The 72,089-nt window shown below is 41.0% G+C and overlaps 1 protein-coding gene across 1 annotated transcript; it reads right to left on the minus strand.

Moving 5' to 3' along the window:
- Window positions 1-7,174: 7,174 nt before the first annotated feature.
- FERMT1 (FERM domain containing kindlin 1) lies at window positions 7,175-39,083 on the minus strand. Its single transcript, XM_054573503.1, has 14 exons — window positions 38,918-39,083; window positions 36,817-37,050; window positions 32,575-32,721; window positions 31,343-31,556; window positions 29,610-29,712; window positions 21,733-21,840; window positions 21,185-21,316; window positions 19,251-19,300; window positions 12,461-12,585; window positions 11,623-11,729; window positions 10,263-10,484; window positions 9,551-9,675; window positions 8,717-8,858; window positions 7,175-7,348 (listed from the first exon to the last, which is right to left on the minus strand). Exons 1-14 carry the CDS (start codon window positions 39,066-39,068, stop codon window positions 7,175-7,177), a joined length of 2,034 nt encoding a protein of 677 aa, XP_054429478.1. The 5' UTR covers window positions 39,069-39,083.
- Window positions 39,084-72,089: the final 33,006 nt, after the last annotated feature.

Here is a 72,089-nt window from a genome sequence, read left to right on the forward strand (position 1 = left end):
AATGTGGTATACACATTCAGTGCAATATTATGTAGCTATAAAAAAGAAGAAAATCTTGCCATTTGAGAGAACATGGATGGACCTTGAGGTTACTATTCTAAGTGAAATAAGTCAGGCAGGAAAAGACAAGTACTGTATAATTTTTACTTATATGTAGAATCTAAACAAACCAAATTCATAGAGACAGAGAACATACTATGCTTGCCGGAAGTGAGGGTGGCAGATGGGGGAAATGGGTGATGGTAGAAAAAACAAGAAAATGAGAAAGAAAGAAAATATTTTAGAAGATGTAGCACCATATTCCAGATTAGAAGTTTTTGTTAGGGTAGGATCATAGCTCTATGCTTTGCATTCAGCCAGGACTCAGATAGATTCTTTTTTTCATGGATCTGGGATGACTTAATGGGTACCATATTAAAATACAAAGATAAAAACCAGGATACAGGGTGGTATAAAGACTAGAAAGACACACTTCAAAATGCCAACAGTGTATGTCTTTGAATAGTGCTAGTGTGGATAGATTTCCTTTTCTACTTTTTGTGATACTTCATCATGTACTGGTCAGCTATTCCACAATAATGCTGCTTAACAAACTAACCCTGAACTCACTGGCTTACAGTAGCAAAAATTTATTCCCATACTAACAGTCTGTGAATCAGCTGATCTATCTAGTCTCCAGGCTGTGGACTGAGTTCAGATCTGCTGCATGTGTCTCATTCTGTGCTCAGGTGATTAACTGGGGGCCTGGTCTCACAGTAGATGGCAGGAGTGCAAGAGGCCCGCCAATTTGTACAAGCACATGGGAGGCCTCTGTTCACGTCATACCCACTGAAAAACCATTGGCCAAAGGAAGTCATATGACCAAGCCCACATCAGTGGGGCAGGAACATGTTACCCACAGTGGAAGTGGAACAAGTATTTGCTGAACAATAATCCAACTATCATACTTTTTTGAAAATACCTACAAAAATACTTCTATAATTGAAGAAATGTATTGCGTTTTATAGTTTTTAAAACATCTTCGTATTATTCTCTCATGTATTCTTTCCGATTGTCCAGTGACATGGTGGGGAAGGCAGCATCTCTGTTTTTAAAGATGTAAAAATTCTGGCTGCATTACTTTCTTAGAATTGCCCTAATAAATTATCACAAGCTTGGTGGCTTCAAACAGAAATTGATTCTCTCATAGTTCCAGAATCTAGACGTCAAGGTGTAAGCAGGAGCATCCTCTCTCTGAAGGCTCTTGGGAGGAAGCCCGCCTGACCCCTTTCTAGGTTCTTGTGGCTGCCAGCATTCCTCAGTTTGCAGCTGCATCACTCTAACTCTGCCTCCAATGTCACATGGCCTTCTTTCTCCCTGTCTTTGTGTGTCTCTTCTCCTCTCCTTATGAGGACACGAGTCACACTGGGTTGAGGGCTCACCCCCCAAGTTAGTATGGCCTCATCTTAATTTGATTAGATCTCTGAAGATCTTATTTCCAAATAACTTATTATTCACAGGTTCTGGGTGGACATGAAGTTTTGGGGGACACTAGTTAACTTAGTACGTTTGCTTACAAAGTTTCTGGCATTTACACTTTTACTTGGCAATTCTTCCCTGCCAAATTCATGCCATGTGTCTTAGGCCAGAGCTTCTCAAACTTCAGTGAGTACTAGAGCGAGGCAAGGATGCGCCTAGAGTGGCATTGCATGGCCCTTATGTTCGTGAAGCCTCCTTAAATGTTGTGCCCTTGCTTGATTCACCCTAGACCTGGTCCTGTGAGACTCTGCATTGCTGACAAGTGCTGCTGGTCCAAGGACCACACTTTGAATAGCAAGGCCTCAAATAGCTGCCATCTATGTGGATTTAATGTCAGTATTCAACTCTCCATAGCAATTAGGGTGCCTTCCATTTTGAAGTTGGGTGTGTGGGCTTTGTAACACCTAGAAAGAAACACTAGTTCTGCTACATGTATTAAGATGACACAGGGTCGTATGGGTTGGCCTGGCTCTTTGGGAACACTTTGGGCAGTTAGGTGGTGACACAGAGACCCAGCGTCCCTTTGTAAGCACCTCCATCCCCAGCCTGACCTCCATTCCCAGCCCTACCTGGTTCCTGGAATGCCCCGCTATTACAGCACTGGCTCCCTGGCCTTCCACAGTGTTGCCTGCAAGAGCGTCCTTGCTCTCTCCCGATTGCCATAGTGGGCACAAATGGGCTTTTCTTTACCACCCCAAATCAGGGAGTAGGCCTAAACCATCCACCCCATCACCAACACTTGTGCCTATGTGTTGAGCCCTGGGCCCAGGTCCTGTACAGTCCCCTACTCTTTTCTCAAATATATATAATTTCTAAAAAAAAAATCTGTTTTTTTTGGTAATTTCACTTACCTTATCATGGTCCCTGTTTTGGGCTAGAAAGACCTCTGAATCAGACAGCACAGGCCTGGGGCTTTGAACCCTCCCCTCCCTCGAGGCTCTGGGCACTTCTCGAATGGTTCTGTCTCCGCCCTAGGGCTCCCTTTTGTGCCCCAGGGATCTCAAGGAGCAGCCAATGGCCTCACCTCTCAACTTCCCGCTGGCAGAATGTCGGGTAGCTCAAGACGAGGCCCCTCCACCTCGGAGAACAGATGGCTGCCTGGCCATCAGCCGTAAGGAAAGAGGAAAACTGTCTCTCAAGGCCCCCGTGTTTATTACAAACCTCTAGCACTTTCACACGCGACTGTGGCTCCCTCCCTGCTGCCGCTGCTGCCTCCCCAACCCTGTAAGTAGCGGCAGGACTGGAGGGCGCACGGTTGCTTTCCCGCTCACCCACACTGCCCTGACTGCCGCCAGCAGCGCACTCCCCTGCGATGGGAGTCACAAACGGGCACGCCCACTTCTGCTAGTCTGCCAGGTAGTTTTTCCAGAAAATCACGAACACTTATGCAACTCCCTGGCTTGAAGCTCCTGCCTTACGTGGAAGGATAGAGATAATATCCTGCTAAGCTTTCAGTCAACATTCATTATTCAGAGGTCCCCCAGGGGAAGTGGCTGTGGGATTTTTCCTTTGTTAACAGCTGAGGAAACTGAAGCACCTTGGGGAATTATGGATCTTTAAGATCACACAGTGAATCAGAGGAAGGAAGTAAATCTGTTTGGTCAAAAGAATCTTTTCCACAGTTGGGAGCATTAGTGAGTCTAGAGAGAAACCTCTAATTGCCATTCTGTTTATGCCTGTTTTAACTCACAGGGGCTCTTTTGAGGTAACTGTCTTGATGAGCCCTGGGATATGTGGGCAAATGTCGGGAGGTTTTTTCTAAATCACCTGATCTGGTGTTACCAAAGTGGCTTCCATGGATCTCTGGGCTCAAGGGTGGCTTACCAGAATCCTATCTTTATTCAGCAAAGTGTTCCGCTCTGAAGACGTCGGAGAGCCTGTCCTCCCAATGGCTGATGTTTCATCTCCTTTGATAGCAGTCACTATGTCCACACAGCTTTAGTGAGGTGCCCCGTGTTGAGAAAGGGGATGGGGAAACTTTAACACAACAAAGTGCCAAGAGATGAGCTTTAATTTTTCCATCTATGATTCCCAGGACCCTACAGACCCTGGAGGTAGGAAGCATAAGGGTAAAAAGGGGAAAAATATTGGAAGGAAAATGTTCCCTCCCACCATCACTCTTCCCCAGAGATTCTGGGGTGGAAGAGGGGGAGGGTAGGAGTCAGGAGAATCACATTTGTGTGGGAACATAATTGGTTGTCTCTGGTACCTGCCCTGATTGCTCAAACCCGCAACCTGGGTACATACCCTGACTAGGAGCTGAACCTGAGATCTTTTGGCTTGGTTTATGGGATGATGCTCTAACCAACCAAGTCACACTGACCAGGGCTCACGTGCTTACTTTTTTAACTTCGGACTGAAAACAAAACTTTCCCAGACTCATAAATAAAACACTCTCTAGGCAGCTCGTTTCTCTGGCTCCCAGCACTTTCTGCCCCGTCTGCACCTCCCACGGCTAACTTTGGGGCAGGCACTCCCCAACACCCCTCACCCTCTCCTTCCAGTGCGAGGAATGGGGACTGAAGTCAGGGGAAGCCTGCATTGGGGCTGGGGATGGGCACAGGCATTTCAAGGCTGAGCAGCGCTGGAAATGGAAGGGTGGGATTTTCAGATTTAAGCTTAGTGGTCTTTGGAGTTGAGACAAACCCGGTTTTGAATCTGGTTCCACTTACTGGTGGTGTTACCTTGGGCAAAGTTATTTCACCTTCCCCAGTCCCCCATTTTGTTTTTCAATTACAGTTGACATTCAATTTCAGTTTCAGGTCTACAGCACAGTGGTTAGACATTTATACAACTTACAAAGTAACTTCCATAAGTCTAGTACCTCCCAGACATCAGACCGTTGTTACATTATTGACTATATTCCTTATGCTGTACTTTACATTCCTGTGACTATTTTGTAATCGCTGATTTGTACTTATCAATCCCTTCACCTATTATGCCCCATCCACCAACCCCCCTCCCACTGGCTGAGCCTGTTTTCTCCTCTGTGAAATGAGAAGGCAAACTGTCTCTGCCCTCTTTGGGTCGATGTGAGAGTTGCATTAAGAGGTACATCACTGCCCATATGGACCATCTATCAGTAAATCAAAGACGGGCCCTTGACACTTGGCCATCAAATCAGAGACCCTCTGATGCTCTTTGGCCTCTGGATACTTCCTTGCTCTCTGGTACTTTTTCCAAAAGGTAGACCTGGAACAAAAGAGCTCGTGATATGTCAGGAAATCTAGTGGAGGTCAATGAGAAGGGAGCTGAAACCAACAGGTTCCAAGTCAATCTCACTGGGGAGAACAGGCTCAAATCTCAGAATTGTGAGAAAAATCACACTTTAAACCTGAAAGCTGCACTCCTTTTTCGTAATAGAGAAAAATGTTCACTTCGTTAGAAACAGCAGACTGGAGAGAACACACTAGACCATATTCAAATCCATATAAACCATTTAATTTAAAACTCATATAAAAATAATAAAAAAAGGCAGATTTCCCAACCTAGTGTAGATACAGATGCTAATGGGGTTGAAAGGCACACATTAATTTAAAATTTCATCATTAGTCAGATGACTTTTTGCACCCTAAGTAAAAAAATGTCCTTACGTTGCCCTTTGGAATAGCAGCAGCATTTAAGATTTCTGTGTCACACTTGTTTATTCTTTTGGGATGTGACTGTGTAGACATGGGAGAAATGTTCCCTGAAAGTCTGGTTAAAACTAGTAAACTTCTTTGAGTATTTTCATGGAAAAGTCAGACAACCCCAAAACGCCAAGGAAGAGGCTTGTACTGAAGGTCTGGCTTTGGTAAGTTATACAGAGCTGTACTTAACAACAGACAGGTGAAATGTCACATCAAGGAGCATTATTTTAATGCAGGCCCTAACAATCTTACAGATCTAGGACTCTATAGAAATGACCAACACCAAGTTTAACACAGTATGCGCAGCACTAGTTTCTATATAAAACATTTCAAATGAAATTCTTTATGACATGGACCTGATTTTCCAAGTGCCTAAGCCACTTCTGAGCTTTAACGGTGGGCCTCAGAAGTTCCGCTGGCACCAGGGAGTGTTCAACAACACTGACCTCTAAAGAGAGGCTGAAAGAGAAGTTTCCAGTGACAGCTTCTGACTCAGGGCCCCGGGGTCTCTATCCAAGGCTGCCTCATTGTGGCTCCAGGAATTCGGAAGATCTCTCTTCTCAAAAGGCTTTGTTGCAAAATAAAGCAACATCTTTTGATCTTTTTTGATCTAGCTGATCTTTTCTGCTACCTGAGCTCCAGCCAGGCCCCCTGAAGTTTGCATCTTAGAGAACTTCAGAATGGAAATGGAGCCTCTGCCTTACCCTGGCAACCTAGTCTTTTGTGTGACAAAAGAACGTTATTAAAAAATAATAAAATACTATCTGATATTTCCCACTACTGTTGGTATTGCTTTTTACCTTCTCAAAACCCCACACCTCCCAATGCTGACACACCAAAGCAGAATATGACAACTGAGGCAGCTGTTAATTGGCCCACACTCATGTTTTAAGGCAGAGAGAAAAGAAGTGTATGACCAGCCTTTGATTTACGAAAGCCATGGCCTTTAATGGGAAAGGCCAGAAGCCACCTAAACAGATAGATACCAAATCCAGAACACTGAGGAGTGATAAGAGCAAGGCAGCCCTGCCCCCCAGACCAGCCGAAGGCCATGTAGACAGAAAGCCTTCAGCCCTTTAACATGTGGTCTTGAGAATGGGCCTGGCCTGCCCTGCCCTTCTGTTCATGACCAGTGGGATGGGGACCTCGTTGGAAGCGTGGATGTGGAGAGGTGGTTTTATGAACAGAGAGAATAGGGCCTGTCTTCCTGAGTCCCAACCCAGGGCAGAAGCAGTGGAGACATGGGGCTGAGTTGAGGAATAGGTTCCCTGTACCTGTGTCACCCATGTCATCAAGAAGGACAGAAAGGTGGTCAAGGGGTCCCCAGAACGGAACAGGACTTGTGGGAGGCAGTGGTAACCCGAGAAAACCACTGTCCCAACCAGATGGGTCAGTGAGCACCTTGGCAGAAGTCACTGTGGATTGACTACACTGAGGGCCGCTGCTTTGATCCCTTGTCACCAAGTGCTATCAGGAAATTCCACCTCTCCTCACTCTACCCCCAGACCTTGACATTCATGGGAAATGCATACATGTGGATTCCTTCTGCCATTTTCACAAGAGGGGAGCTAAAAGCAGTTCTATTAGGGAACAACCTATTTCTTTTCATACCTGAGTTTATAGAATAAGATTTGTGCTTGTCACATGTGCTTTTAAAGTTTCTGTTTTCTATGCTGTCTTATCAGTACAACTTCTAGCCATACCCTTGCAAGTTCTGTAAGTCACAGAATTCAAGCTACATGCTGGGCCCTGGAGTAACCTTAGACTACTATCCTTTCTCCTGCCCTCCCACTTTACAGGAAAGGCAACTGAGGCTGCTTCCACTGTAGGCAGCACAAGGCAAAGTAAGCAAAGGGGTGAGCTAGGCAGTGTGTTCAAAATGAGGCAAGGATCTGGGTGAGTGACGGTGAATATACGTTGTCTATCAGTCTGGAACCTACACACTCTGCAAGCCATGGATCCCACCATTCTGGGAGGTCCACCTTTGGCTCGCCCTCTGTATGTAGGCCCAGCAGGCCTGCTTTGCTTCATTCCTGACCACCTGTCAGCTTGTGGAACAGGTCCTCGTCGAGTGTTTCATTCTGGTCCTTGGAACGGGTGGACAAGAAAATGTAGCCACCGATGTATTCGTGCACAACCTTGCAATCTGCACTCAGGCAGGTGAACGCAATGGAGACGTTCTGGTCAAACTCGATTGCCACCTGGAAGAGAAGACACAAGCAAGCTTAGCCTCTGACAAGGAAAGATGAGAAAGAAGTTGTTTTGCTGGAGGTGGAGGACTGCTGAGGTGGCTGACAGATGGATTTTCCCCCAAAACCCACAAAAGCTACTGCTTCCACTAGTTGCTTATAGAAAACATGTCTTTGCTCTCTGCGCCCTCATGTGGCGTCAACTTTGCTGTGAACCTGGCAAAACATTCTAACTCCCAACACACATACATATACTTTGTCTGTTGTGTAGAAGTAGAACTTTCTAAGCACGACTTGTATCGAAGGGTAGGGTACTTTACAGAGTTTTTAATAGAGTATAAAAGAGCTGTCTAAAATTTCCTCAAGCCACTGGCTCACAACCCCTCCCAGCTGAAAGTCATAAACTCTAAGTAGAAAAGGAGGCAGTAAGGGTTCTCATTGCTGGCTGCCCATTGCAGTCAGTCACCTGAGGAACCAGCTACTGCCTCTAGACATTCTGCTTTAATTGGTCCTGGGAGTGGCCTAAGCAGTGATATTTAAACTCCCCCAGTGATCCTAATATGTAAAACGATTTTAGAACCATTCCTGTGGAAGTCATCTAATCTCAGGCCCTCATTCCACAAATGCGCACCCAGATTGTTAACAGCCCTGCTGCCAGAAATCGTGGTCCTTTAAAAAAGTGTGAGTCACTTATTGTGCCGCTATGTTGATGGTTTTCTGCTGGAAAAAATGAGGAAGTGAATGAAGAGAGATTCTATACCAGCAGGACACTAAGGTGCTCTAACCACCTAGAAGTTCCCATGAAGTAGCCTTGGCCTGAACTAAGTTCCCTGGATGCAGCTGATGGGGCGCTGAGAGTTCAGGGATTCCTCAACTCAAGAGGCAAAGCTTTTCTCAGTCATCCCTGTGCACCTCACTTGCTCCTCCAGCAGTTTTTCCCTTTTGGGGCTGGAATGCTCTCCAGGTGGGCAAAGGAACATCTGAGTCCTCAAACGGTTAGACCTTTTGGCAGCCAGTCAGAGACCTTTATTTGGATTTATTTTGGGTGACAGTTACATCGCATGCAGTTTTTACCAAGTAATTATCAGCCCAAGTCTTATAGAATCCTATGTGGAGTTGAAGGAAATGAATCAAACTGCTCAGTAATTTTGGAGTCAGTATGGAGACTAAGCCAATTAGTGGGGTTAACTGAAAACACTTTTGGTCTGTACTTGTTAGGAAACTTCCCAGAACTGCTGGTGATTATTTTAGCAAACAACTGCCACATGCTTGTGGTTTCCGAGTTCTAAATATAAAAACAGCTTTTTAAATCAGAATAATCTGCAATTTTGAAGGCACACACAGGTTTAGCACCAAATATATCCCAAACTTTCACTTTACCTGACGGATTTCCCAGTTTACATTCCACTGTTTCATATTGGTGAATCTCCATGTGGTAATTGGAATACCAGTGGTTGCATCGATTCTAATCAACCTATTATATGATATTCCCAGAATGTCATCTTTCTTGCTTCCTTTAAATCTGAAAAAAAAATTAATTAAAAGAAGCAACTACTTCCTGTAACGTGATGTTTACTCGCATACAACTTCTTAAAGATAAATAATACCAACATTTCTAAATCATTTACGAAGAGTGGACAATGAGGGATTTACTTTCTAACGAAGGGCACTTTTATTGTGATATAGAGAACGTGAAGAATGGAGAGAATTAAGGTTGTCCTGAAGACATTCTCTAAGTGAAATTAACATTAGAGGACAGCAAAATAAGAGGGGGGTCAATTTAATGAATTCAAAATTAGCACCAACTGGGTATGCCAGGCACTGTTCTAGACACTGATACCATAGCAGTGACCTAAATGGATAGAAAATTCTTGACTTCATGGAATTAATAGTCTAGTGGGGAGGGAGGAACTTGACATGAAAGGAGGTCAGATTTCATAGAATATTAGGTCATTTCTCTGCTTTTGCAAATGTTGCTATGCTACAAGGACCAGATTTCCTTTCCCACCTTTAGCTAGGATTCACAGGTACTGGCACTTTGGACCGAGGTATAGAAGATCTTTATGAGCAGCCAAAAGTTTTGGGCCATTTGTGAAAGGGCAGTATTCTAAAATAAAGAGTTCTACATTCTAGACCAAATGAGAGTAAACTGGGTTCCAAGAATACCACTTACAATTGAATGAAAAGTGAGAGGCAAGTGAACATTGTAATTACCTGACAAGGTAATAGGTAAGGCCGAATTCAGGTAGAGACTGCCATGCCTGAATAAATCGCAGCTTGGCCTCCACCAGGGACATCTGGGCTACATTCTGGTGGGCTTCCATAATCCGGGCAGCCAGCTAAACAGAAAAAGAGACATCAAACTCTCCTTAGCATGCACTGACTGCTGTATAATCATCCCATCGGAGCTCCAGATGCCCTATAAGGGGAATGAATGTAAAGTCCAACTGTAGCTCTACAAAGACAATTTATTCTCATTCATATCTGCACCCTCCACCCCCCCCCCCACACATGCAAATCAGCAGGGAGAAGCAGAAACAAGACGAACCAACACAAAAGCTTCTAAGGTTCATGCAGCTGGAGTTTTGGGTCTCTTCCTGGGATAGTGATGGGCAATAGTCTATTTGAATCAGTTTATCTGTTTAACTTTTAACCCATGCTTATGGAAGCATAATTTAAAATTTTAATCTGTAGGGACTAAATCACTTTATTTTAATTAAATTATATCAGGGCATATTGCTATATTCAGTTAGCAGTACACTTCTAACATAACTAACAATAATTTCTTAATATAATCTAATACCCAGCCTATAATCAAATTTGCCCATCAACTGATTTTAATTCCTCATTCATTTTTAATTCCTCATTTTATTTCAGAAAATACAGAATTCGCTGCAAACAGTCACCCCAACAAGATTAGCTGTACCTGCTTAGACTTGTGTTTTTTTGCACAGCGAGGTGACACAAAACATTCTGGGTTCACGTCCATGTTTTCGAGACTGGGAGCCACTGGAGATGTCGCGTTCCGGTTTTTCATCCTCAGAAATGAAAGGATGTTGAGGACCTCTGGCTGGTAGGAGCTATCTGCCATGGTTTTTCCCTTTGATGCTAAGATGCAGGCAGCCATCCATTGGGCATATTGATTCTCCTGCAGCAAACACAGGAGGGCTGAGAAGCAAGTTCAAGTGCAAAGCCATCCTGTTGGGAACAGCAGGATTTGGACTTTCATCTTCATAATACAAAGCTGTCACCTTCCAAGCACGGAAACATCAAAGTGGCAAATGTTCTGAGTGGCTATTAATCACCTAATTTAACACCCAACAATGACTTTTGTTTCCTGTGTTGAGTTTCTAGATGATAAGGGGCTAGAGAATAGCAATGTCAGTCTTGATAAATTCTATGAATTTAAAGATAAACCAAAGACATGTGCCATGGAGCACAGACAGCTGAGATGCCAGACAGCCTTCCTTGACACATATTTCCATTTTTAGATCACATCTGATCTCTGATTTCCCGTATTATTTCTACCCTCGCCTATCATTGGTAAAGACTCTAATCCCATAGTAGGAGTCAGGTTCGTTGATGAGATCTGAACCAGAGTGATGCCTTCTATCTTTGATGTCTGTACCCATTTTTTCTTTTTTAAACTTTAGGGAGCAAAGAGGAGTGGTCTCAGAAGCTGAGGGGATGCAGCTGAGGAGTGTAATTTTCACAGCAATGGTAGGTGTGGGTAACTATCAGCCTCAATCTCCACACTCTTTACCATGTAATTTCATAGCCCCTCCCACCAGAGCCAGAGTGTAATTCCCACATCTTGATGTTGGGCCCAGCCATAAGGCTTGCATTGGCCAATGGAATGTGAGTGGAAACAACAGCGTACCAACTGCAAGCCTAAGTGTTAGGAGGTCTCACATGTTGTCAGTTGTTCTCTTGCATTTCTGCCATCCCTGTGAGAAGGGCCTCCCCAGGCAGCCTGGGACCCAAAATAAATACAATGAGCCCGACCTGCAGTGAAGAGCCAAGCTTGGCCAGACCTACAGCTCGAAGCAGGTTTGCGCAGCTGACACCAGCCTGGATCATCTACCCCAGCCTCCCTGCAGATGTTTCAGAAACGAGTGTTTATTGGTCATTGTTATATGTGGCTGCGTGTCATTGTGATTTTGTGGTTGTTACAATGCAATAGCTGACCAATACAACCCTGTTCTCATTTGAGAAAACACCTCAGATGGTTTGTCCTTAGGTTTAATAAAGGTGAAGTGACTGAACATTTGTATGGTTGTACTTACATGGTCACATCTCAGATAGACTTCATTCATACCATCAGCAACAGGGATTAGTAGCTTGATTCCAAATTTCCTTCCTGCCACATTCACATCTGGCACAACTTCACAGCCTGAATAATAAAAGGCAGGCTCACAACTGAGTTTTGAAGAATATGTTATATAAATATCAGGCGTGCATCTAAAAACATAAGCCCCTCAGATTTGGTTCTTTTCTGAAAAATGAAGGAGCAAACTGCTAACATTAATTAAAGAATAACTAAGATTTATAAACAATTGACATGGATTGAGAAAAATACTTTTATGATTTTCTTAAATATATCATCAATTGAATTCATTTTTAAGGTTGATTTGGCTATCCTAACCCATAGGAATGATTATGAATATGAACTATTAAAGTAAATCAGAGCACAGCAAATTCTCTGCTACAATGATAAGGGAATTGAGTGTACTGGTTATAAAATATTTCAACTAATAGAATAACCAATACACTCACAGTCACTTTCAGAATAGAATAGGCACCAACACAACACTGAATTAAACATAACTGTTGTGGAATTCAGAAAGCTTTTCAGGGTCCTACAATGTATTATACTTATGACGCCAACTACCACCACTTCATAGACTTAGACACACGGGAAACAAAGAAACAGCAGAATAGAAATAACCAGGTATACTAAACCACACTCCAGGCCCATGCGCCATGGGGAACGGGAGCTGCAGGCCAGCTGCCCTCACGAACACAGTGCCACGCTGGAAGGCAAGCTCCCTTCGGCGATAGGGGTTTGGATTCCACCTGCCCGCTGGCTCATGACAAACCGCAGCAAGATGTAGAACGTCTTACCTCTAAGGTTTAATTTTTCTATTGGTTCTCCTTGTTCAAGTTCCTTATTTTTAAAGTAGGCTATAGATGTGTCTTTAAAGACAAACCAATATTGTTTGAAAGCCTTTAATATTAGCTTCTTGGGCCTGTAAATGAGAAGTATGGCAAGCATTTAAACAACCATCCAGGAATGCAGGGAAGAAACATCACAAATTTCAAGTAGATCAAGACGGTCTTTCAAACAACACGTGCTTATTTCTAAAAACAACTGGCAAATTGCCCACTCATTTCCAGAAACTAGAAATGGGGTTTTGCTATGAGATGTAGAAGTTAATGCAAAAAGAGTTAGACCACCCAGGGTTACACTCAGGCTCTGCTACCGTTTAGACATGTGACCCTAGAAAAGGCACTTCAATTGCCTGGGCCCCCCGTGTGCGTTGTCTCTGTGTGATGGGAAGAGTAATAGCCTCCCACTCACAGGGCTTTTGTGAGGAGGGAGAGAGGTAATCTCTGTAAAGTGCTTATCACAGCACCTGAAACTGAAGTGCTAAATAAATAATAAATTACTAATTATAAACATTATTAACAATAACTATTTTTATATGTAAGAAACATCCATGAATCTGCGACATCTGAAATTCCCATATACTCTTTAGCTCGGAAAGAGCTGTCCATGGGGACACACAACCTTCAACTTATCAGACACAGAAGTGAGCTACCTTTTCTGTAGTTTCTCTTGACCCTCGAGAGAAACCACCAGAGAATTCTGTGATCCATGGAAAGCACCAAAACCTACGGCTAATCTATATAGGCTCTATTGTTGTTAAAAAATACTTTGGGGGAAGATCTCTCACAGTGATGTCATTTGGGACCAGGAAGCTTTGTTCTCTGGGCTATACAAGGTTGACAGTGCCCCCGGCAGGACTCAGCTGAGTCACTAAAATAGACAATGAGATACCTATGGAGTGACACAGGGGTATAGAAGGGCAGAGAGGAGATACTATGATTTGTGTGTGATTCAGTGGAATAATCCTGGCTTTGGGGGTGGATCATGGTATCTCATGGAAGAGGACAGGGTTTCTACATTCAAGAATGGAAGACAGAGAGGAAGCTTGGCGTTAATACCACGCATATATAATTTTGGACAAGTCTTTTTAACACATCAGTACTTATCTTTACTTAGCTAAAAAAAGGTGTGTATGTTTAGCACAAGGATAAGGGAGAAGATGCTCACTAAAAGACAGTGTACAGAAGGAGCATATTACCTAAAAATTATAAAACAAAATTGAAAAACATCATATAAAGTTAACATTTCCAGGATTTAGAAAACCACTGCATGAAAGTGTTGGGAGCTGTAGTTAATATTCTAAAGAATATATTTAAAAGATTAGAAAAAGACACATCTGAATCTAAGAATCAGATTCCCCAACATTGACAGTCTTTTCAGAATAAAATCTAAAGACTCAGTCTATAACCAAAAGTAGTAAGGTCTCAGTTTAGTCCCAGGCGTCCTAATATTTCTATGCAGAATGAGGTATGAAACCCTGCTTCTCCATTTTAACTGGACTTTGAAAATATCAACAAACTCTCAAATTTTCCCGTTCCCTTTCAGTTTCGTTCACCCTCCAGGCTGTTTCCATCCCCTGAGCTAACAGTTATTGCTCTTATTCCACGTCCCAGAGGCTGGGGCAGGCCAGGTAGTGGGATGGGGAGTAGGGAAGGTGGTTGTGTGAGGGATGATGTACGTAAGAACGAGACAGTCTCTTGAATCCTCATGAAGGTCATAGTTTGAAGAGGGTAATGCACGAAGTAAATAAATACAATAAAATATGGTAAGTCATATAACAGGGGTGCAGGGAGTTATAGAGGGATGCAGCATTTAACCATAGAATGATGAATAAGAATTTGATTGGAGGAATAGGGAAATTTCAGAAGGTGGCAACTGCACATGCAAAATGCAGAGGTGAATCAGAGCTGGGCACCTTGTTGACAAGAGTTGGGCTGAGCATTTCTTGAACACTAACCTCATGCTGGGCATTGTGCTGAGCAATGAAAATGTGAGGAGAGGAGAGGTCTCTGCGGCTACAGCTTTTCCACGTGTGGGGGATAATGCAGGGAGAAGGGCAAGGTAGTTTGGAGCTGGGTTGGGACTTTGAACGTCCTGCTAAGGAGCTGGACTTTATTTTCTAGAAGAGTGGTCCTTAAGCCCCGGTGCTCATCAGAGTTGGAAGGAAGCTCTTCAGAGGTCCCAGTCCCCAAGATGAAGATTCGTAGATCCAGGTTAAGGTCCAGGCTCTGCATTTTAAGTGAGCTTTCCTAAGGTGGTTCCCCAGATTTTGAGAAACACTAATTTGGACTAGTAATCTCCAAACTAACACCGGGCACACTCCATCATTAGAATATTTTGAGTACCTGTCCCTTAACATAGTTATTTTCAACCTTTTCATCTCATGGCACATATAAAGTAACTACCAAAATTCTGCAGCACACCAAAAAATAGATTTTTTTTTGCTGATCTGACAAAAAAAAAAAAAAAAAGGTATAGTTTTGATTCATTCACACTGGATAGCTATTATTGTGTTGGCTGATGTCATTTTTTTTTTATTTGACGAGCTCAGGGAAAAGAGGTCAGTGCCCCTGACTAACCAATCAGGTATTGCATGTTTTTAAAATTCTTGTAGAACACTGGTTGAAAATCGCTGCCTTAACATATTTACAATTGTTTATTTGTGATATTCTGTATATAGGGGTGGGCAAAAGTAGGTTTACAGTTGTAATACAAATAAATAATAACACAAGAAAAAACTGTTTCATGCTCTCACAACTGTAAACCTACTTCTGCCCACCCCTGTATTTATATCACAATAAATTATATATATTATAAAACCTACACAAATGCATAAATTAAAAATGAATGAATTTAGAAAGTTCGGTTTGTTTTAAGAAGGAGGTGATTACTCAAGCGCATAAACCCCAGGTGAGGAAGTGCACTGTCGGCCGTGTTGACTGAATCGCATCGTTCGTGTTTTAATGCCATGTACCCGTCCGTGAAGGTTTTTGTTGAAACAAAGCCACTCATTTCTATCTTCTCAGATGTTAATCACTCAGGCATATTAGTCAGAATATGTTTTAAGTAAGTATATTTAAGACACACTATAACTCTTAATTTGGATGACATTTACACAAATTCTGTTTGCAAATTTCAAAGGTGTCCAGGCAATATTGTTTTCACAGGCAGTGTCATTATTGACAACACTGTGACAATGAAAACATTTCCAAATAGGTGTTTTCAAAGTGTGCTCTTGAAGACGGTGTTTATTATCTTGAAAGCATCTGGAAGCTTACGGCTCATGGCCACTTGTCATCACAGAAAGGTCATAGATTGGGAAAACATTTTTTGAAAAAACAAAAGTGTATAATTGCACATCAGGGACTTTTCCATCTGATAACCAGTGAGCCCTGATGGGGGACCAAAAGATTTTTATGGTCACTCTCCATGTAACCATAAATTGTAAATATTATAAAGATTCTACTATATTTTAAGAGTCTTGTATTTATAAAATGAATCTCACTGATAATCTCCTGTAGCACAATGTATAAATCTGAGTGAAATCTCTTGGCTACAGTAACTTGCTTACTTATCTATGGGAACTTGACCAATGATACAGTGAATTATATATATTATTAAACCTACACAAATATATAAATTAAAAATGAATGAATTTAGAAAGGTCAGTTTGTTGAATTTTATGTGTGGCCTTCTCTAAAACCCAGTTGTGGAGCCATTTAATTTATTTCAAAGTAGTCTCTCCAATGGTGGTTGCACCTTCCAGTTGTGCATAAATCATTGTTTTTTATTAAATATGTAATTCACTAGCAGGAATGTGTCTTGTCTGCTTTATACTTAGGGGGTTTGCAAAAAGTAGAATCTTAAAGAATTAGTTGGGAAGAAACTTCTTGATTGACTGTTACCTTCTCTGAGCACTTTCAAGATATTTCCCCAAAGAGAAGTCTGCTGTCCATTTAACTGTTTTTCTCTGTAGAAAAATCTGTCTTTCCTCTCTTATTTTAAAGATTTTCTCTTATCAGTGGTTGGCTGTATCAAGATGTATAAATATACTGATTTATTTTGTTGGGATCTGTAACTTTTGAACATAAGGATCTTTGTCTTTAATAAATATATAAAGTTCTCAAGTATTCTCTTTTAAATGCCTGCTTCTCCTTGATATTTTCTTCTGGAACTCCCAGCTGAACCTTCTCATTCTATTTATATCACACTTCCCACTTCTACCTGTGTGAGTTCTCTTTTCAATTGTGTTTTTAAACTTTATGTTTAATGTACTTATTCAATTTTAAATCTCTGTGACTACGTTTTTTTATTTCTAGAACTTTTCTTTGGTTCCTTTTCAATATAGCCTGTTCTCTTTCATTGTAATTTCTACCTTTTAATTTACTTAATGATTTAAAACATACTCATTTTATAGTATCTTCAAATGGTAACATTATCTAAAAGTATTGAAACTGCTAATCCTTTCATTGGTTGGGTCTGCTGTTTTTCCTTTATGGTGGTTCATTAACTCAAATGGTTAGTAATTTTTATTGGAAGTTTTTTATTTATTTTTTTTAAGAGGGTTATAGTTTTTTATAGAAGGCCCATGCATGCCAGATTGTGGATATTTCCCTCCAAGGATTTTTAAAGTTACATTTGCTAGGACTTCATAGATTTTGTGGTCCTAATACAGTTTCTATTTTATTTTCTCAGGATTCTTTTTATCATATAATATTTAAATTTAGATCTACATCTGTGTGTGGCATAGACTTTGGCTCTGAGTTCTCGAGAGAGACTTCACTTCCCCACACAGAACCCCAGGCTAGCATGAACTTCCTTACTGCCTCCTTTGTTTGGTGGGTAGTTTTCTATCCCCATTAAATAGAGAAGGCAGCCTTTGTGAGTTTCTACCTTCAGGCAAAGGCTTCAGTCCTGGCTCACTGCCTTAAACAAAGCATACCCTGCCTTAAAGCTTCTCCTTTGATCCCTGCAATGGGGATAAAAATTGTAGCCTCAAGCCATGAGATTCTGTCCATGGCTCAACTCCCTCTGTGTAGCTGAGGCTTCCTTTGTAAAACTAAGGTCCCTTTTTATTTCCTGCAAGTTGGGATGTTTCAGTCTCGCTTCACGATCAACTTTGTATTTACAATTTTTTAATTTTTATTTTATCCAGCATTCATATGTATTTATGGTAACATTGGGAGTCACAGTAGATCAGAGAGCATGCTGCTGAAATTTGAAGTCCATTATTTATATAGTGGATTCAACTGATTTTGTTTAGGGAAGAAAGCTTCAATGTTTAAAAAAAACAACATTGGACATCAAAGGGTTAGTTCAATGCTTTTCTACTGATAAGGAAAGGAGGCCCAGGGGAAGGAAGGGCCTACTCAAGGTCACACGCTCACTAGGAACAGAGCTCCATTCTCCACTCTCCTTCCTCCCTCTTTCTCTTCCTCCTTCACTTCCAAGAACTATAGTATATTACATTCAGCACCTTGAGACCTTTGATAGATAAAATGCCCACTGGTCAAATGAGAGCAATTTTGTGAGTCTGAACATATCAATCCCACTAACGTGATGTACATGTAGGGCTTTACTCCAGAATATCTTCTTCATCTAAAACATCTACAGGAAAGAAGCTGTCACTATTTGGTTTATAAAGAGCTGGAATTGCTCTAGACACAGAATAGGGCAACCTACTTCGTAGTACAATTATTAATAGTTTATGAAGATATATTTGTGGATTCAATTTATGACTGTTTTTCTGTGGCTCTGACTATAACAATATGCATGGTTGCAACTCTTTATGCCACAAAGGTTAAATTAATGACCCCATTGTTTGAGACCACATCCTCAGATCACATATGAAAAAGAGAACAAGCCCATAGAAACCCAGTGATAAATATTATCTTTGGACTCCTGTTTCTCATTTCTACCTGATTCATTGTTCATTCTTTCTAAGTCTTTCTTTGCATTATGTATTATCAAAAGCAACTTGTTTCTTTTCAAGTCCAATGACCCAGTGAATTGTCATGTTAAGAAAAGTCAACAAACCATAAAGTGACATGAGTAACTGATAGCACTTCAAAGAGTCCTTCTTCCTTTCATCCTAACACACCTTGGCACCACCACAAACGTGGCAGTCTGTTTTTTCCATGAAATGAGAAACTTCTCTGCCTTTTCAACAGTTTCAGATTGACCTGAGGGGACTGGGAGTTGATCAGAAACGCTTTAACTGGCAAAGGTAGATAACTAAGGTTCTTCTCTCTCTAAGCCCAGGATCCAAGTCCTAGTGACAACCGATTTTCAAAGTGTGAAAGAACCCTGAAGTGGTGTCGGAGTCCTGAGCACCCCCCGGTGGAGCTTCCCAGAAACTCCGGTCTGGCACACGTGTTCATTCTTGCTGACACTGGCCATGTTTACATGGCCATGTGTCAGACATGTTTTGTGAGCCAGGCACCATGCTCCATGCTTCTTACGCGTTATTTTATTTAATCTTCTCAGCAAACCCGAGAAGGTACATCTCCATTTTATAGATCAGGAAACTAAGGCTCGGAGACATGAGGACAATGTCCAAGGCCACCTGGCTAGCTTGCGCCGTAGAAGAGCTAGGATTTTGTCCATTGTCTGTCTGATGTCAAAGCTCATGCTCTTGTGTTTGAACCATGAATCTGTTTAATGGATGTTCAATTGAAATTCCTGGACTCTTTACCTATAAGGCTTTGTTAGGAGTAATCCCTTTTCCCTTTAAGGGTGACTTACCTAAATAATTTGAGATTATCTGCAAGTTTAGGGATATCAGTAATGTCCTCCTAAGGAAAAACAGATAACATTTCATAAGCAGCGGTGCTGATAGTCTATACCTGAACTGTCTAAGACCATAGCCACTCACCATTGCAGCTATTTAAATTTGAATGAATTACAGTTAACTACAATGAGAAACTCAGTTCCCCAGGCACACTAGCCACATACCCAGTAGCTGCCTCGGTCTGGGGGGTGGGGTGGGGGGAAGAGTTGGGAGTGGGATGGGGCACATGCAGGGGCTTCCGTGGTGGCTGGGAAAAAAGTTGTTTCTTGATTTGGGTGGTGATTTGGGTGATAATTTAATACTAATTTATTAGGTTGTACATTAAAATTTTTTTTGTATTTTTTTCCATTACCATTTATCCCTTTTCTACCCTCTTCTTCCTCTACCCACATCCCCCCAACAATCACCATACTGTGGCCCATGTCCACGAGTCCTTTTCTTTTGCTCTTTTTGCTTGATTCTTCTACTCTGCAACCCACCCCCCACCCTAAGCAGTCAGCCTGCTATCCTGACTCCGTCTCTATTTTGCTTAATTCAGTTTGTTCATTAGATTCCACATATGAGTAGTCATTTTTGTTTTTTTCATTTTTCTGCATGTGTCATATGTCATAAAAATAAGAAAAAGAGATTAAAAATTTGACTAAGAATTACCTGTACCTACCATTCAAGTTAAACATTTGAGTTAGAAACAATCACTTTTATGTACAAACAAAATTATTTTACAACTTGTACGCCAGAGTGAGTAATTCTAGGTGCATCTAGTTTACTGATTAAACTCTCAAAAGGTATCTGGTACAAAGTTCATTTTACAGTGTGGGCTGGTGTTTATTTTCAAGCTTAAAAGCCTATTGTTTGACATCACAAAGCCTTGACATAGAAATATTGAGGGCGGAAGGAGGGAAATTTTCATCTATTCTAAGAAGGAACAATTTCCTCTTGTATATACTTAGTGGGGGAATAAAGAACTCCAATTTCATGGAGCGAGTGTTGCCTATAAATGTGAGAGAAGGCTCTGAATCTCTACAGAATCTTGGCATTTAGTTTGTTTCAGGCACTTGTTTTTGCATGATACCAAGTTCCTACTTTAAGGAATTTAATCCTAAGCGAACACATATTAACTACATAAGAATGCAGTGACTCATTTTTATCTCCTACTTTTAAAAAAATCTAATTACAATGGATCCACCTCTCTGAATCAATGCGAGTGAACTACTCCCATGATTCAAAAAGTTAAACAAAAGAGTGGCACCCAATCAATGAATCAAACAGGAGGGACATTCCAATTATAAAGTGGACATTTAGCCACATTTCATGGATAAGGAGCAAAAGATGATAAAACTGTATTATTTCTTTATGTTTTACTAAGGGGAGGTGTTTATTTCCTGAAGTCAAAAGGGTTCAAGGAATTTTTATCATGTTCTAGAAAAAGGCGCTCACTTCTGTCAACCTTACCCAGTGGAAAGGTATAACTAGGTAAACAGATAATAAGGCTTTGTTACCTGTAAAGCACCTTTTTCTATTCCCACAGCTAACCCATACAATAGACTGAGGGTTCCTTCTAGACTTAAGTAACCAGTTCCATGTTCCACATAGTGAAATGGAGTTCTTAGTGGTCTTTCGCTCATGCCACGGCAACTCATCCCAAAGAAGAAATGTGAATCAAAAGCACTGTCATAAGTAGTAATGAAAATATCTTATAGCTCCTTTCAGAGCTGACTTGAGAAAAGCTAGTCAATCCTGGCTAGGTTTAAGCTTGTCAGATGACAAGCCTGTTTTCTTTTTTTTTCAAATTGAGACAAAATATTTTCATATTTCTAATAAAAAAATTTCACCTACATTTGTCAGTCAGAACAAAGCCACAATTCAGAGATACCAAAAAAGTTCATACCAAAGTGTTGTCCGCTTTTCCACCTTCAAGGGTCACTTCCAGATTAGAAAGTGCTGCTTCTACTTCATCGACCTCAGACTCATTTGTAAAATCCTGTATGTCAGCTGACAATGACAGTTTGCTAATGTGATACTACAAAGAAAACAGGTTTTAGAAGTGGTATAAGCACAAGTGAATCCATTAGCCAGTTCTTTTTTGGGGGGACAACTCCCCATTGTAAAACCAAACACCTCCTGTATGGAAATCTTCCTCCTCTGCAGAGAAAATGACATTTTTATCTGAATCATTCTGAGGTTTATAGTTGGTCATGTTCTAACCTGGTTCTTCTCTATCGCTGGTTGAATTTGTACTGGGGAAGAGGTAAGAACTGCAAGACTAATGCTTTATGTAAGACAGACACATGTATGTATGAGGAGCATTTAAAATTTTAATTTACTCCCCTCATTTTCACTGCTTTCTTCAAAAGAAAAAAACCAGTATGGTAAAATAAAACTTAAGCAGAACAAACTTGCTTAGTCTCCTAGAGAAAAGGTTTGAAGTTCCCACACCTGCAGTGCTGCGAAGATCAACATTTCTTCCTCTGTGCAGTCAATTTCTTCCAAGACAATGGCCCACCTGGCTTGCTCATAGAGTTGGTTTATTCGGACAGCATCATACTAGAGACAAAAAATAAGTATGTGTGGTGGGGTGTAAGGGGGCATATTTATATTCCACAAAACAAAATTCTGGAATGACTGAGGCCATTCCTTAATCAGATGCAATAAACTTCAGTTCAGGTAACTGAAAGGAACACCTCTTTACCTTTCCACCACCCTAGCTCTTTTTACTTCTGAATTTAGAACTTTCTCAAAATATTTCTCAGACTCTCTTTAAGGGGACCAAACTAACTGATTCCAGTATTTTCCCTCTATTTTATCACGTTCCTATTGGTATGAAAAACAGATAGTAAAAATGGTTTAGGTGATAAGAAATATAAAGGAGAAGGGATATCCCAGGCTGATCTGCAGACTCAGTGCAATCCTCATCAGAAGCTGATAGGGATTTTTAAATAAAACTTTATACAAGCTAATTTTCAAGTTAAGCTAGAAGAACCAATGTTCAAATATCATTAAGATTATTTTGAAAAAGAACAATGTGGCAAAGACACCTGTCCTCCCAGACAGTAAAACATATTATAAAGCTGTAGTAACTAAAATGGTATGGTAATGGTATAGCAATAGATGAAGTGTCAAACCCAGTATCTAGAAACAGACCTATATATGTATATCTAGAAACAGACCTACACACACACACACACACACACACACACACACACACACAGGTCATATATAAATACACACACACACAAACACACACACACACATAGGTCTGTTTCTAGATATTGGAATGGAATATCAGTAGGGGAAGAAAGAGTTTAACACTATAGTGTTAAAAGTGCCTTGCCATTTGGAAAACAAATATCCAAAAAATATTAAGGTGGAGTAAAGAATCTAAACACACAAAACCACAAGGAGATACCACTTCACACCCACTAGGATGGCACTAATCTGAAAGACAGATAATAACAAACGTTACTGAGGATGTGGAGAAATTGGAACCCTTATTCATTCCTGTGGAAATATAAAATGGTGCAGCCTCTGTGGGAAACAGTTTGGTGTTCCTCAAAAAGTTAAACATAGAATATGATCCAGCAATTCCATTTGTAAGTATATACTGAAAAAAAGTAAAAAGAGGGACTCAAGATACTTGTACACCGATGTTCACTGCAGCATTATTCACAATAGCCAAAAAGCAAAAACAACCCCAAAGTCCATAATGGATGAATGAATAAACAAAATGTAGTATATACATACAATGAGATATTATCCAGCCTTAAGAAGGGATGAGATTCTCAAGCATGTTACAACATATAAGATATTATGCTAAGTGAAATGAGCCAGACGCAAAAGGACAACTATTGTATGATTCCACTTAAATGAAGTACCTAGAATAGGCTAAGTCACAGAGACAAGAAGTAGAACAGAAGTTGCAAGGGGCTGGAGGAAGGGGTCACATGCAGAGGTTTTGTTTAACGGGTACAGAGTTTCTGTGTAGGATAATAAAAAAATGTCCTGAAAATGGACAGTGTTGTGGTAGTTGCATAACACTGTGAATGTACTTAATGCCACTGAATTGTGAACTAAAAATGGTTAAAATGGGAAATGTTATGTATGTTTTTAACTACCATTTAAAAAAGTAAAAGAAAAAAGCCCTCAAACTTGTACATGAACGTACATAGCAGCACTATTCATAATAGCACCAAAGTAAAAACAATCTGAATACCTATCAACTGATGAACAGATAAATAAAATGTGGTATATACATACAATGGGATATTATTTTGTGATAAAAAGAAATGAAATACTGGTACATGGTACAGTACATGGATGGACCTTGACAATATTATGCTAAATGAAAGAAACTAGTCACAAAGTACCACATATTGTATAACTCCACTTATATGAAATGTCCAGGATCGGCAAATCCACGGAGATAGAAAGGAGACTGATGGCTGCCCGGACTGGGAGAGTTGGAGAGGATGGGGAGCGACTCCTAATGGATAATCAATTTTTTGTTAGGATGATAGAAACATTTTGTAATTAGTGGTGATAGTTTCTCAGCTCTGACAATACTAAAAAGCATTCACTTGCATCTAGTAAATGGGTGAACTGTGTGGAATATGAATTATCTCTCAAAATACTTAAAAAAATCTAAACTTCACTAAAACTATTTGAAGGAAACATAGAGGGAACATATTTTTATAATCTTTGAATGAGGAAGGCTTTTCTAAGCAAGCCAAGAAGTGTAGAAGTTATGAAGCATAAGACTGATTTGAGAATAGAAAATTGGTGAAGATACCCTGAAGGAGATGATGTTTTTATAAGACCAGACATAGACTGGAAGAAAATATTTCTAAAAAATAGAAAGGGTGCTATCCAGTACATACAAGGCGCTCCTATAAATCAACATGAAAAATACAAATAATTCAATAAAAAATGGAGTTGATACATAAACAGGAAATCCAAAGAAACCAAAATGGTCATGTAAACATTGGAAAAGATGCTCAACCTCACCAATAATCAGAGAACTCAAATTAAAAAAAAAGATGACAGAGTTTCTATTTTCTTATCAGATTCCCCTGAAATGATAAGGATTGATCATGTCTGGCGTTGGTGAGGACGTGGCGCAACTGGCCCTTTCACATATGAGGTCGGTATGAAGGCGGGTTGGGGGTGTCTTCTGTCTTTTTGCCCTTTGAAGAGCACATCTATGGTTCCTATTTTAAAGCAATGCAAGCATTCATCGAAGATACTGACATAAGAATGTTCACTACATTTTTTGAGAGACCAAAAGTTGCAAGGAACGCAGGGTCCTGGTTTAACCTTTCCTTTGATTATTTTGTAGTGCTTTAAAAAAGTGAGTCAGACATGTATACACTGACATGAAAAGATGGCCATGATATATTATGAAGTAAAAAGAGGCCAGCTACAGAGGAATACATGATCCCATTTATGTAGGGGAAAAAGATCCTGAAAATCTGTTTATAAATTTTTAAAACTATATTTGAAAAAATCTGCAAGAATTGTTAGTCATCAAGCTGTTAACTATGGCAACCTCTTAGGAGAAATTCCACGGTAAGGGACTATTTTCTATTTTTATTCTAAATAATTCCTTTTTATGTTTGATTTAAAACTTTTTAAAAATATTGTGATAAAATGAATATAAAATTAACTGTGATAACTATTTTTAAGTGTAAAATTCAGGGGCATTCCACAGAATTCTTCATCTTGCAGCACTGAAACTCTGTATCTGTTGAAGGATTCCCATGTTTGGTTTTTCCTTTCTCCCTCCCTTCCTCCCTCCCTTCCTTCTTTCCGACACTGAGTATACATTTTACCATACTGTTTAAAAAAAATTAAAATGCTAAAGAAAACATGGAAGAGAAATAGAAAGATAAGAGTACCTAAACAGATTTATCATGGGTTGATTACCAGTAATTTTTCCTTTTGCACGAACCTCATATATACTAAGAAAAAAGGTGACAGGGAATGTAAAACTCGAACGTCAGCCTGAATCAGCAGATAGCATTGCTCTCAGATAAGTGGGAACTGGGACCCGTTGCACACGCATGCTTCCTTTTAGACAGAGAGACAATGCAAATCCAAGCATGGTGCTCGGCAGGCTAGGATAATAAGAATCTTAAGACAGTCTGTCTTGGGGTTTTGTGAACTTTGCTAGGTGTCATGGAACACCTGAGGAGTTAGGAACAGAATCCTCTTCAAATAAGCCAAAACACAACACATGTAAAAACAACCACAGAAGCATATTCATAATCGCCCCAAACGGGAAACAAGCCAATGTCCCTCAACTGCTTAATGGATAAAGAAAACGTGGTCCATTCACACAATGGAATGCCACTCAGCAGCAAAAGGGAACACACTACTGATATACACAACAACACAGATAAATCTGAAAAAACATAATGCCAAGTAAAAGGCACAGATAAATCTAAAAAACCATAATGCCAGACACAAAAGATCACATACTGTATGATTCTATGAAATTTCTAGAAAAGATAAAACTCAAGACAGAAAGCAGACCAGTTGTGGGTGGGGCTGTGGCTGGGGGCAGGGACTGACCACAAATGGGTATGAGGAAAATTTTTTGGCTGATGCAAGTGTTTTAAAACTGGATTGTGATGATGGTTGCACAACTATATAAATTTACTAAAAATCATTATATTGTACACTTACAGTGGGATCAAAAGATACGACAACTAAAAAAACCACACATGCAATGCACACCAAAAAACCACCAAACAACCAGTGTCTGACTCCCCCTTCAAAATAAGGCCATTCCTTTAATTCACAGTTGAAAGACAAAGATCTAAATAGTCTTTTTAGCAGCTGAAATTTGAACTGGGCCAACAAACTGTCCTATCTGTCTGTTCTGCCTATTTGTCTACCTATCTGTATACCCATCCATCTGTCCATCCATTCGTCTATCCATCCATCCATCCATTTATCCATCTCTCTCTCTCTCTGGCAATCAGACACAGTGCTACAATTCTAATGCTACAGAAGTTTTAGTGAGAGTAAGTAAAGCCACCAAATAAGGCTTTTATCTCAAATGCAGTCACTAACAACTTAAAAATAAAAGCTTCCACACCTGAACATACTGAACTCCACCCACCCCCAGCCAAATAAAACAATTCTTTCAAAGACTATTGCTTAAACAAAAGTTACCTACATTTACACGTTATCCTTAGGAGAAGAATAGAATATACAACAAGATAGCATAGCCCCATTCAGGATGAGCCCTGGCCCTCACTGAGGAGCACTGTGTTTCTCTATTGCATTCAGCAGAGCTCTGTGTTTCCTCTTAGGAGACTTGTTCACATTGCCACGGAGGCTCTGGGACAGTACAAGGTCCTGGGTCATTCACAGGTCAGTCATTAACAGGCATCCTAATAGGTCTTTTTTTCTGAGAACAGTGGTTTCAGTGGCTTAGAAGCAAACTCCTCCCTTGGTGAAGACTGGTTGCCCCCAGTGCTCCTGCCCTCTCCTTGGCCCTAGGCTTCCTTCTTCTCCTGGCTCTTTGAAAATGGAAACCCCAGGCTAGAAGCACAGAGCTCCTGCCACCTCCCCTCCTTGAATCCCTAGTTTTCCCCATTACCCCTCCCACCAACCTGCAATGTAAATCGGTAACAAGGCCTACCTCCCGAAGTTTCCGTGTTCTCAACGGGCTACTATTTAGGTCTGATCACTTAAGACTCCCCATTAGCTGGGCAGCAGCTTCCTCCAGGCCTTTCCTAAAACTGATGTGCCTTTTCTTTAATGAACATTTGAAAAATGCTATGAACTGCTGGAGTTATAAATTTTTTAATTCGCATTTGAATGCATTTAAATGGAGGAAAAAGTATATAATGAAAGAATTTATTTTGAGTGAATTCTAAAGTAACAAAAGGTTAGTCTCTCTCCCTTCCTTGTTCCCCACAAATAGTAGTTTCTTTTTGGACTGTTTTGTACCTTGCTCTTTTTTATTCAATAATATACCCTGAATATGTTCCACATCAAAAGAAGGCTGATTCATTCTTCTTAACAACACCACTATAAGGGTATACCATAATGCATTTAACTAGTTCCTCATTGATGGATGTTTAGGTGGTTTCCAATCTTTTCTGAAAACCAGCAATATAGTAATAACTGTTCTTGTATACAGACATATCAATTCACATGTGTGAATGTTAACAGTGGTATAAATACCAAGGGATGAATTTGCTGGGTCAAAGGTACGTAGAATTGTAATTCTGATAGATAGCGCCAAATTGCCTTCCATAGAGGCTAGATTAATTTGTACTTTGACCTAGGAGCAATGTATGAGAGTCTGTTTTCCCACAGTCTTGCTAGGATGGTTTATGAAACTTTCTGATATTTGTCAATATAAGGCTAAGGGTCATTGTAGTTTCTTTCCTATTAACTGTGTACTCAAATTGTTTGCTCATTAGTCTACTGGATTGTTGGTCTTTTTATTATTGATATGTAGGAATTCTTTATATATTAGGGAAAATTAGCTTTTTGTTTATTGTCTGTGTTGCAAAGATTTTTTTATACTGTGTTTATAGTTTTTTCCCAGGCATAAAATTTTCAGTTTGAAAAATATTTTGGTTACAGTGGTTCAATATATCTCTTTCATTTTGTAATCCTATATACTTTAGTTCATTAATTTGAAAACCTTATTCTAACATCTAGTAGTTTCTGGTTCCCAGATACTAGCTTAGTTCTTGACACACAGCAGTTGCTCAATAAAAAAATAAGTAAGTAAATACAAAGAAGTACAAATTAGAATAGATACTCTAATGCCAAATTACTTATTTACTTACAATTCATGTGTATATTTTACTTACAGATTATCTAGTTTCAGAAAATAATTTAAGGCATTTATGAGAATATTAGCATCGTATTATAATAACAATGTATGGCCCCACGTGAGTTCTAGACTTATCAGAGGAATCATTTCATAAATTACATAAATGTCTAACCACTATGTGGCACAACTGAAATTAATGTAAAGTAATATTGAATGTTAACTGTAAGTAAAACATTTTATTATATATATAGCTATACATATAATAAGATAGCTTAAACTGACTAGGAATTAAGCAAAGAAAGAGTAAAGCTGAGTCAGTAATGAAGCCTCAGAAATATAATCACAGAAAATGTACAAATTTGGTTCTAGCAGACAATGCAAAAAAATAAAAATAAAAAGGAAACCTGGGCAGTTATATAATTCACAGTGCCCTTAAAAAATAAAGACAATTATTTTAGAGAAGGGCTGCAGTAATTTCTCCTGAGGGTTTTCCCAAAGTAGAGCCGCAAATGGCTCTTTTGCTGTGATTCACTGGAAGGTACGCATCCCAGACACGAGCTAGGCCCATGGGCGTGAAGTTGGATCTAAATCAAAGACTGGGCAGGAGCTCCACAGGAATGACAAAGAATAAAGTTTCTTTTGAGGAAGATGCCGTAAGGGAAGCAGTGGGAGCTAAGATGGGCCTTTGAAGACCAGACTTGAAAACCAGGACCCAAGAGCAGACAGTGCCACAAAGACAGTAACACTGCTGTGGGTGGGGAAGGTCTGCACAGAGCAGGGAGCAAACCACTCCAACACGTACCCCGCAGGGGCATGTGGAACACCAAGCACTACACTGGACTGGAACAATAAAATGAAACCACTATGTGCACTCAGAGAAGCAGTGACCTGTGTACATTTTCTACACCATTTGACCATTTATCTGCTAATTCACAACTGTTCAAAAGGGTAAATCAGGGGCAGGGAGAGGCTGGAGTTCAGAGGACTTATTTCACCACTCAGTTGACCCAGTAAACTTCAGGTGGGGGATGTACCCTTCCGATGGGACCTGGTGGCTAGCATCGGTGGGACCTTGTTTATTCAGCTGATCCCTCTTTCCCATTACCAGAGACTTTTCGGCACTGCCATGGGAGTCTGCTGTGTGCCATTGTGGGGTCGGGTTTATTCATAAGAACCTGCCCTTAACCTGGGTCCTGACTGTACCTCCCTTCCTAAACACTAAGGATTCTGGCTCCATGAGCCACTCTCTTCTGGTTCCTTCATTCCTGTGAATGGTGCCCATGAACCTTGCTGGGCACAAAGACCTCTAGAGGCTCCCACTCACTGAGGCGCAGCTGACCATGTTTGCTAGAACCCAAAAGATGAAAATCAGAGACCGAATACACTGACCTGTCTAATTCTGCAGAGTTAAATAGAAGATTACAAGTTAATCCTAACTTTGATAAATAAATGACTCAACTGTACACTTCCATGGATTCATATTTCAAAAAGAGAGAATAGAGAAAAAGAATCTTACTTTGGGATTTAAGTCAAAGAAAGTGTAGTATTTAAATCGTAACAGCAGCTGCTCATCCTCCTGGATGCCTTGTTCCATGAGGGAACGCGAGGAGTCCAGCCAACTAGAAAACAATAGGATGAGTTATAAAAGTCAATCAGTTTTATACATATATATTACAGCATTACATAATATGGTTACATGTTATATATGTTATGCAATATGTTACATAATAAAAATACATCACACCATATGTTATATATATGTTTGTCATACACATATGTATACACACATGTCCTTGAATAAAGTCTGAGTAAGTAATATGACCAAAGACCAGTAAGGGAGAGGACTTGAGAATAGCTTATATCTATATTTTATCTTACAGCTTTCCCAGTGCCCTATTTTTATATATATATTCCCCCACCCCCCCATTGACACTTTAAACTAACCCAGTGAAGGAACCAAAGAAGTTTTTATTTTATCAGTTTTATAGGTGATAAAACGGAGTCTCAGTGACATTAAGTGATATGTTTAAGGTCATGTGCTTGTGGTGGAGCCAGAATGAGAATCTGTACTTGCCGATTGCTCACATAGCCTCTCCTCTACAGGTAGTCCAGTCCAAAGCTGGCTCTATCTTATTGTCTAGAACTTTCTATAATTACAACATTAGGCCCTTATCCACTACAGTAGCCACTAGCCACACGTTTAATTTTAATTAATTAAATTCGAATTTAGAGGTCAACATCCACATATGGCTAATGGCTCCTATACTGGAGAGTATAGTCCTAGAACTGAAAACTAAAAACACTGGGTAATGGTGAAAAGTGGAGGGAGGAGATTAAAAGTTAACAACACCACCAGGTGGGGATGAATGTCATCCAGTTCCACCGAATGAAAATGGCTTGAACTTCTAGTATATTAGCCCCAAGATGCAATCTCCACCTTAAAGGACTTGCCAGTCCAGTGGGAGAGACCAAGCCGTATCATAAAGGAATGAAGCAACACTGGAGCAAGCAAAGTGTGAGAACAGAACTACAGAGAAGCGACGGATCTTGAACGGCGATATCTACAAAGGAGAGAGTATGTGGCTGGGCGTTAAAGGACAAGCAGGGACTGACCAGTAGAACAGGGAAAAAGAAGAAGAGTCCTGGGCAGAGAAAAGCCTGGAGGCCAGGCAGGGACAGAAAGAGTCAGTGTGCCCCACTGGGGGACAGGGCACATGAGAACAGTAGGACAGAGAGAGCTGCCGGCGTCAGGTATCACAAACCTGAATTTATTTGGTGAATGATGGGGAGTGAAAAGAACTGGAGGTTTGATCAATAGTTTGAATGTATTTTCTGAGCCCACTGGAAGCAAAGCTGAAGGACTTGGTTGTCAGAGAGCCTACAGAGAGAAGCAGTGTTCTACAAGACAGTGTGGGCCAGCGACCCACGGGACAAACCCACTTATAAACTGCTCTACATCCCATAGAATATACTTTGCACACTTGTAGGGACAAAGTATTAGTATTCACATATAGTAAACCACTGGGATACCCAAACATATAAATGTTGTCATGTTTTGTATGTATTATGATGACCAAAGGCTGCGTTTTTTCCCCCCCTTTGTTGCTAAAATCAGTACTAATTTTTGCTAACAGTGTACAATCCCCAGGCACCCTGACTTAAAAATTACCCCCCTCCCCACCTTCTCTGCAGAATCTCTTATTACTTCAGTATCAGTTCACAGAGAAGCAAAATGAGCCACATGCTTACCCTGCATTTAGTTTGGCTTTATCGACCAGAGACAGAGATTGGTACATATCGGTCAGCACTTCTGGTGGCTGGGGCGGTTGGCTGAATGCAAGGATGCTGCAGTTTTGTTCAGGCAAAGAGCTGTCACTGAACCAAGTCATGGTGGATGACACTGGTGATCCATTGGCAGGGTCATATGTGGGAGTCATAGTTTTACTGTACAAGCCAGGGCTTACTGTAAGGCAAAGGGAAGCACACACTGGGATATGAGGTTCAGGGAGTAGGAGCCTTTGGAAAAGAAGTATTAACATTGCTGACACTAAAATGGATTTTGAATTTAAATGTTTGTACCATTCAAAATAATCAGACAAGTTATGACTGATGGGTAGAGAAGTTATTCACAGGTAAAGCTCTTGCCTGAATATTTAGCCACTGAAAACTTGGAAACTGATAGGCTGTGAAAGCTTCCACAATCAATCCAGACAAACGTTGGAGACTATCTCCTTCTCAACAATTCAAAATTCTTCTATTTTAGCAGTGAGTTTTTACTCTATTAGAGAACTGGAAATCTCACAGAATGTATGCACAGACTACGTTTTGGACAAATTTTTTAAAGAAATAGTAGTATTTGCCAACTTTAAGAACCCAGCTAATTGATGGTTTATATATCATCTGGCTTTAATTTGCCTAAGAAAGGTGCAAATAATTCCTTTTATTCTTTGCACTGGAATACTCTATGCAAGAAAACTCTCAAAGTTTGCAAACAAACTAGCTTTTTATATTTTTATATAAAAAGAAAAGGATGATGCTTTTCTAGAATTTTTACATGCCTGTTCTCCTGTTACATGCCTACTACAAAATTTAAATGGAATTCATAAAAGAGTCACATGAAGATAGAACCAGGAGAACAGAAGTATGTTTGAGTGATCCAAATAATATGTTTTCCCCTTCAAATTCACAGCCAGCTCTACTAAGGTTTTTAATTCATCAGGAACATAATACACACAATTAAAATAATGAGCTATAAAACATACCTTGTTGAAAAAAATTTTGTTAGTTCTAAAATTAATTGGCTATTCTTCCCTCATCATAGAACTAGTGCAGTTTTAGTCCTTCTTTGTTTAGGTTAGAGAGGGGAGGGAAGAGGAGGAAAGATAGAGCAGAGGAAGGAGAGTTCCTGGGATTTAGAAATTTAAGAAACTCTTGGCTTTAAGAATGAATTAAAACAACAAAATACCTGTCACAAATCTTACCTGGTGGCCCAGAAATTGTGGGAGAACTCTCCAGGTTTAAAACGTCTTCAATTATGGGCTCCTTATTATTCTTGTCTTTTTTTTTCTTCTTTTTAAAATAGTCGCCAGAAGGCTTTAACAAGGAAAGTTCTTCTGATCTTCTAATATCTAATAAATAAATATAAAAAAGAAAGAAGAAAATTAGAAAGCAAAAAAGAATTTCTCTTAAGACTTAGAGTCATATTGGGCATTACAACACGTGTCTCAAGAAATTGCTGAGAAGTAAAAGGAACTCAGTTGCACTCCTTTTTGAAGAAATAGAAGGGGAACAGAACCCCTCCCCCGCAATGGAAGTGTGTGGTGGTCAAATAGTGGAGAGACATTCCGTCTGGTAAAATTCTAGTTTGTTTTTTAATTTATTGTGGATATGTTTCAAACATATCCAAAGCAAAGGGAATAGTACAATGGTCCCTCTGTGGGCTCACCACCCAGCCTCAAAATATTGCCAAAATTTTGCTATTCTCTCACCTACTTGCTGCCAATTTCCCTTTATTCCTTTCCTTTCTCTCATCTTTCTTTCCTCCTCTTCTTTCTCCCTCCTGCCCTCCCTATCTCTCCCTTCTCTCTTTTTTTAGTTTTTTTAAACAACAGCCTAGGACCCCACTCATTTTCTTTATGGACCACAGATCCTGAGAGCCTTTTTCTTAAATGATGCCCAGTAGCTAATTTCCTCCCTGTGGCAGCCGTCATTGGCACCCCGCCCCTCTCTTCTTGGCCCTCACCATCTCAGTGTACTCTGACTTGACGACCAAAGGCAGCTAGGACATTTCCCTCTCTGCCTGAGGGCTTGCTCTGACCGCCAGAGGATACACTGCTCAGATACAGAAGCAACACGCCACACAAGTGCAGAGAATCAACGCTGTCCAAAGGTAGCCGTCAGTGACTGATGATTAGTGATGTACTGACAAGCCAGCTCCCTCACCCTTTGGGTGGGATGGCTCAGAGTTATGTCCACGCTGTTGCCAGAGGTCCCCTGGTGCCTGCAGTGTGACCTAATTGGTGACATTCTCTTATTGGTGGCCTTGTCTGCCCAGTCTCATGTCCCCATTCTTAGCCAGTGTTTCCTGGCATTGCCTCCCAAACTAATGGATATTTGTACTTGAATCCTTATCTCAGGGTCTGCTTCGGGAGAACTCCAAGAAAAGCATCCCCAATTTCCTCCATTAATCAAATATATTTATTTATCGTTGCCAAACCTTAACCATACTGAGCTGCTATGATCCCAGGTAAAAGCCATGGAATGTGGATGTTAGAATCTCTGGGCAGCTGTCCCGGAGGTCAGTGCACTGATGCCACAGGCCCTCCCCTTCTCAGTTCCAACACTGCTTTGCGCTGAGACCGAGGCTGGTAGTTCAGCCTGATTCTCTCCCCAGTAATCAAAGATGTCTGATTGTCAGGTTGCTGCACATACTCATGATCATTTCAAATGCCTAATTTATACACAAAACCTAGAGATGAATCAAAATGTCCTGTTGGAAGCATTAGAAACAAACAAAACACTGAAAAAACAACAACCCCCCCATCTCCAAACCTAAGATTTGTCATTTCTTTTTCTTGAAGGAAAAAACCCCATCATACTGCTAAATTTGATCTAGCTCCAATTGAGCAGATATAAAGAGAAATTATTAGGGATGCTAAGTTGAGCCTTTAAGAACAACCATGAAGATAACATCTGGAAAAGAGAAGAACATCTGACTGTGTGTTGGGAAACGCCCTGTCTGGTTTCAGGAACTGTAACCCCGCCGACAGGCTGGAGGGCCCCAACGCTGGAAATAATCAGGAGGCCTTGGAGAAACAGGCTCCTGAGGAGACATAACCTCTCCCCCCTGGCAGGGGCGTAACTTCTGCCTCTGCTTTGCCATAGATGATCGGATGATCAGGTATAAGTTATTTTGAGCTGAGGTATACAACCTAAGACAGATGCCGATCGAATATTGTCAGGAGACAAGAAATTGGCGGGCACAGAGAAAGGGCAAAAAGGCCAGCATCCCCCGGCTCGGCTTGGACAGGGCCAGGGTCCTCATTCTCTCTGAAAGGAGTCTGCTTGTCCCTCTCCCTCCCCCGAGCCTGGCTCAGGCTTGAAACAATACTGGAGTCAGTCCTAAGCCAGATCTGGCTGTTCCCGGGGAAATCAGGCCTAGTGTGCTTTCTTTACAGTGTGCTTTGTTCTTCCCTCAGAAGCTCTAGCCAGCTCATGCTGGGAAGGACATTTACATTATTCACAGACTCTAACCCTATACCTTTAGGCACTCTTATGTTTACTATGCTCTCATGTTTAGTTGTCTCTCTTGTTTACTAGTCTCCTCTCGTAGCCATGTAAATTGGTGTGTTCCTGCCATTTGTTTTCTTCAAAACATCACCCATTCTCTGTGAACATTAACATACTGATGTAATGAGATAACCTGTGCATTGCTGTTACCTAGCCTCACTGATAACCTTTTCAATAAAAGCCTTTGGACAAAGGGACTTGGGGACTTTCCCACTAGAGGGATGTGCCACATCCCCTCTCCTGGCAAACAGTGAGCCCCGGGAGGGGCTCTGCAGGATTCAGAGCCGTGCTCCCAGTTCGGAGGGTAACCCTCAGATCCCGGGAGGGATCCAGGCGCCGCGCTCTCCGCTGCACGCTCCCTCTCCCCTAACCCCGCCTCCCACCTCCGCCTCCCCACGAGGCAGTTGGTGCCCGTGCCTGGGACAAGCGGTGATCCGAGCGGCTTTTCCCTGGGGCGTGCCTGTCTCGCCACTGCGTGTCGCCCCTCGTGGGAGCCCAGCGCAACAACTGCTTCTGTTTATTTCTATACCTCAAGTTTTTGGTCCCAGCCATGATGACTCCCAGTCCTATGTGGTATGTACAGTATAAGATGTTATTGAATCATTTATTAAGTCCCTCTAAAAAGAAATAGTTTGCAAATCCTCATTAGAATATTATTTGAAAATGAGGTGCCTGGTGTTCTCCAATTGCTCACAATTCGTCAGGGACACTGTGAAACTTAATATTCTATAATGGAAGGTTCTATTCATTTGTAACTCAACAGTTATTAAGCAGCTAATATGTGCCAGGCATCGTGCTGGGCATGTTCGAGAAATGGTTTCTGTCTTCGGCCTATTTAATACCATACCAGCCTTCAGTGTCCAATACTGGCATTCCTTTTAACGTATTATTGTTTACATTAATTATTTATTTTCTGTCTATGCTAGAATGTAAGCTCAAGTAGGGACAAGATTTTGGGCTATTTTTTATTACTAACATATGCATAGCATTCACCACAATGCTTGCCTAATCAATACATATTTGTTGAAGGAGTGAATGAGCAGTTCATAGTTTAATGGGGGAGACAAATCATTCACTTGTCTATGGTATGTACTGTGTTCAAAATGCTAAGTCTTAGCTTTGGAAACAAAGAATATACCTATATACTTTTTAAAAATATAAAATAAAAACACCTTCACAACACAGGCTTTGCTCCCACTATAGAAGTTCCAAAAGAAAGAAATGGTTTAGGCGATGCTGTCCTTAATGGCTGTTAAACTCATGGACACCAGCAGATAAGAATTAATTTCAATCCATTATTAAGTGTACCTTTCTGCTTAAAATAAATTCCACAAAGAATTTTTGTGGATAGGGCTATATATTTGCTGGAGCCAAGTGTTAGTGAAGTGGTTAAGGCATTACTATACCAGTCTCTCAAAAAAAATAAAGATGCATTGGTTTGTTTCTTCTGTTTATAAATCTCTTTTGAAATATTTTTTAAAAAGATTTTATTTATTTATTTTTAGAGAGGGTGAAGGGGGAGAGAAAGAGAAGGAGAGAAACATTGATGTGAGAGAGAAACATCAATCCATTGCCTCTCTTACGCACCCCAACTGGGGACTGAACCTGCAACCCAGACATGTGCCCTGACCGGGAATCAAACTGGTAACCTTTCGCTTTGTGGAATGATGGCCAGCCATCTGAGCCACACCAATCAGGGCTGAAATAGTTTTAAGCTTTGTGGAAATAAATCTGATGTATCTCAATAATGTCCCATTTGGTCGAGTGCACTTAAATGGTTTAAGTCCCCAGAACTGGGCTTGAAAAGTGTGCTTCCTAATCAGAGCAGTATTCTGCAAAGCCAACCACTTCAGATAGGCAGAAAACACATAGCATTTTCCTGCCCTCCTTTGCTAAAAGTCCGAAGGGCACAGGGGCCCCTCCAGGGTACTCACTCAGGGTTTTGCAGATATCACTGACGGCTTTAAAAACCACATCAGAAAAGCTGACTCTCAACCTCACCGTCTTCATGTTTGGCAGGCGGAGGCGAAGCGTTTTATGCTGAGGGGTGAAGAGGAGATTTGCGTCTGCCTGGACTCCATATTTGTCCAGGGTCCAGTGTGTTTTCAGGAGCCAGCATTGCTTCTGTTCCCACCAAAGGGCAAAATCTGACCAGTCCTGAGCTATTTCTGCAAAAATAGAAAACAGAGGAAGTAAAAGGAGAGGGACAGCACTCCAGTCAATTTCATTGTGTGCAAAAACAAATGACAGATCCTCAGTGCCCCATCTCCTCTTACAATGACCCAGGGCTCAACAATTTTTGGCTTCCCCTCAAGTCTCTATATGGGGACAGGTAGAGCTCAGACCGAACCTTACCATCACTGATACTTAAATGCTGTGGAAGGAACAGAAACATATAACATTTGTTCATATTGAAATGAAATGTTCTCTTCCTTAAATCTCTTAGCACCATGGTCCTTTCTGGGAAATCAAGATTAATCAACATTATTTATCTAATAGAAATGTATCCTTGTACTACTGGATCAGAAGGGAATATCCATAGTTCCCAATCAGAGCCTACAAAAAAGTACTATAAAGCTATCACTTCATTCTCCCCGGTAATGCCCAACTCTTTTAACAGAACCACCATATTCCCAGTTTCCAAAGTGTCTACACTGAAATCAGAGCCTAATATTTTCTCTGAGTGTTAGCATCAACCTGGAAATTTCCCCTTCTTTCAATGCTGGCATCAAAATTGAATCTTTTCCCTTCATCAATGTTGGAGTCAATAGTCAATCTTTTACTTTGCTAAATTAAGAGCCATCAGTGTTTTACTTTTTAAAAAATTCTTCCTCTTTTCCTCCCTCTCCTTTTAACTTAGAAAATATATATATTTTGCAATGCTGTTAGTAGAAGTATAAATGCTGTAACTATTTCGGAAAGTCCTATTATTCAACAATTCCTCCTGAGCTACTTACCCAACGGAAATGCCTAAATATACTCACCAAAGACACGAAGTATACAGCAGCCCTGTCTGTAATAGCCCCCAAATGCAATCAACCCAAAATGTCCAACAACAGGTAAATGGATGAACTATGATATAATCATACGATGGAATATTATACAGCAGTGAGAACAAATGGTCCAAAACTACATGCACCAATAAGGATAAATCTCACAGACACAATGTTGAGTGAAAGAAAGGAGATGCATAAAATTATGTTCTGTATAATTCTACTTATATATAGTTCCTAACAAGTAAAATTATTCCTATGGTGTTAGATTCAGGACAGTGGTTAACCTTGGTGGGGCAGTGATGGAGATGGGTCAGGTGTGGGACTGCGGTCGGGGAAGAGGTGATGTTCTATTTCTTGATCGGGGTGGTGGTTACATGACCTTGAAAATTCACTGAATTGTATGCTTATGATAAGTACACATTTCTGTATGTATGTTATACTTCAAGGAAGACTTGCTTCAAAAAAACTTTATTTCATTAGTTTAAATGGAGAGTCAATATCCATGACCTTAGGAGATAAAAATAAATATAGCGCAAATAGAACATTATTAAATTCTAGGTTGTGTTGACTCCTAATGTGAAACTCTGATCCCAAAGATTTTTCTTGTTTTGTTTAAACAGGGAGCACGGCAAATAGTGGATAATTGTTAAAAGACACATTAGTACCAAGCTGACTTACTCACTGAGCAAACAAGCATTAACAGAGAATTGTCAGAGTAGTCTACAGCCTTAGAAATAGTCTAAGGTCACCCTCGACATCACCAGTGGATTGAGCCTGTTGTGGAAATATGGCATAGTAACTACTAGGAAGCTTTAGCTGGTCACCAACAACTCAAGTTTTTACAAGGGTTGTTGGGGGAGGACCAGTTTGAGGCTCTTGCAGGGTCCCCTATTTCTCTTCTTGGCGGGGAGGGTGCTTGTTCTCTGGGCCATTACAAGATAAGTAATCAGAAAAACTTAGGTGAACAGACAACCTAGATCAGTGGTGATACAAGAGAGGGTTTCAAATATAGAGGCACCATAACAAAACAGAAACTTACTGATCTTTTCTACTAACTTGAGCATCACTCCCCCAATGTGTAGGTCTCCGGACACTCTCAGCGGGAAGTCTTTGTCCTTCTCTTTACTTGGATGGTCCACCTGGACCACGAGCTCCCAAGAAGCAGATGCAAAGTCATCGGATGAGAGCATCGTGGCCAATGCAGGTGTCTGCTGCATAAAAAGGCAGACATAGGTCAGAACATGAGAAGGAGACCCTGAGGAGCAAAACTTTCTTCTCTTTTTTTAGCTTCCTCTTGAAAAAAATCTGCAGTGTTCTCAGATCCCCAGATATTAATTCAGCATCTTAATTATAAAGACAAAAAGTCTTATACAAATGGTCTCTAGCCTTCTAAATTTATTTTTCCTTTCTCCCAAGACCACTTGGCTATTTATCTTCTGTGCCTTCCCAATGTGTCAATCTTCAATTTTCCCTCTCTGTTGACTTTTCTCAACATTCTCTGAAATATTCTAGCAACAGACAACAAATCATAACAATCCTTAATGATGCCTTTTAAAAAATCAACTTTACTGAAGAATAATTTACATACAACAAAACAGATATTAAGGGTAACATTAGATGCATTTTGATATATGCAAATTATGCCTCAATAAAGTTGATTTTTAAAAAATATTTTATTTATTTATTTTTAGAAAGAGGGGAAGGGAGGGAGAGAGGGAGAGAAACATCAATGTGTGGTTGCCCCTCATGTGCCCCCCCCACTGGGGACCTGGCCTGCAACCCAGGCATGTGCCCTGACTGGGAATCAAACCAGCAACTCTTTGCTTCACAGTCCAGTACTCAATCCACTGAGCCACACCAGCCAAGGAATAAAGTTGATTTTAAAAAAGGATGCCATTAAAATCTTTATCTCTAATACATATGCATTATTATGTTCTTCCTATAAATGCTAATGGTATCTTCTGGTATAAAAATTCAAAAACTAAAAATATAGCAAAATATTTTTATATTTCCTCTAAGCAGTATCAAAATGGAAATGCCTTAGGTGGTAATAGGAACACTGGAATCCAAACCTGGCAGAACTTAAGGGTTGTCCAAAACGTTTGTTCATTTTTTTTTCTGTACGATGGTTCTAGTACTTAGTTGTCTTTAACTTCATTTGAAACAATTTTGTTAGATTGTATTGTGACAACTTTCATATCAGTGTGCATTTAAAAAAACATCAAAATTGTTGAATTTTTGTGCAGCCATTTTAATATTGAAGATGGAAGAAAATTTGCAACATTCTGGGCATATTATGCTTTATTATTTCAAGAAAAGTAAAAATGCAACTGAAACACAAAAAAAGATTTGTGCAGAGAGAAGGTGCTGTGACTGACTGAACATGTCAAAAGTGGTTTGTGGAATTTTGTCCTGGAGATTTCTTGCTGGACGGTGCTCCATAGTTAGGTAAACCAGTTGAAGTTGACAGTGATCAAATCGAGACATTAACTGAGAACAATGTAATACCATGTGAGAGATATACTCAAACTATCCAAATCATTAAAGTTATTGGTGAAAATGAAAAATGCGTCTTTCATTTTACGGAAAAAACCATATGGACTCTTTGTCAACCCAATAAAATATCAGCTCTCCATTACTTTTAAACAGAAAGCAAATGATAATACCTCTTTTGGCTATTTAAAAATTTTAAATAAAAATCAGTCATTTAAGTGATAACAAATCTTTTTTCACTTGACTAGACAGCTTACAAGAAATCCATGTTTCGCTAAGTCCCATTTTTAAGAAACATCAGTGCACTCAAATTCCTAAGAAAGTGTGCAAGAATCCCCGTGGATCTTATTAACATTCAGGTTCTCTTCAGCGAGTATCAGTGCAGGTGGAGACCAAGCATTCATAACACGCGCCAGGTGATGCTAGTCTGTGACTCACACTTTTGAGTTGAAAAAGACCAGTGAAACCCTAGTTCCAGGGCTCAATTCCTCCCTAAAACCTTCCCAAATCAAGATTAAGCCAGGGACTGTAGTGACATCTGAGAAACACTATTTTTAATAATAAGCAATAACTAATCCACCAGGGTCATATCGGCTTTGTGTTCATAATGGTAAGCCTCCGAGTATCTTGAAATACACAAAATAGACAAACATGCAAATCTGAATAGGCATAGGACAGACTTTATTTGTTTGAATCTACTCAAAGGTTCAGGAGTAGCTCGTAATGTTTTTATGACCGGAAGGATGCCAGGGATATAATGCTTGCTCCTCCCCATGCATTCACGTGCACATGGAAACCCCTTGCTTGGGCAGTGCCATGAAATGAGTATACTGAGCTTAATGACTCGAATCATCAGCAGCATCAAGAATCGTTTATTATGGACTTACTGGGTGATGTACTACTCTGTGTTAACTACTGTTCTTGTGTTGTCTCCATCCTCTCAGCAATCCAACTTAAAAATGAGGAAACTCAGGCTTAGAGAGGACAGGCAACATGCTGGAAATCACACAGCAAGTTAGATGGTACAGTCCAGACAGAAATCCGGGTCTTTCTAACTTTAAACTCTTAAGCACCACACTGGGACACATCCTTGATGCTGTTGCAACAGCAGTATGATATAAAACTCTTTAAGGACACATAACCTAAACTCTCAGTAGCCTTTACTAAGCATTTCTACTAATATAAATCTTACCCAGTGAAGAAACTATAAAGATACTACCTTCGCAGTCAAACTCATAACATGACATTGAGCTGTTTGACTTAAAGATCTTTACAATTTCTAAACTGCTATGATTTGAGGTTTAGTTATTTAAAATGTTTTGCACATAGAGAAAATAACATGTCTTTAAAGGTGAGTCCTTACTGCGTCTTTCATGAGCAAACAGACATAAGGTCTTTTTTCCTCACCTGAGCAATCAAAACCCTTCTCATTTAGGCAACAGATGGTGATTCCCTTACAAGGAAATCCAGGCTAAAATTAGACAATCTGGTTTCTCCACATTCCTACCCTATCTTTCTGCACCTTTATTTTTTATTTAATTTCTCGTCTGTAACAAGCTGTTACTTGTTGAGTAGAGCAGCAAACTTCAACCACGAAAGGGCACCTTAGTGACCAGAACAAGAAGCAAAGCCACCAGCAGGCATGCCTTCCTTGGGTGAGACCACCCTCCCCCTGTCTTTTATATAAAACGCAAGAAGAAAAGTCAGATAGCAAGACAGAGAGGCGATGGGGAGGGGTAGGGGGAACGGAGAAAGGAAAAGGTAAGAAGACAGAAAAGGAGACAGAAAGGATGGTAGATGATAGACTGATTAGATAGAAAGACGATGGATAGATAAGGGAAATGGCCTCCTATACTTGCTTCCCCTGGAGATCAGAGTGCGCGTTTCTTAAGGCCTGTCTTGCCACCTCTGCAGGGTTCGGGGTCCCCTGGGAGTATGGTGGGTGGGTATAAACCTGCCCCCTACTCCCATGAAGGCAGCAACGGCGGCTGGACAGTGTGTATTTTGTGCGGCCGGGATGCGCAGGGCTGGAGAAGGTTGTCGCACGCCAAGGACATTATTTTAATTCAACAGCTATTTAAGTGCAAGCGGCTGCAGAAAGGAAGAGGGCAGCGGTCTCAGGAATCGACCATGCCCACCACAGCCTCCCCTCCCTGCCGATCTTCCGCCCACTCTAGCTCTAGTCCCTTGGCACCTACCTCCTTTCTCGGAGCCTGTGGTTTGCAGCCCGGTAGGCCCGCACGTGGAGGGCTGCGCCCCTAGAGGCCACCCAGGTCGAGCTGAGGGCGCGCGGTGGCCGCGGCTGCTTCGCTTCGCTGCTGCTGCAGGGGGAATCGCGGGGACGCCGGGGCGAGGATGCTCCGGGACCTCCTGCCGAGGCGCGGCGCCGGCCCCCAGATAGACGAGGTGAGCCGGGTGCACTGCTGCCCTGCGCCGCCCGCAGAAGCACTGCGGGGGCCCGCGCGCGGCAGGGCAGGTGAGGGCACGCCCAGCACCGGGCTTGCTGGGTCTAGTTGCTGGTGGAGGCGTTGCTCTCCGTAGCCGTTTTAAGGTCAAAGGGTGGTCCAAGGGCTGCTACGCGGCAGAAGCGCGGGGGGAGCCTGGGACACACTCCCTTCTCCCCTTTTGCCAGCTCCCATCCCGCCCCCTTAATCCACCTTCAGTTTTCCCGGTTCCCTAGACGCTCTCCGATGAGCCCAGGTGACTCAAGTCCTACTTCTTTCCCTGCCCTCCAGGTACAGCCATGAGCGCCGAGGCCAGAGAGTCCCGGCTCCAGGCTAGGACGGCAGCCCCCGCTTAAAGAGCCTGGAGGACCTATGATCGCCAAGTGAACAAAAGAGGTCCATCTCTGAGTAAGAGGATGAGGTAAACCCTCAAGGAGGGTGAGGCGCCCAAAATACGCAAAGGAAGACCCCGGGGCAACCCAAGGGCACGCCCCATGCGTCAGCCTGGAGTGCTCCCCTCGGATTCGCTACCAGGCCCCGACTGTCACCTTCCTGTCGGATTCACTTCCTAAGACAGAGGAAGGGTGGGTGATCTTGGGGAATTTACACAACTGCGTTCGTATTACACACATCTGTTGAGTGTTTATTTCATGCCAGGCCTTGAGCCGAGCTTAGAGGATTCACTGGTTATAAAAGAGACAAGAAAATTACAGTTCTCTCACCTGTAAAACGGGTGAAGGGATGGACTAACCGCCTCCATTCCATGACGGAATTTCATGCAGCATAATACAGGCTTTAGTGATTTGCAACAAGTACATAAAGCTTACAATAACTTAAATACGTATTTAAAATGTTATGAAATTTAGAATTGGACTCCTTGTTTTTGCTTGAACATCACCATATTTAGCCATTATTGTGGTTTTGAAAGTATTTTAAATTTAATTTTACAAGGTCATTTAGCGATTGTTAGCAAATATGGGATGTTATAGTTAAAACATAATGAAAAACTTGAAATTGAATGTCTTAATTTTGTAGTTTGTCAACTCTGGGAATGGGGTCAACTGTCATCTGATCCCAATTCTGTGCAGGCCCAACACCCACTGAACAAATATGCCCTTATTTTGAGCATAAAGAGCCTAAAGGTTTGTTTCTGGAGTCTGCTCAGGGCTGAATAGAACACAGACTGTCTTCGGAATCTTGTGTGTGATCTTGAAGTAGTAATGGCTTTATTTGCACCAAATTGGTTTCTTATTTTAATTGAAAATATCTGAATTGTGCCAAAGAATTTAACTGCTTTTAAGCTTTTGCTTGGCCTACATTTTTTAAAAGCTTTTAATTGAAATAGTGTATATATATTTATTACATTATATATTATACTTTTATTATATATGTTTGTTAATGAAAGAGCACATATCATGAATATAAAGCTGATGAATTTTCACAAGCTGTGTATTGAATGTCTAGATCGAGGAGCAGGACGTTACCAGTCCCCAGAAGTACCGTTCCCCTTCCGGTTACCACCCCCCCCCCACCGAGAGTAACCACTATCCTGACTTCTGACTCCCTAGAAGGGTTTTGCCGATATATAAATGCAGTCATATGACATGTATTATTTCGTGTCTGGGTTCTTTTGTTCCAAGTTATGTTTTTGAGTTTCACCCATTTTATGTGTCCTTGGCTTTTGTTTTGTTTTATGAATTACTACCTGTGAAATAGGTCCAGCCCATCCATTTCCTAAGGGGGTTAGAAGGGGATTAAAAAGTGTATTCTGGACTTTGACATTTTATACATATATAAACAAGCAATAATCACCCTTTCTTTCTCTTAAGAAACAAGTAGAATCAACACTTTAAGTCAGTTATTTAATTAATCTACATATATAAATCAAGCAATGAATTAGCTTATTTATTCATTCAACCATTGTGTTACTGTGAAATAGACGCTGTAATATAGGCCAGAAACTTTCAGATGAACTGGGCACAGAACTTACCTTCAGATCATAACTCTGATGCTAAGGAATTCAGAAGAGGGGTGTCTACTTCTCCCTGCCAGGTGTGCAGGCTGGTGGGTGTGTGACAGAAGTCTTCAGAAAGGAGGTGATTTTTGGAGGTGGGATTTGAAGCATTGGCTAAGAGCTCGACAGTTGCTTGTAATAACCTGTAGTCTCTAGAAAACAGTGAAGGTATTTTTAGTTAGCAGGTAGTTCTTGTGCTTCGGTTAGCAGAGGCAGAGGATAAAGAGGAGCTATTTCTCTTGACCTCCAAGTTTTACATGTTCAACGTGCAATTATTAAAATGAAAATATTATCAGATACCCATATACTGAAAAACTGATATGATAATTAGTATCCTCAAAAGAGAAGTTAGCAATGTCTGCATTATCATCTGGGATATGAGTAGACTGGGCTAGGCGAGAGGTGTGGTCATGTTCTGTGTTCAATAAACAGAAAGGGAAACAGACAAATACAGACCCTTTGAAAGCCCCAGTTACTTTAACTTGCTAAACACAAGTGACTTTCTTCCTCTCACACCTTCCCACTTTCACTGGATGAGGCCTCAGGATTTAACAAATTTTGTATTAGAAGGAATGAAAAAGCTGCTGGGAGGAGGCAAGCGGTGGTGTTTTTTCTTAATTGATGTTTTTATTTGGCAAAACGGTGTGTTATCCAACATAACTTTTTAAATTGAGCATTCCTCTTATAAATAGGCTAGAAGTCTGGCATCTAAGAAACGGCAACATTTGTGTTTATGGAGAACATGTTCTGTTTAGTGCAAAGAAGCAGAATGTGCCTATTACAGCTACACCCTTCTTTCCAGCTGGGTGGATAACGAGCTCTTTCTATGCCCAGGCAAGTTCTATCATTTTCTGCTTGTGCCGGTGCGGAGGGTGTGTCCTGATGTATCTATCCACAGTAGATGAAGAAGGGTGAGGAAGACCAAAGGAAAGGAAGAAGGCCTTGCAAGAGGCCGCAGTGCTGGAGTCACCACTGAGAATGAGAGGAACAAGACGGATGGTCCCTCCCTCCTGCTCTTTCTCTCTCCTCCCTTCCTTTGCATCCATCTCAAAGGGTACACGGGATAATGCCTGATACAGGATATACGCTGGTGATTAAGTCTTCACCTCTCCTGATTATGAAGTTTCCTACTCAGGAGAAAACTGTTACCAGTTTCCTCTGGAAACTTCCAGAGATAGTTCATGTATACAGGCTAATAATTTTGATTTTTATGCAGTTGATAATAGTCTATATATACATATTATTCTGCATTTTGCTTTTCACACTTTAAAATATCTTGGTGATTGTAGTGGATATCAGTCATATTGATGGCTGCCTACCATCCTTGAGAAGTCCTCTTTATCTTGTAGAAACTCATATGCTATTTTTGCATTCTGTAAATCAAATTCCCAAGACCTTGGGAACTCAGATTCTTAAGACCTCTTGTAGCTGGGACACAGGCCTACCTCCTAGACTTTGTCACTCAGATACACTAGGCACGACTTTAATGTGGAAGTGAGTTAGATGTGGAGACAGCATGTACTTGAAGTTTCCATCTCATAATCATAGGCAAGAAACATAACATTTAAAATTAGGGAATAAAAATATGATGAGGAACAGGATATTTATCGTCTCAAAGTATCTCCCTGCAAAGTATTTGTCAATTAAAGTTAGTAACATTAGGGTGGAGAAAAATGCAAATAACACCTTAACCAAGTGATCAAAATGAACATCATCTGTAATAATGCGTATTGACCTCACACACCTCCTGATAGGATGCACTGAGAAGGGCAATAGCATCTCCTCCATGATGTTCCTGCCTAAAATATATAACCTCAATTTAATCATAAGCAAATGTCAGGCAAACCCAGGTTGGAGGACTTTATGAAATATATTGCTAATACTCTTCAGAGTTGTCAAGGTCATGAGACACAGGAAAACTGAGGAAATGTCTCAGATCAGAGGAGACTAAAGGGACAAGACAACTAAATGCCATGTGACATACTGGGTTGAATACTGGAAGAAGGAAAGGACTTCAATGGGAAGGCCTGTGAAATTTGAATAAGCCAGTGATTAGTTAATATTATTAACACTAATTTCCTGGATTCTATGACTGTACTGTGGTTATGCATGATGTAACAAGAGGAAGCTGGGTATAGATTCTTTGTGTTACTATTTTTGCACTTTTTCTATAAGTCTAAAATTATTTAAAACAGGATGAGAAGGAGGGGGCGGGGGTAGAGGAGGACAGGAGCATGTCCTAACCCTGAAGCAACTTACCAGAGGGTAAGGAGGGGCAGGGGTGGGGTGGGGGAGGGGCTCTGGAGCCAGCGTGAACTTCCGTTGTGCACAGAGAGGGAGGACTAAGTCTAGCTGATTGTTCTTGTAACTCAGAGTTTTCAGACTGGGTAAGGGTTTGGACATGGTGTCCAGTATTCTTACCCTGGGCAGTAACTTCATAACATGTTTTAAGTTTTGGAGACTGATGAATCTGTTCACCTGCTGGTACTGTTGGCGCTTAATAGATCAGGGGACTTGGGTGTGCTTTAGTTTGGTTCTGTGAGCCTTGGTTTCTGCTTCTGTAAAGTGGGAGTAATAATACCCACCTCGTGAGGTCCTGTGAAATGAGGCAATGTTTGTAAAGCACTGAGCACAGAGCCTGAGACATGGTAAATGTTCAGTAAATACTAGGATAATAAATACATCTGAAACAGTGGGGGTGTCCTCTGGAGGAATTGAAGATTCCTATAATGTTGTATCTTATCCGAGGGAGATAGAACTGTGCTCACCTTTCCTCCTTTCTTGCTCACAGGTAAGGGATAAAAGAAGGAGAGGAACGGTTACTTCAGTGAACCCAGGTTAGTAGGAAGAAAGAACATGTCACAGTGAGTTCCTTCTAAACGCCAATGCGGGTTTAGGTGCCCTGAGAAACAATGGAATGACTTCATTGCTACTTTCTAGTAATAGACGCTCACTAAACATCAGCTATTCAGTAAACACTATTATTATAGTAGCAGGTGTGTTTTTGAAAAATCCAGAATGCCGAGAGCGAGAATGGTTATAATCCTTTATTTTTCTAGATTTAACTTAGTCTATTGATTTTTGGTTAAAGATGATTGACCTGCTACTCATATTTATCTATTCTCTCTAAATGAGCCTCTGAATAATAGTATAGGAATAAAAAGGTATAAACCTACAGTGACAAAAGTAACAGGAGAAAGGCCGTCAGCCAATAAGAGATTTCAAGGGCTTTCTAGAAGATAGAATATTGAACAAGGAGTTGTTAGTAATAAAGGTGAAATTCATAGTCTAGCAGTACATGAAGATGGGGATGTAACTGAGGCTTTCCAGAAGATTCCCAGAGAAACTCAGGGCTTGAAGATGCCAGGTATGACCGGCAGTGGAAGTGAGATGTGTTGTCAGAAAGAAGGGAATGAATAGAGCCTCTACACAGAACGCAGTGCCCCCACTGCCACGTTCAGGGTGAGTGTGCAGCTGCCAGATCTCTACCTGGTTGGCTACAGTCCAGAGGGCTCTACTCTGTAGAAGTTAAATGCCACCTTTTAAAAGACAACTTTTATATAAAGGCCAACTCCTCACCCAATTTCCCTAAAGGGAAGCTTACCAGTGAAACCTTGGACACTGAACTCCCAAAGAAATTAAATAAAAAGAACAACAACTCTTCATTGCCAAATATTTGAAGAAATCCTTCACCATGTAAGAGACAAAATTTGAAGAAGTTTTTATTTAAATTATTTTTTTCCAGTTTTTAAAAATATTTTATTTATTTACTTTTAGAGAGAAGGTAAGGAAGAGAGAAAGAAAGGAGAAAAACACCTATGTGTGAGAGATACATCAATCAGTTGCCTCTCACGTGGCCCCAACTGGGGACCTGGCCTGCAACCCAGGCATGTGCCCTGACTGGGAATCGAACTGACAATCTTTCGGTTTGCAGGCTGCTGCTTAGCCTACTGAGCCACACCAGCCAGGGCTATTTTTTCCAGTTTTATTGACGTATAATTGACAGGACAGAATTTAACATGGAAAAAAATGAGTTAAAAAGATAAGAAGCCTAGAGGATCAATATAAGTGCAAAAATAGTGTGGAATAAATTATTGCAGAAATAACGAGTAACCACCTAGAGATGAGGAACATGATTCTCTAGTCTGAAAGTCTTTTAATATTCATCAAATTAATAAGAAATAGCCACACCGAAGTACAGCATTGTCAAATGTCAGATTACCATAGAAAAATAACAAACCTGAACGCCTTTAGTAAGAAAACAGGCTTCTACAAAGGAGCCCAAATCAATATTCTATGCCCAACAAGACTATCAGTGAAGATATTTTCAGACATGCTAGGACTCAGATATTTAGTACTTGCACATCCTATCTTAGAAACATTCTCAATGATGAGCTCTAGAAAAGAAGGGAGTGAATCAAGACAGAGGAAAGCTCAGGATGCAGGAAGCAGTAGATCCAATCCAGAAAAATGGAGTCAGAGAATTGAGAGCCCTGGGAGGAAGTCCCCTGGGCAAAAGAGACCTCAGAATATCTAACGTTATGAGAAGTTGGGAAAAAGATTTGGGATATGGTAAAGGAAAATAGCGCAAGAAAAAGTGAAGTCAGTTAGAATATTCTGTAAAGCAAGTGGGCATAAAAAAGGAAATACAACTTTTTTAAGTTCAAAAATTAATTGGTAACCAAAGCAAATAAGACTAGTTATAGTCACAAAACAGAAGGCAAACATTGTGAATATGGAATAATAGGAAAGATATTTGTCTTCTTCCAGTTCCTGACACAGAGCTCCTGAAACCCTTTAATTTCCTGAGTGATAAGGGTGGCAGGAGTGTCTTTTGTTCTGAAGTGGTGACTGTTGGCACTCCCCTAGATAGCTTCAGGGTGAGGGCTGGTCTCCAGAAAGACTGGGCCTTGATTAAAATCTTGGAACTTTTAGCACCGCCCCCTATTCTCCAGGGAGGTGAGAGAGGCTGGAGACCGAGTTAATCACTAACTTCCACAATCATGCCCTCGGAGTGAAACCTCCATAAAAACCCTTAAATAAAAGGTTTTGGAGAGCTTCTGAACTGCTGAATACATCTGTATGCCAGGAAGATGGTACACCCCATCTCCAAGGCGACGGCAGATCCTGCACTTGGGGCCATCCTGAACCTCACCCTAGGAACCTCATCATCTGCCTATTCATTTGTATCCTTTATAATTAAGTGATATAGTAAGTATAGCACTCTCCTGAGTTCTGTGAGTTGTTTGAGCAAATCATTGAGCCTTGAGGGAGTGGGGTTGTGGGAACTCCTGACTTTGTAGCCAGGTAGGACAGGAGTTTGGGTAACCTGGTGACCTAATTCTTGCAGCTGGCCTCTGAAGTGAGGACAGTCTCTGGGACCTAGTTCTTAAACTTTGTGGGGTCTGTTGGTGACTCCCGGTAAGTAGTGTCAGAATTGAAGTGAATTGAATTGAAGGACACCCAGTTGATGTCATAGAATCAGAGCATTGGTTATGGAAAAGGACCCCTTTAGTCAGCCTCACCAATGTAAAAATAAAGGCACAGAGACAGAATTTGGGGGCGAAAAAGAAAAGATGATGGCAAATGTTGGGGAGGGGAGCGCTAAGAGCCTCATATTACAGTATGAGATGCCAAGAGGGTATAGTCAATAAACAAGTAATCAAGGTGTTAGTATACTATTTGAGGTTAAAAAAAACAACCAAGAGAAGAACTAAAATAAAAGTTAAAGTAGATATGCCTATATTAGGAGATGGGAATTGTGTTAGAGAATTGAATATTCATTTCTAATAGCTGGAAGTCCACAGATGATGTCTAAAATGGTAAATTAAGAATTAGTAGTACAGGCATATGTATGTAGTCAGTTCACATTATTCATGGTAGTATGTTCCATGAAGCTGCCACAGCCACTGTTTCTATGGGAAATATGTACATGCACATACATATCTCACATAGATTACAGTCTGAAGTCCAAAACAACTCATTTGGTAGATTCTCTATTTAAAATTTTTCTGAGGTTCAGAACTGTTAAGTGACTCACCTGAGGCCACCGCATTATTAATGGTGCCAGAGCTGGGATTCAGACTCCCGGCCACAGGGCACTGCCACTGGTCCTCATCCTTTGGTCCCCTCTGTGCGGGCTGAAGCAAGAAGGCAGGGCGTTGTTCCACCTCAGGAGCTGGGCACGAGCATGTCAGAGGTGACCCGGATTTTTTGCTGCCCACCATGACAGGGCCATGAGTATCAATTTTGTAGTTCCAAATAAATTTTAGCTAGTAGGGAAGTTCACAAACAGGGAATCTACAATTGCTGAGGCTTGACTCTATAGAGGTATATGCTACAATCTGTCCAGAAAGTATACAGCCATGCAATATGAAAAAGAGACATTTATTGAAGAAGATACAAGAAACATTGTACATAGGACAATGACACCTCAGTCCCCTACAAAGTAGGCACCTCAGGACCTCACACGGTTCTCCCAGTTGCCACTAGCTGCCCTGTTGTATTTTTCTGAATCTCATCATCGATCTGAAATCTCTTCCCTTTCAAAGGTGATTTTAGTTTTGGGAAAAGCCAGAAGTTACAGGGTGCCAAATCGGGGCTGTAGGGGTATTGAGTCACCTGGGTGAATTGATGTTTCACCAAAACATCACAACACATGATGTATCAGTGGGTACATTGTTGTGATGAAGCTGCCAATCACCAGTTGCTGATAGCTGCTGCCTTCTGAATCATTCAAATAGTTTCCATGGAGGAATGTTCAAGCTTAACGCAAAATTTGATGCAGATTTGTTGCTCTACTCGCTCAGTCATTTTGAATGCGACGGCCACACAGTGCACATACTCACTCAATGGCTTCTACCGCCCCCACTGACTAGTACAGTGAAGTCATCATTGTTCATACATGCACATTCCAGTCCACTCTCCTTGGCTGCCAGGTTACATTGATGTCGTTCAAACCATGCTTATTATATTAACAATGGCTGGGCTTTTTTGGACAGACCTCATAGATTTAACAACCAGAAGAAAGAGCTGAAAGAATTAGAAATGGGGAAGTGGATAATGGGGAAAAGAAAGGGAAGGGTCAAACCAAGGAATGTATAAAGGACCCATGGACAAAGATGAAGTGGGGAAGGATTGAGGGTGGGAGGTGGAGGTGGGTGGGGCAGGGGAAAGTGGGGGCGGGAAAATGGAGACAAATGTATTTGAACAATTAAAAAAAAAAGAATTAGAAATGGTTGCCTCTGGGGAACAGGACACTGAAAGGCAAGGAGCAGGTATGGAACTGTTGCTTTTCATCAAGTACAAGTTTTGTCAACAAATTTAAAATGATTAATTTTTCCAAAAATTTTTAAATTTTTCCCTCTCCCACACCTCCTTTCTCCTCCCCCTGGGCTGGTGGGGGATCTAATCTGTCATTATTGAGGCTTTGCAATTGGCAAATGCTTCATAAATGGTGTTATAAATGTTGCTGTAAATGAATAGTTTGAAATACAAGGTCCTGGGCCACAGGAGCTGTGGGTTCCAATGCAAGAGGCTTCTTGCTGACCACAAGGGCTAGGGAAGGCGCCTGGGAGAGGTGAACCTTTGAAATAGGAGCAATAATGTGTCCATTTGGAAATCAGTTGCTGTCTATGTCATTCATTTGCATCAAGAGCAACAACAGGAAGAATGCTCATTGCAGCGAAGAGACCCATTTCAAACTAGATCAGAAAGAAAGGAGTTTGTTGGTCATAGCCGAGAAGTCTCAAGACATGGCTGAATCCAGGGTTTCACCAGAATCCTTCATCCTTTTCTCACTGTGTCTTGGCTGGTCTGCTCTGTGATGGCATCATTTTCAGGCTGACTCAACATGGTGAAAAGGGTGACTTTCACCATGCTCACTGGAAATGCCAAATAGTTCTGACGATGTCCTGTCGTTGGCTTCCCACCAGCCTTGCCTGGGGCAGGTGCCCACTTCTGGGAGGGTGGAACCACCCTCAAGTGAATGACATGGACTGAGGAAGATTCCTAAGGAATGGAAGTGGGAATGGTTCTCCAAAAATGAAAGAAAAAGACGCTGAGCAGACAAAAACTAGGTCTGCTGTAGCCTTGCTACTCAAAATGTGGTCCAGGAATGTTTAAGCAGTTGCTGCAGTCATGAAAGTGGCCCTTGCCTGGCCACGTCCGTCCCACTGGCTGAGGAGTCCATGGGCTAAGAGGAGAGTCCACTTGGAGTCCAACTAGACATTACTTTGAATACTGGAGACTCGGAATTCCCTGCACAAGTGGCCCCACCCTGTTTCTGGAGCCTGCATGAGTGTTTTCTCCAGTCACTGGATTCTGACCACCCAGGTTCTAGTGGGTTTCCAAGCTGCCTTGAGGCATAGGACCTCAGGACAGAGAAGAACAGTGTCCGGGACTGCCCTTCCCCTGCAGGGGGGCCTCGCCACAGGTTTGTGCACCGAAGGTCCGAGGTATGGCCAGGAAGCTCACTTCCTCTTACTTCTTCCCCTTCCTTCTCTCATGGTCCTTCTATTGCCTTTAAGGCATGTTGGGTGTTGGGAAACACCCCATCTGGTTTCAGGAACTGTAACCCCGCCGACAGGCTGGAGGGCCCCAACGCTGGAAATAATCAGGAGGCCTTGGAGAAACAGGCTCCTGAGGAGACAAAACCTGTCCCCCCTGGCAGGGGCGTAACTTCTGCCTCTGCTTTGCCATAGATGATCGGATGATCAGGTATAAGTTATTTTGAGCTGAGGTATACAACCTAAGACAGATGCCGATCGAATATTGGCAGGAGACAAGAAATTGGCGGGCACAGAGAAAGGGCAAAAAGACCAGCATCCCCCGGCTCAGCTTGGACAGGGCCGGGGTCCTCATTCTCTCTGAAAGGAGTCTGCTTGTCCCTGGTGACTCCCTCCCCCCAGCCTGGCTCAGGCTTGAAACAATACTGGAGTCAGTCCTAAACCAGATCTGGCTGTTCCCCGGGGAAATCAGGCCTAGAAGTAAATTCTTTAAAGTGTGCTTTGTTCTTCCCTCAGAAGCTCTAGCCAGCTCATGCTGGGAAGGACATTTACATTATTCACAGACATTAACCCTATACTCTTGGGCACTCTTATGTCTACTATGCTCTCATGTTTAGTTGTCTCTCTTGTTTACTAGTCTCCTCTCAGACCCATGTAAATTGGCGTGTTCTTGCCATTTGTTTTCTTCAAAACATCACCCATTCTCTGTGAACATTAACATACTGATGTAACGAGATAACCTGTGCATTCCTGTTATCTAGCCCCATTGATAACCTTTTCAATAAAAGCCTTTGGACAAAGGGACTTGGGGCCTTTCCCACTAGAGGGATGTGCCACATCCCCTCTCCTGGCAAACAGAGAAGTGTTTGCGATGACTCGTGTTTATTCCCCCATCCGTGACAACCCCGGGAGGGGGGCGCTCTGCAGGATTCCGAGCTGTGCTCCCATCTCAGCAGGCCCCAGACGGTATCCCTCAGACCTCAGAGTGACCCAGGTGGCGCTCTTCGCGGCAGCCTGCCCCGCCTCGCCGCCGCACCACGCAACAGTTGGGTATATTAGAGGAAGGAAAAGGAGTGATCCAAGTCGGGGAGCACATGGAAGTAGTCTGTGGGGAATTGGATGTCCCTGCCTCGAGGTCTCCAATATCGTAACCTACAGCAAAGCACGTTTCTACTTTGTCTACATTGTTGAGACATGGACAAATGGACAAATATTCCTTGCCTGGATTTGGTCGTCTACCTGCATGGTCTTTTATTTTGGCACTGAATCTCGAGTCAGTCTGTTTTAGGAAGATAAGAGTAGCCAGAATCATTTCCTTTACCTACTCTGTACCTGGGACTTGGCTGGGGTGTGTACCCATGAGGCCATTATGGTGTGAGATGGAGCCAGTGGAGGGAAGAAAACATGAGGTGGCTGCCTGCCTGGGCCTAAGGAGGTGTTCATCTCTAATAGGTGCTCAATAAATGTTAAATTAATGTGGCACTCTCTGCTTTTCTACCTGCAACATTTCCTGGTAGAAACTTGAGCTGCTTACCACAGAGTTGCCACTAGATGTCACTGTTGTCATGTTTGCAAATCTCATATCCCTCATTGCCTCCTACCCTTCCCCCACCTTGGTTTGATTTCTTTACATTCAGAACACAAATATGTCCATTTTTAAAGTTAAGGTGCAGATTTTCCTCTATAAACTATCAATATCCTTGCTCTATTCCCATGTTGTCACTGAGTTTCCACTGCTTTTGCTGTTTTCCCTGCTTGTATTGGGTGTATGAAGTTCCCTTTATGTAGATGCTTAATAAAATTTGAAATGAATTGAAAAGGGGGAACTTCTAGGGATTTGAGAAGAATAGTGCCCCTTTTCTTGAACTCCTTGCAGTACTATTTATTTTTTAAAAAGTTAAGTAAATGCCTCGATTCTACGAGGTTCTTAACCAAATTCAGTGTGAATTTGAAAAGGGAAAAAAACACCCCCACTAACCTCTAGCAGAGAGGTAGCATTTCCTTTGGCTCTAAATGTAGGCAGCAAACCACAGTAGTAGAAGTACTTGTGACTATGCCACTCATAGTAATTGCAACTTTTAATGCCACATTATTGCAGATAATTTTGGAATGTCATATATATTCATCTCCACTTTGAAATTAAGGTAGTTACTGAATTCACTGTTAGGTCTCATAATGTGTTAAAAAGGAAGCACATATATTACTACCTCACAAATTATTTTAGGAAAGTATTTTGATAATTGTATTCAGTGGGATTTGTGTAGTCATATGTATGTTATTTAATGCATTTAAAAGCATCGCCCTGAGAGGTGGTCCATAGGTTTCACCAGAATGACTATGATAGGGAGAATAATGCTCCCTAAAGATATGCATGTCCTGATCCCCAGAAAATGTGAAATGTTAGACTAATGGCAAAGGGGGAATTAAGGATGCAGACAGAATTAAGGTGGCCAATCAGCTGCCCTTAAAATGAGGAGATTATCCTGGAGAATCCAAGTGGGCCTAATATAATCACGAGGGTCTTTATAAGTAAAAGAGGGAGGCAGGACAGTTGGGGTCGGAGTGAGAGTGGGAGTTGCGATAACCAGAAGAGGGTTGGACTGAAGTCCTTGCTGTTTCGATGATGGATGGGATCCCCAAGCTGAGGGATGGGCAGCCTCTAGAAGCTGGAAGAGTCAAGGAAACAGATGCTCTCCTGCAGCCTCCAGAAGGAAACAGCCCTGCTGACGCCTTGACCTCAGCCCTGTGAGACCCATTCGAACTTCTGATCTCCAGAACTTGAAGAGAATAAGTCTGTATTGTTTTAAGCCATTAAATTTATGGTAATTTTTTTTTATAGCAGCAAAGAGGTCTATGGTAGGAAAAAAGTTAGGATTCTCTGTGTGTAGACTAATTAGCCATATGGACAGATCTGTCTGTGGGGTAGGGGGGGTTGGGTGAATTGAGGAGTTTATTGCTGCATAACAAAGTACCCAAACCGTAGCAGCTTAAACAATAACCATTCATTATCTTACAGTTCCTGTGGGTCAGGAATTTGGAAGTAACCTCACTGTGTGCTTTTGACCCGGGGTCTATTGTGAGTCCATGGCCAGCTGAAGGCTGGACTCAGGAACCTGCCTCTAAGTGGCACACTCACATCGCTGTCAGCAGACCCTCAGTTTCTTGCCACATGGACCTCTTCCTAGAGCTGCTTGAGTGTCCTTCTAACATGGTGGCTGGCATCCTTGAGAGTGGGTGAGTGAAGAGAAAGGGGAAGGCAGATGCCACAATGCCTTTTATAATCTAGTGTTAAAGTCACACCATCACATCTGTCACATTCCATTCCTTTGAACTGAATAGAGAGGAATTACTCCACTTCCAGTATCAAAGAATCTGTGGGCATATTTAAAACTACCGTACTATTTCTCTGTCTTTTTGTTCCTTTTTGAAATTTCCATGAACAAATCCATACCAAGAGCTGAAGCCAAAAAAATTTGGATAAAGAGTGTAAATGACTGGCAAGACTATACATAGAAAATTCCATTTTAATTTAATTTATATAATTTATTACAGCCTTAATTTAATCAAATTAGTAGTTGAAATCTTAAGCCAAAGAAATGAAATCCTTCCTTGTAGAAATTCTCTCATTACTGACTTGGCCTAGAATAATATGCTTTTATTTTGAAATAATTTTAGAATTACAGAAAAGTTGCCAAGGTAGTACAGAGATCTCATATGCCCTACATCCAATGTTCTCTATTGTTAATATCTTACATTGCAAGGGTACGTTTGCAACTAATGAACCAATATTAATATGCTGTTATTAACTAAAGTTTACAATTTGAGGGGAATTTTCTTAGTTTGTAAACAATGCCTTATTTCTTTGAGCAGCACATGTTAACAGTAGGTTTCTTCTGTGTGTCTCTGGCAAAAAAAACAAGTAGGTATGGAGGAGAGGACAAAAACTCTGGAGATGGATGTGGATTTGAATCTTGCCTGCATCACTTGTCAGCTGATGGTCCCTAATCAAATGACTGCCTTACCTCAGTTTCCTCATCCATAAAATGGGAATGATAACCCATCATAGGACTGTTGTGAAGCTTAAAAAAATTTATATATGCAAAGCATTTTGTATACTTGACACATTAGCCAATTGCCAATACTATTGTTATTGAATTTGGGGTTTTGTGAGGTAATCTGACCCAGAAAAAGATATTTCCTATTCAACATAATAAGTGCAGGGTCGTCCTCGTGCCTGGAGAGGATTCTGAGGTCTCTTGTTGCAGTGACATAAATGGAGTCTTGACCAAAGGAGAGCGGGGAGTTAGGTGGGGGGGCAACCCGAGAAATGGGAAGAAGGTGTCCAGGGAGAGCCACGGTGCGGTGCGGCCAGTGCGGGGTGGTGTGAATCAGCCTGGGAGCTTTGGGAAAGACAAAGAGCTCAGTGTGCGAGGTGAGGCGGCCAGGCCGGCAGCTGGGGGGCGGGAGGCTCACGGGCTGCGCCGGGGCACTTGGATTTCCCCTGTCCTGTGGCAACGGGAGCCATTGGAGGGCGTTTAACCGGGAAGCAGTTAGGATCTTGTAGAAATGGATTTGATGGGGAAGCAAATCAGAGATAGGCCATCTGATCTGGAGGCTTTGCAATACAGCAGGTGAAAGCTGGTGAGGGACTGGTCGCTGGTAGTGAGTGGAGACACATTAAAGACGCATTTGGTGGGTAGAAGGAGCCACACCTGGGGAATACAGGCAGCGACAGGGAGGGAGGCTGTGTTAGTTTCCTAGGGCAGCCATAACAATGACCACAAACTTGATGGTTTAAAACAACATGAATTTCTTCTGTCACAGTTCTGAAGGCTAGGAGTCTGAAATCAAAGCATCAGGAGGGCCACATTCCCTCTAAAAGCTGAGACAAAGAGTTCTTCCTTGCCTTTTCCCTCTCCGGGGGGCTGCTGGCATTCCCTCGTGGCAGCGCAGCTCCAGGGTCTGCCCGCCTTCTTCACATGGCCTTCTTGCCGTATCTCTTCGTCCTTTCCTCTCATAAGGACACTAGAATTGGATTCAGGGCTCATCCTAAATCTGATGATTTCACCTCAGACCCTTAGCTAATTATATCTGCAGAGACCCTATTGCGAATAAGATCATATTTAGTTGAGGTTCTGGGTGAACCCAAGTTCTTGGGGGATGCTGTTCAACCCATTACAGAGGCATTTAGGACGATGATTTATGAGACGCCAAAAAGGAAGATTGCAACAGAATCAGTTACAAATGAGTGAAGAGTGAATGACTTAGAGGCAGAGGCTAATGTGGCAGCAACAAGCCAGCTGTTTTCTATACGTACTTCTCTTCTCTCCCGAGCATGTGGCTAGACTACAGTTCCCAGCATTCTGTGCAGTTGGGTGTGGCCATGTGACTGATTTTTTTCAGCCCGTGGAAGGTGAAGTGATGTGTGCCGCTCTGAGGCCTGTATCAGACCCCATGTATCACTATGTTCTCTTTTCCCCCCTAGAAGCCTGGCTGGAATGGAGACAATCCCTGAAGAAATTTTAGTCTAGAAGTTGAAGATGGCAACGATGGAGGTGGCTGACTTCCTACCCCCTGCCCCTGGATCATTGATTAGAGGAGACACTTATTGATAGGAAACACTTGGTTTGTGAAATAAACTTATATTGTGTGAAGGCACTGATATTTAGGGGTTGTTTATTACAGCCATTAACTTACCCTGGCAAATACAGTCACTGTGGATTAATAGTATGACAGGGGAGAGTCTCCAACACAAATGGATTTTTAGCTTTAAACTTCTGGCATAAATTTGCAATACCCTGGGAGGCAACTTTGCCTGGCCTATTATGAAGGTCTATAATATATGATTATACACCATTTACAATAGCTTAGAAGTAGAGAGAAAAATAAAATGCAGAGGCTTTATGTTCAAACCTAATATACTTCATTGAAAAAGATGAGATTTTAATTATACTGTCCTCCTTGAAAAGAAATGAACTTATGGAAAGAATCGACTTTCTCACAATAACATAATAAACTGAAGACCACATAAAGAGACAAACAAGATTTTTTTTTTATCAGACCAAAAGTGACACTTTAATGCTTAATTTTACAAGTGGAGAGGTACATATAATTTATCAAGCTGCCTTGAGAAAGCTTTCAAGAAAGCTTACTTGATTACTTATTTTTAAGTCATAATCTTTTTTAAGAGTAAGGAAACATCTTGTTTGTATTTAGAGATGTATTCGGTTAATTTAATGTTTGGCCTAACCCGAGCTTGCCCTTGTTGTCACATGAACCAGGCTGCTACCATTAGGGGATTAGAGAAGCTGAGTGCCATGTTTGGATACCCTCTTTGAAAGGACAGCGATTAGGGATCACATTTCAAAGGCCATGGTGTGCAATACTGGGCAATAGAACATCCCACTGAGTATAGGTTTCATTTTCTCTATTACCAGCAAGCAGCAAGGTTGGCAGAAAGGGAAAATGAAATATGAAAGCATCAGACTAAATTACTAACAGATAAAATCACCCTGGCCATGTGGACTGAAGTACTTTCCCAGGCTTAGTACACTTGAACGACCAACCTGTAGGGTGTGTTGCTCCATATGCTTGACTGGGGACTGCTGCCGAGACACCCAACACCGTAAACAAATGAAAGGTCTTGGGAGACAACTGTTGCCCAACTCTCAGCATGGATAACGTGCTACGCTGCTGAGAACACCAAGCTCCATCGCCCTTGGACAAGGCATTATCTATGGGAATTTGCAATTGGAGGTTCCACCAGGATGGGTGAAGAGGAACTATTCAATCTCCACTGGGATCCTGTGGAATCCCAGTGTTCTGCTACCAGTGGAATCTGCCGAAATGCATGATACCTGGAATGCAACATGCACCATTGAAAAAGGGGAGAGGAGGGGGATCCTGCTCTGGGATATCCTGCCCTCAGTTCATCTCTTCACCCTTGACAGTGCTGCCTCCCATGGCCAGCTTGGATGGTATGCCCGACCAGGTCTAGTTCTTCAAGCTGCAAACACATTAACATCTAAGGATCAGGGCACAGGTGTAATTCTTCATAGATGGGAAAGAGCTCATATAAGGTCTTATTAAAGATCTGCCTTTTTGACCATAGATTTTGCTATTCCTGCCGTGTCTGTCATAGGCTAGAGGCCTGATAGAAATATCTTTCTATACTGGTCCCCCATATTTGCCCAGCAAAAGAATCAATCTATTAGGGCCACCCCAAGGAGATGTTGGAAGGCACTAAGGCAGTACCTTAAGGAAGAACATGTTAGTTCTAGTATTTCTTAATTAACCTGATATTACCCAGACTGATTCAGATACCTGGCTTGTGGCACACACTGTCAATAACACTGTGCATGGGTTTTCTTTTTCTGTCCATCAAACTATGCAGGCAACCCATCAAATTGCTGACTGGAAGCCTCCTAAAATACCACCGTCAGAGCCAGCGTGAGCTATACTCACATTTGGGATGGGTTCATGTGGTTCACCCTGGGTTATGGACATTTGCGCATCTGGGCACCCCTATGTTGGGAACAGAGACATCACCCCAAACAGGGCCAACTCAATTGTACCAGGAATATGGGATGGATACCATTGGAACTGTGTAGTTCTTTGGTCACAGGAAAGGGCAACAGTTGGTTTAGCACTGACTGGTACTGTTGCCAGTTATTTATTGGGTGGCCACAAAGTGTATCCAAGAGTTCTGTGGCACAAATCATTGGCAGTGGAGTTTGCCTGTGTCATTGGGCTGCTGCACCATGGGTTTTCCATGGCATAGGGGAGAATCTGTCCCATGGTAACAAAAATTGCCAGCCTCCCTCTCCTTAAGGCCAGAGGGACGCATTCTGTTTTGCACTGGTATCATCACTTGACCATCTCTGTCTCCTCCGTTGGCCTGGAGGACATTATAGCACATATAGAAGTCCTTACTAAGTTCACCCAGCAAGCCTTAAATGACAGCTGGCAAAGCCTCTCCTTCCTGAACACTTAAATGTCTCTATGGAGAAAAGCTGTCTTCCAAAACGGAATGACCTTGGGCATTATTACTGTCTTGCACGGAGACACCTGTGCCATCTTCCAAAAAGAATGTTGCGTGTTCAGACCTGATGAGCCTGTTAATGTAGCATCTTTATTAAGTCACATGAGGACATAAGTGTACACCCTGAGTGATCTGACCCCTAGCCTAAGGGTCTTAATAAATCAGTGGTTCAGATCATGGGGCTGTTGGTGGGAAAAATTGTTACTTATTTTGGGAATTATTATCTTAACCTGTATATATATCTTCTTGCTATGGTTTCTGCCGCTAATGCAGCCAGAGAGCCACCAAACAAGCCACCCTCATGCTAATGAGACCCCTTGCTCACCACTCAGGCACATTATGGAAGAACCCCCTCTCACAAAGAATATGAGAGCCAGTCACTAGGGGTGAAGTGTTAGAGGAGGTCATTTAAGAGGATGTGACCACTGGTTTACCCTCAAGCTGGACCAGTGTGATCTGAAGCTCCTTAAACCCTTCCCTGTCCTTGAAACATATTCCGCTCAGCATTCCTGCAGTGGGAGCACTTTTCAAGGATGCAGCCTTGAGAGAGCTGTGAGTTGTTGAGATCATCTGAACAGAATATGTGACTGAACCCTGTTAAAGCCTCTAAATAAACTTTTAAGATTTTTGGAGATGAGTGCAGAAATCTGGCTGTCAAAGCAAGCCTGGTAAGTTAAGTTCTCTTGCTGGTTAAACCAGCCACCTACCAGTCTGGAGTGATCTACCTCTTTTGTTGGTCTCTCCTTCCCCTCCATGTATAGGGGTCTGTTTCAGATTTCACCCTGGGAGCTCCCGAGGTTGAGAACTAACACTGAATATAGATGGGACACAGATCTTGTCTTCACCTGAAATTTTTTTCAATTACAGTTAACATTCAATATTATCTTAGTTTCAGGTGTATAACATAATGGTTAGACATTTATATAACTTATGAAACGATCACCCTGATAAGTTTAGTACCCACCTGGCACCATACATAGTTATTGCAATATTATTGATTATTTTCCTTATGTTGTACTTTATATCACACGACTATTTTGTAACTGCCAATTTGTACTTCTTAATTCCTTTACCTTTTTGACCCAGCCCCCTAACCTCCCTCCCACTTGGCAACCATCAGTTTATCCTTTGTATATGTGAGTCTGTTTCTCTTTTGTTTGTTTTTAGATTCCAGTCTCAAGAGATGTTCACAATCATGACAGGTAGATTATGATATATTTAAATTGCATAAGACTATCATGCTAGAGGTATCTAATTTGTTCTCCAAAAACTTTTAAGTATGTTGCATTTGTATTCCCCAACATCCCATTTCTTCACTTTAAAGGCAACAACCTGTTTATTATACAGTAGTGCTTAGCTTAACTAGGTAATTTAGACACAGCCATGGCAAAATCATTTTATTTTGGTCACTGAGGTGAGGGGAAAGCAATCCAAAGATTCAAGTAGTTGCTGGTGGCTTTTGTGTTTTAACCTTCCGTTCTGCTCTAGTCTCTGGGGGCTTTATGACTTTAATGAACAATAAATAAGGTTATCTTCCATCTTCTGTGTCTGTCAGGCATTGTTGTGGGTGAGGTTCTAAAAAGCCAAAAAGAAGGCCAAGAAAAGCACAGGAAGAAAACCCTGAAAGACCTGGCCCTGAATAAGCAATCAATTCAAAAATCTCCTTAACACCTGCAAGTGATAGTCTTCACATCACTTTTGCATGTAAAATGAAGCAATCTATTTTCTTTGATCTTCTAAATCATTGCTCTTCAAGGTGTGACTTCGGGACTAGAGGTACCAGCATCTCCTGGGAATGTGTTACAGACACAGAATTTGCATCCTAGGTCCCCTAAATCATATTCTGTATTTAAACAAGATCCTTAGAGGACTCTTGGGCATGTTAAGTTTTTCAAGAATTGATCCATTTAATCTAAGCTATCAAATTTGTGAGCATAGAATTATTTGTAATATTCCTTATTATCCTTTTAAGGTCCATGGAATCTGTAAAGATGAACCCTATTTTATTTCTGATATTGGTAACCAGGTTTGGTTTTGTTGATTTTCTCCTTTGTTTTTGTTACAATTTCTTTTGATTGTTTCCCCCTAATTTTTAAATTTTTCCTTGCTTTAGTTTTAATTTGTTCTTCTTTCTCTATTTTACTAAGGTTGGAAGCTTTGGTTATTAATGTTAGATCTTTTGACTTATCTAATTTATGCATTTAGTCATGTAAATATTCCTCTAAGCTCTGCTTTAGTTGCATTCAACAAATTTTGATAAGTTGTACCTGAATTTTCATTTACTTAATAATATTTTAAAATTTTCTCTTGAGATGACTTCTTTGACCTGAGTCATTTATAAGCATATTGTTTAAATTTTCAAGTGTTTGGGGGATTTTCTGGCTTTCTTTCAGTAATTGATTTCTAGTTTAATTTCATTGTAGTATGAGAATAATTTTGTATGAATTCTATTATTTTTGAATTTGTTAAGGTTTGTTTTATGGCCTAGGACATTCTATGTGAGCTTGAGAAGGATGTGTATTTTGCTGTTGTTAGATGAAGTATTCAACCAATGTCAGTTCAGATTGATTGATAGCGCTATTTAGGCTTCCTATATTCTTAGTGTTTTCAGCCTGCTTGATATCTCTATTATTAACAGAGATTATTGATGTTTCCGACTATAACATTGAACTTATCTATTTCACCTTGCAGTTCCATCATGTATTTTGTATTTTGATGCTTTATTGTTAGGTGCATATACCTAATTTAGAATTGTCATGTCTCCTTGGAGAACTGATATTTTTATCATTGTGTAATAGCCCTCTTTATCCTTGATAACTTTCCTTGTTCCAAAATCTTCATTGTCTGAAATTAATAAAGTGACTACAGCTTTTTTTTTGATTAGTGATAGTATGGTATATCTTTCTCCATCCCTCTACTTCTAATGTATCTGACTTTATATTTAAAGTGGGTTTCTTGTAGAAAACATATAATTGTGCTGTGTTATTGTATTTGATCTGATAATCTCTGTCCTTTAGTGTGTTTAGACTATTCATATTTAAATAGATTATTGATATCATGGGATTAGAATCTGTGATCTATGTAACTTTTTAAAAAATTAATTTTTTATAGATATGTATTTTTGGTTTCTTTTCCCCCTCTTCTTCTGCCTTCTCTGGTTTCAGTTGATCATTTTATATGATTCCATTTTATCTCTTTCTTTAACACATATACCATTTAAACTTAAATTATTTTTTAGTAGTCGCCCTAGAGTTTACAATATACAGTTTTAAATAATTAAAGTACATTTTCAAACAACACTATACTGATCCCCATGTATTGTTGGATCCTTTTAACAGAGTACCCCCAATTTAATTCCCCATGCCTTGTAACAGCGCTATCATTCATTTTATTTATCCATATGCTATAATCAGCAAATCTGTTACTATTTATTGCTTTAAACAAACATATTTTAGATCAATTAAGAATGAGAAAACTAAAATATTTTACTTCATCTATTTCTTTTTAAACAGTCTTTCTTTATGCAGATCTAAGCTTATGACAATTTTTCCTTTGCCAGAAGAATTACTTCTAACATTTCTTGCAGGGGAGGTCTGTTGACAGTAAATTTCTTCAGGGTCTTTTTTTTTGTGTGTGTGTGTGTGAGAAAGTCTTTATTTCTCCTTACTTTGGAAGGATAATTTCCCTGGATATAGAATTTTGATTGCTAATTCCACCTCTCCTATTCCAAATGGAAAGATTTTACTCCTTTTTTGATTGTATAATTTCTGGGGAGAAGTCCACTGTAACTCTTATCCATACTCCTCTAGAGGTTAGGTTTTTCTTTTTCCTCCTCTGTCTTCCTTCAAGACTTTGTCTTTGGTTTTCCTGCAGTTAGGATAGAATAGCATGTTTTTTAAAATTTTGTATTTATTCTGTATGGTATTCTCTGAACTTCCTAGATCTATGGTTTGGGATCTATCATTAATTTTGGAAAGTTGGCCATTACTTTGAATATTTCTTCTGTTCCATTCTCTTTTTCTCCACTTCTGGTATTTCAATTTTGTATATGTTATACTTTTTGAAATTGTCCTATAGTCATTGGATGTTTTGTGAATTGTTTCTCATTTTTTTCTTTTCTCTTTGCATTTCAGCTTGAGAAGTTTCTGCTGACCTATGTTCAAGTTCACTGAGTTCTTTGCTGGCCCTGTTGAATCTACTGATGATACTGTCAAAGACATTCTTCATTTCTTTTACTGTGCTTTTGGTTTTTAGCTTTTCCTTTTTGACTTTTTCTTAAGAGTTTTCATCTCTCTGCCTAAATCCCCCATTTTGCATGTTGTCTGCATTTTCTATTATAGCTCTTAACATTTTAATCATAGTTACTTAAAATTCCCTGTCTGATAATTCCAACATCTGTGTTTTATCTGAGTCTGGTTCTCATGATTGCTTTGTTTCTTTAGATTGTGTTTTTTTCTTGTCTTTTGCATGCATTATAATTTTTTGTTCAAAGCTGGACATAGGAACTGAAATAAATATGTCTGCAACATGAGGTTTTGTGGTAATCAGGCTAGGATTTGGACTGTGTTTAATGTTTGTTGCAGCTATATGTACCAGACACTTCAACTTCTTTTAGTGTCTTTTCTTTTGGCTTTAGAGCATCTCTGTGTTCATTCAGAAAGTCTGTGTCTTACAGCTCTTTCAGCTATAATCTATTGTTTTTATCCTGGAGCCTTATAGTGGTAGGGTATGGTGAGGGGAGTTTCCCATAGTATTGTGATCAGTTGTCCATCTCTTTAGTGGGCCTGTGTCTTGGGGTTATTCTCCAGTGGTATGCTACCCCACTTGTACTGTCCCCTACTCCCTTCTATGGCTTCACCATTCCCAATCTATTTCCTTGTTCCTGTCCCCTATTGACTACGTGTCTTTCCCCTGTAGATAAGACAGGAACTGGAGGGGATGGAGTAGGAGGAAGGCTCTTTTCTCCCCTGGAATAAGGCTCTAGCAATCTTATCCTCTTGTTACGGAGAAGGCTCTAAGTATATTTCCCAATCATTACTTTTCCCCTACTGCTTCCAAAGCCATAAGAAGATCCTTCTCAGATTCTCAATATGGGGACCTGGTGGGGTTCCTGGAGAGAAACCACATGAGGGTATGGAGGTCCCCATGACTGCAGCCTCAGAAGTTTCTTACTCTTATGTCAGTCCACATTCAGTCTCCAGCAGTTCATTAAAATTGCCATTTAAATATTCCTACCAATTCCCCCCACCCTCTGCCCAATGGCTTCTGCTTTAGGTGAGCAGAATGTCAGTTGCGGTATTTCTTTGGATGTGTCTGTTTCTTCATATTTTGAAGTGGTGGTTTGCTCTGTGACCTCAGTTTTCTAATGAGTTTAAGAAAAGTATTGATTTTCAGTTTGCCCAGTTTTAGTTTGTTACAAGAATAGGATGATGTCTTCCAAACTCTTCACGTGTCAGGGCTAAAATCAGAGTCACATGAAGGGTTGGGAAGGACATCAGTTACCAGTTTAGGTCCTAGGATGAGGGTAGTCTAAAAGACTGTCCTGACTGGCACGATGTCATAATGCTTGGGTCTTGCTTGAGGGAGCGAGCTCTCACTGTCTCAAGGGACGTCATTTCCTTATTTATTAAATAGGAGCAGTTCCACCTGCCTCAGAGTGTGGTGAGAAAACAAATGTGACAGATGGGAAGTGCTATGAGGTCTTTCTGTCAGTGTTAAGACAGCCACACTCTACTTCCCTGGAACCTCTGGCTCTAGTGTGGCTGAACGGGGACTCAGCTTTCCGTGGAATTTGCTTTCTCTGATTTCTTCTATGTCTCCCCTGACTTGCCCCCTTGTCAAGTAATCAGCCCCACATTTATAAACCATCAGCCTTGGACCTGGTTTTTCTCAGGTTCCTTCTCTCTTAATCTCTCTTTCTGTCTCTCTCTCTCTCTCTCTCACACACACACACATGCACACACCCAACACATACATAAACACGCACACCCTGCCCCAGCACTGGCTGGCCTCCAGTCGTCTGAAACATGCATTCTGTCAGTTTAAAGGGGAGTTGACAGGAATCATTGGGAAAAACCACTCATTCTGGGATCTGGGCTCGTGGAATTTGTTCCTGCTGGACATTCCCTAGACCCGGAGCAATGCCAACATAATGCGATGCCACCGGCGTCCCGTCTTTGCTGACCTTTCCCTACTCCATGCCTGAGGGCCTTGGAGAGCAGCTGCAGAAGACTGGTTGACCTCCAAAGTCAGCTCCTGAGGGCCGGCTGCCAGGGAATTCTCTCGGATGGGGCCTTCTAAGGGGGAAGGCCTAACGTAGAGAAATTAGAAACAGAAAGAGACATTGAAAGATATTCCACTCAAAATAAGCCCCTCCCTCTCCCCCAGCAGTCAGACAAATGTTCTCTTTCATTTGGGTATATTTTGTTTTTAAAAGTTTGATTTAACAATTTTTAAAAACAAAGTGGAATAGGTCAGGAATTTGTAAAAAACAAAAACAAACAAACAGAAACCCCAGGGGAATTTTCTTTTTTTCTACATGCCCCTCCTGGTGAGGCAGCTCCTTGAACCGCTTACAGAGAGTTTCTTATCACTCTTCTTGGATCACTTTTCCAAAAGCAATGACCTTTTAGGCTGTCAGGTGACCCAATCACCCCCATTTCCTTTATTCTTTGTATTTGAGTCCTTTTCGTGCCTCAGCCTCCTCAAGGCAGGAAAAGCCTGTAGGATGTCCTAACTGATGACTTTTAGGTGAACAGCAGAGTTCCTTAGGGTCCAGGTGAGGGCATGATATAGTGTTCCCACATGGTTTGGGAACAGGGGTAGCCTCTTCAAGATTTTTCACTTTTAGAAAACACTTGACCAGCTTCCTGGAGGGAATTGCAATAAGAAAAGATCCTGTGACTACTGATATGATTCACCCAAATTATGAGTCTCCCCAGCTTACTGCCTCTCGCAGAGAAGGCACTGTGTGTAAGGAGACATGGATCTCATGCCCCATCTGCCTTACCCACATATGCTGAAAATTCTCATTGGCATCTTCCTCCTTTTCAGTCACCTTGCCTCTCATGGAAATGAGCTGTCTTTATATATTTAATTATGTGATTATTTGTTTACAGCTTATTGCTCTCTTTTTGTAGGCTCCAATGAGTGCGTCGATCACTCATATTTACTGAATACTTTGGGCTTAGCACAGTGCCTGGCATACAGTAAACTCTCAAATATTTGGTGAAATTACTTATATTTAATCCTCACAATAGCCCTATGTGTAAACTCTATTTATTATACCCATTTTACAAGTGAAGAAACTGAGACTTTAAACAACTTGCTCAAGTCCTCCAACTGGAAATCCAATCAAAGCGATTGATTGTTAAGACCACATATTCATTTGACACAGTATTAATCCTCTTGCTAGATGAGGGAGTGAGAAAGAAAATGAATGTGCACAATCTTATGAAACCTTCACAAGAAGAAAAAAGAAATTTGCCTGAGGGACCTGTAAGAAGGGGGGCTAAAAATATGTTTCTGGCAAGATCTCTCTGGAAGGCAATTTCTAATGGCAAGCGCATTTGGTTGGACCAGTCACATTAATATTTATTTTGGCAAATCAGAGTTAGGAAATTTCTCTTTCAGCAGCCATTGGAATTAAAAAAAAATTCTATAAATGTATCTAAAGATGTGTTCATTTATTTCAACTAAATAAACTTTCTGGGTAAAAATGAGGGTTACTTTATTTCAAATTTAGTTGACATTACAATTGTTAAAATATTAATTCACCAGCTAGAATTCAATATTTTATCTGGGGAAAGGGTAGGTACTATCATATTTTAAGCATGCAATGTATGCTAGGTCCTTCACAGTGAACCAATGATAGAATCTTTGAAAACAGGTTGTATCTCTTCCCTTGCTTTACTATCTCCTACAGTGCCCAGAAAATGGCTGGGGTTGGGAGGTCGAGGGTCTGTTCTGGGTTCTGCCTTTATGAATCCCTAAGATTTTTCTAGGGTACCATTTTCTCCTGAGTTAAATGAAGGGGGGTAGGTTAGATGGTGTTTAAGGATTCTTCAGGGTCAAAAGTTCAGTGAGTCCATGACTCCAGGTGGGTGTTCTGGTCCTGGTTTTATGGTCCTCTCTCTTTAGGAATAATGGAAGGGCCAGAGAGGCAAAGCCACTGTTCAGCCAACACCTGCACAGCCTGTCTGACAGGTGGGCCCTGAGAATAAACAGTCTCTATGTGTGCTGGCCAAGTGCTGAGCCTGCAGCCTGCAGCTGGCCTCCTTGGCTCCTGTCGACCCCTTGGCTGCCACGTCAGTCTTTGGAATCTCCAAGTCTCCGGCAACTGTTCAATCGTTTGCTTTTTCTCCTCCTAAGAGACAGTCAAGGGTGTTGGGGAGCTTGTTACTTTGGGAAGCCTGCCACATTTACGAATGCCTTGTAACCCCTATTGAGTGACAGATTTATTTGACAATTTTTGATAAGTGGGTTGTTTGTGACTCTCTGACGGAAGGAATTATTTGTAATTCCAACTTGAAAGCCTGACCATCTGAGAGCAATGACTAAGTGAGTGTGTGTATTAAAAGGTCATTTATCGTTGCTTAACATCCTGTCATATATCATCTTATGATCCCTCTGTTTTTATTGTTTTGATCTAAAAAAAAAATCTTTTTTAAATGTGAGAGCTGGAAATTGGGAAATGACAGAACTATTTATGGTCCCCGTAAGCAGCTGGCCCATTTCAGTGACAAATGTTATAAACATGTTGTGTTAAAATCCCAGTCCTCTGCTCTTGATTTTAATGACTTGGAATTCATTGAACTTGAGGCACCCTGGATTCTGTTTCCTGCTGAGATTCGGTAATGGTGACATTCTGACTTGGCAGAGTGAGCGTCACTCTGCTGAGTCACGGTTCTCTTAACTTCGTCCAGGTCTCCACAAACCTAAGAACTAGAATTTGGTCACTTTGCAGGTGTCTGGAACTGTTCCCAGTGCCTATTGCTAAATAAAAAAATGACTATAAACTTGTTGCTTTAAAGAAATGCAAAGCACTTTCTTCTTTCCCACCAGGGTCCCACCTCTGATGACTTAGTTTAATGTCCAGGACAATTAAAAATTGGTTCTGTGGCTAGTTGATCAGTTGAATGAGTAGTAGAGCTCTAAGCATTTTATGTGAATTTTTCTCATTTGATCCTCACAATACCCTTCAGAGGTAATTACTATTACAGTTACTCTTTTCAGGTGAGGAGTGGTTAGCTAATTTGGCTGAAGCCATTCAGCTAGTAAGTGGCAGAGCCAAGATGTGAACGTAGGGAGGTCTGACGCCAGAGACTCCATGATTCATTGACAGTTAAAATGACTCTAGTTCTTGGCCACTTACATCAGCAAGCCACCTGGGAGCTGTGTAAAACTGATATTGGTGGCAGGGACCAATCAGATGAAAGAAGGGAGTTGCCCAGGGCAAATTCTTCTAATTTATTGGCAAACCAACCAACAAAAAAAATCAGAGAGAAGAACTCAGAAATATATAGCATAATTTTTGCAAACAAAATACAATGCTTTGGGGTTCAAAGACCCTAAAATAATATGAATATCTTATTCCCAGGAAAAAAACATGAACAAAGGGAAAGGATAAGATTTCAAAGGTAGAAGCCAGGACATGGACAAAAATCAAAACTGTGAGGGACATTGATGTCAATGGCTGTTCTTTTCATGAAACGTAAATTTCTATTGAAATATATTTGCAAAGGCCTAAGGCAAATAGTGGCTGAGAAAGGAATAATAGAAAAGTACTGATGAAAAATAAATTAGCACATCAATTCATGGGTTTACCAAAGGCAGATAAAGGAATAATGTCATGCTTTAAAATGTGTAATACATAAAAATACACCCAAAGAGTAGGGAAATAATGATTGAAATTTTATCAGAATTTTTTAATGTATAGCTGTAAGAAATACAAATCAGGGTCTTTTGTGGTCACAGTAGAAAGGAAAGAGCTCCGCAACTTATTTTTTTTCACTCTTGTGATATGTCTGGAACATCTGTTCATATTAGTATGTAGAGATTTCTCTGGTTCCTTTTAATATTTTGCAGTATGGATATTTAGTTATTTAATTACCTCCCTAGCAATGGACCATTGATTGATGGGGATTGCATTTTTTGCTGGTACCAACGATGTTGCAAAGAATGTTCTTTGTGCATGCTATCTCCTGTGGTGGCTATCACCCTTCAGGAGAGCCTGTTGCAGGGAGCACAGCTTGTTGATGCTTCCAAGTGCCACACCTCTGCATCCATCACAGCTGGACCATGCTGCCAATGACTGAGTACAGCAGGGGAACTATACGTGTCTGGTATGTGACTCTAGGCAACTTTGACTAAGACTCTCCCCAAATATTTGGTTTAAGTTTTTTCAAAACTGAGCTGTGGTCTGAGGATCTTCCTACTTGATCCTTCCTCCCTTTTTTCCCTTATTATGTGTCAGAGCTATGTCATAGTCCAAAGGGCCTGCTTGCCTTCTCCTGTCCCCCTTCCCCTTTTTTTCTCTGCAAGTGTTTTCCCGAACAAGTCTCTTGCATTGTAATCTTGTCTTGGCTTCTGCTTCTCAATGGACCTGAACTGATCCGCCCACTGAACATCTTAGTAAGTGTTTCTCAGGAAAAACTCAGAAATAAAAAATTTGGTCCACGAGGTATGTATATATTTGTACATCTGTCTACAAA

The sequence above is a fragment of the Pteronotus mesoamericanus genome, unplaced genomic scaffold (assembly GCF_021234165.1).
Source record: "Pteronotus mesoamericanus isolate MK-2021 breed Mesoamerican mustached bat unplaced genomic scaffold, CSHL_Meso_final contig_25, whole genome shotgun sequence".
NCBI lineage: Eukaryota > Metazoa > Chordata > Mammalia > Chiroptera > Mormoopidae > Pteronotus > Pteronotus mesoamericanus.

Excerpts from the sequence above, each read along its gene's own strand:
- FERMT1 (XM_054573503.1), bottom strand. The coding sequence starts at position 39,068 with ATGCTCTCATCCGATGACTTTGCATCTGCTTCTTGGGAGCTCGTGGTC. Across the intron at positions 29,713-31,342 it reads AAAGCCAAACTAAATGCAGG|TTGGCTGGACTCCTCGCGTT; the intron begins GTAAGCATGTGG and ends ATTGTTTTCTAG. Across the intron at positions 9,676-10,262 it reads AAAAACACAAGTCTAAGCAG|CTGGCTGCCCGGATTATGGA; the intron begins GTACAGCTAATC and ends TTTTCTGTTTAG.